Source organism: Anguilla anguilla, chromosome 8 (genome assembly GCF_013347855.1).
Source record: "Anguilla anguilla isolate fAngAng1 chromosome 8, fAngAng1.pri, whole genome shotgun sequence".
In the NCBI taxonomy this organism is placed as follows: Eukaryota; Metazoa; Chordata; class Actinopteri; order Anguilliformes; family Anguillidae; genus Anguilla; species Anguilla anguilla.
This window is the reverse complement of record NC_049208.1, coordinates 46,386,319-46,457,304: the sequence shown is the minus strand read 5'-3', so window position 1 is coordinate 46,457,304 and position 70,986 is coordinate 46,386,319. Positions and strand designations below refer to the sequence as shown.

Here is a 70,986-nt window from a genome sequence, read left to right as displayed (position 1 = left end):
TCTCTTTCTCTCTCTGCCCACTTATTTTCTTGATCCACAGAATTCTTTAAATGAACACCTTCGCATTAGAAAATGTGTCGGCAGGGAGACGTTAAAGGAAAAAATACATTTTTACCAACAAAAAAAGAAAAATAAATTATAATATAAGAAATTATATTTTGTATTGTTGTACAGTACCACAAAAGAGGTCACTGGAGACGAAGAAACTAAAGCAAAGTAGTTTTAATTTAAAAACATACAAAATTATGCAGAAGCCGCCATTTTTCAACATTCATGGGGTAAAGCTGTATCATGGCTACTGTGGTAGCACTTGCATCTCCACACACTCTTCCTTTCTAAATTCTTATTTACAGTTCTGGTTTTGCCTGCTCTCTCATGATCATTGGAAATTAAGACTTCATAGATGCGCAAATCTCTGTTCTAGTGACATATCTCAAAACCAAAAGTGAACACTTGTTATATGATGTTTATCTTTTAAGACAGGCGGAAAAAACTTGAACACGAATTAACTGAATTATTTCACTTGAAAGTCCATCATTCAATCAGCGCGTCAGCGTGGTCACGAGGCCTTAAACCGGGCCTTGGCTCTCGCTTACTCACCATACAATGTCGGAGCTTACGTGCTGTAACAGAATATGTTATGGAAGAAAAGGATGGGTCCTTTTGTTTTCCCGCAATCTACATCTGTGTGCCAGCAATAAGCGACGTTTGACCTGCTTTTATACAGTCATTATTAGTGAACCTGCTCGTTCGCGGATGCGGTTTCAGCTGGGTCGGTGGAGGGAGGCAACGGTGGTATTTAATTTTAAAATGCGCTCCTTTCCATTTCTGTCTTTTTAAACGGAACCACAGACAGCAGAGGAGAAGGGATGCCAGAGAACCCGAAGTGAACTCCGTTAGAAGGGAGGAGAGGTGGACAAATGCGCTTAAGAACCTTCCCCTTTTCCCTCGATTATTGTCTTATTAGCTTCCCCAGACTCCGGTCGACATGGGCGCCCAGATTCGAAATTAACGGCGCAAGTGATTAGTGGATGTGTTTTTAAGGTCAGCTAGCCCTACCGTGTTCCGCGTTTTAAACCCGCACTACATCCGAACATTGGTCTCTGTTATGACATAAATTTAAGGGTCGAATTATGTAATATACGTCATGGCGACATGTATCATCTAACCTATGCAGGCCTATTATTTTACGCGCATTAAATACATTTCAATGACAGAGAAAAATCGATCGCTACGAACGTTTTACAGACGTCACCCTACTTGGTTTATTAAAACAAGTTGAAGCTTATAACAGGACCATATCGCTGTATGAAATGACACCTAGCGCTTAATCCGGTGTAACAGGCATGTGGCGCCTAGTAGGCCTACTTCACTTAAAGTGCTTTTGACTTTTGAAGTGTGGGTATAATCAAGTAAACACTCTGAGGATTCCCTTTCAGCTTCCTGCTGCGTGGACACAAAGCTTCACGTTAATTTACAACTCAAATTAGATGAGAAACAACCAAAATACTTCTAACCACTTACAGCTTTCCAGAGATCAATTTAAGGTGTCTTAACAAGCAAAGAGTCTAATGGGTATGAAGTAGGCTGAGAGCAACATCACATTTTAGAGCAGGAATATGTTTATATCAAAATTCTAAGTCAGCATTTTAGAACTCCACTGCTTTCAGTTGCCAGTAGTGATTGTGACATCAGCATTAGAATGTTTAATTAAGAACGTTCTAATTGCATATTTGTGATCTTACACCTGGAAGGCTTAAAGGTGTGAAAGTGGAACAGGCAGGGGAGTGGGCCTCATTTAAATAGACATGTGGGCAGGGCCCATGTGTTTTGTAGTTAGATAGGGCTGACCCCCCCCCCCCCCCCCCCCCCCCCCCCCCCCCCCCAAGTCACATGGGAGATAAAAGACGTTACCCCAAAGGTTAGCAGGGACTAGTCTCTCCCCCTACCCTCCCCAATACACTACACTCCTGTCTTATAGGGGCTCTTGTTTGGAAGAAGCAGGGACAGAGCTTGAGCCTGGAACTCTGTGGTTTTGATCCCCATGTCAAAATGATATCACCGTGTTGTGGGAGAGTCTCTCAAAGGACACCCCCGGGACTTCTGCTCCTGGATTCCCAGAGCCCCCCCCCCCCCCCCCCCCCCCCCCCCCCCCCCCCCCCCCCCCCCCCCCCCGCCCCCCACGATTAAATAATTTAACATCTTTACCCACCCCAAGACTCCCATTCATTTTCCAGCTCCTCCCAGAACAGTCGATAGGAAACTCAAGCTCGGTCACATTGGCATTCACGCATTCAGCGAATAAGTGCTCTTTTGCAGAGCCATTTACACAGCTTTCTTCATTCATATTATTTTATTTATTTACTTAATTATTTTTTGTACTATTTGTTTGTACAGCTGCCTGTTTGCCAAAGTTATTCAGGTGAAGTGCCTCGCTTAAGGGTACAATGCCACTACCCCATCTTGGAATCAAACCTGCAACCTCCGAGGTGCAAGCGTGATTATGCTCCCCTACCACATGCCTTTTTGTGAGATAAGTCTGTTGAGCATGCCAAAGATGACACACTTGTTAGTGTGTCCGCCTGAATGCGATACTTGAACTCTATGCCCGACCCACAATGCACTTTCCCTGAGTCTCCTTCTGGAACAGGGCCCTCACTGGACAGGGGTATGCTTTGTTGCCTTATAAAATTTAAGGGGTTCTGGTCTCCTTGTTTTCTCTGTCCTTGAATACTGTCAAACATACTTATTTATGGTTGTCTCCTGGTGGATAAGGGGAATATACACAGCATCAGGTTTAAATGATACTTAATTTCCAAATGCATCTGCATTTTTACTCAGTAATTTAATCATTTTTCAGAATATTTCAGTGTTCTAGAACTCCACTGCTTTCAATTACCAGTAGTGATTGTTACATCAGCATTCGAATGTTCAGTTAACATTCTAATTAAATATTTATGATCTTACATTTTCAAGGGTTATGTAAAATTTTGTGAATATGTGGCAGTGGTCCATACCTAGACTGGGATGTGAACCTGCAACCATCTAGACACAAATCCAGAAACTGAGCCACCCCACCATACTGCCATCCCCACATTATTTTCCAGCTGGAGTCTTTGGAATTCTGTATGTTGAATATTTGTGAAAGGGCCAAACTGGGTTTGAACCCATGACCATCTGATGACTGCTTCAGCACATTCACACTGTGAATCCCCATGTTTCCTTTTTGTGAATGACAACAGACTTCTGCATATGTCCAAAACCACCCTAAATAAATACACAAATACATGTAAAGGAGAAGATTCCCATAAGGGATTTAGATATACAGCCAGAAGCTGGGTTAAGTCCTAAACTGTGGGCAGCAGTGTTTCCCTTTTCCTTCTGAGGTACAGTACTTAATAAGAACTGCTCTCATCTGCCACTCATATAATGACATTTTTAAAGATACATTTTAGAAATATATTTATATCTGATAACCTGTTTTATTTTTTTTACTCATGTGATTCCCTGGCTGTGCGAGCAGATTCTGTGTGCAAGCGAGAGAGGCCACTGGTAAATGCTAACTGCTAACGGCTCTACCACAGCTATCAGGACGGGGAGGTTTCTGAAGAGAGGCGGCCATTTTTGTAGTTTACACCCCATCTCAGACTCAAATGTCCTGAGTTGAGCATGAACAGGGTTCATTTATTTATTTATTTATTCATTTATTTATTAACTTATTTATTTCATCTTCTCATATTCTGAGCCATTCATTTGCTGAGCCTCTCTATTACGTATGCGGATGACATCACTTCCAGGTGTTATTTCTTTCACTCCCACCTGAAGTGACCCAGGAACAGAGTGGAAAAAGCTGCTCAGGTAAATCTCAGATTAATCTCATGTAAATCTCAGATAAATATCAAGTAAATCTCAGGCAAATCTTGGATAAATCTCAGGTAAATCTCAAGTAAATCTCAGGTAAATCTCAGGTAAATCTTGGATAAATCTCAGGTAAATCTCAGATACATGTCTAGAAAGGCTGAGGTAATCGCTACTTGAGATATATAACTGCATAAATATATATACGTATGTCGTTTCAGAAATTATATATAAATACACATAGATAGACCAACTGAAAGTGACATCTTTATAAAACTCCAAATGAACAATTTACAATGTTAGCAGCCAGAAAAAAGGACACAATATTAGATGTAAGTGATCAATGACTGTGTTCTTCAAACATTATTTTAAACACAGGAGGCCTAATTTCCGCCCTCCCCAAAGCCAGCCTACCTCTCCACTCCTCTCCTCTCCTCTCTTCTCTCAATATCTCTCCATCGCACCGTCTCCACATCCCGTCGCTGTGCGCTGGGGGGGGGGGGATAGACCACCCCCTTCCTCTTCCCAGCCCTCGTTTCCCAGCGTTGTCTTGCATGTGACGCTGCCGTTCGTCTCCAAGGAAGCAAAAAAAGGGCGGAGAGGAGACCGAGTCAGCCGTCCCCCCCCCCCCCCCCCACTCGTGGGTTTGAGTTCAGGAGGAGGAAGGCGAGCGGTAATGTTCAGTTGTGTACGTTGGAAGGAAGGAATTTAAAAAAGGCAGAACATTTTTTAAAAAGAAGCATAGCGATGGCGAGGCGTTCTGCAGAGCCGCATTAACATTCCCGTGTTCCAGGCCGAGCCCCCCCCGCCCCCCCCCCCCCCCCCGCCCATGCTCTGCGTTCTCCCGGTCGCCGATGTGTTTCCGGACTCCTCTCTCTCTCCCTCTCTCTCTCGCTCCCTCACTCTCTCTCTCTCTCCCTCACTCTCTCCACCGGACGAGGACTGAGGCATCGTCTGTCGGCCTCCGCCTCCCTCCCTGCCCCCCTCTGCCGCTCCGACCGCCGTTCTCTTGCTGGTGCCTGTCCTGCCGGGACAATCCTCTCGGCAACCCCCCCCCCCCCCCACCCACCCCCCGCTCCCCTCCTCTCCCTTCCTCCCTCATCCTTTTCTCCTCTCCTTTCTCCTCTGTCCGTCATCTTTCCGGCGTCTTCCTTCCTCTCTGTCCTGGTGCCGTTCCTCCTTCGTCCTCTTCCTCCAGCTGTGTTTGCGCAGAGAACGAGAGAAAGGAAGAGAGGGAGAGAGAGAGAGGGGGAGAGAGAGAGAGCCTCGCCTTCTGTTTCTCTCCCCTCTTTTTAATCAGCATGTTAATAAGAAAGGTAACTAATCAATACATTCAATGGCCAGGCCTCAGCAATTGATACCATCTCACCCGACCCTCCCCTTTCGACAGCACACGCACACACACACACACACTCACACACACATTCACACACACGCCCACACACACTCACACACACACACACACACACACACTCACACACACACACACACACACACACACACACACACACACACACACACACTGTGCACTTTTGGCTCCCGCGGCCTTCAGTGCTAATCAAAATAAATGATCATTTTCCTAACGCGAGGGGCAAATTTGGCACATCAATCCAATTACTGAGCACCACACCGGCCTCTCCTCTGTTTGCTTGCTTGCTCTTTTTTTCTTTCTCTCTCTCTCTCTCTCCTTTCACTCTCAAATTTTGTCCTTTCTGTTTTTTTTGTGTGCTTGTGTGGAAGCTCAGCGCCAAACCCGCCATCTCCGTCAGTCTGCACGGTTTCTCCGTTATATTTTTAATGTTTGTACATACTCAGCCCCTTCAGACGTAGCAGAGAGAAAGAGCGCTGGAAATGAACCTCTCCCTGGGTTAAGAAAAAGATGCATGGCCAAATGTTTAAAGATAAATCTCATCACACACAAAACATAGCTCATGTAAATTCCCTGTAATTATATATTGGATAATACCATACACAGACATAATTTATAATGCGCAGATGTAGCAGTCACTCGTGCCTGTTATTTTCATGCCCTGGTTAGGCTCATGATGTCACAATGGAAATGTGAACATTCTGAAAGGAGCTATTCGTATGTTCCTTTCCATTCCAGAATTTAGCTTCTATACGTATGGTCCTGAACCTTCTGTTTTGAATGTCGGGGCTTATGAAATTTGGATGCGTGAGATGTGTGGTGACATCACTTTTCACAAAGAAACCGGAGATAGGAGCTGCACCAATCAGGTGGCACCTTGGTAGAAAAACATGGAATGACCCCTGGCAGTGATTGTCAGATGCTTTCTAGCTATACTTCCAGGGGACATTTTTCGATGAATGTACTATAGCCGGAAGTATCTGGCTTGGCTGTATTTGTTGTTGCCAATGTACTCTGTGATTGGGGCAGAGGCCCTTCCTGGTTTCTGCTGGAAGTGTGTTGACACTGGAATTCCATCCCAGAAGACCACTGAAGGGGACGGCCTGTGACATCACAATGGGAAGCTGCAGATGTACCATGACCTCGATACCATTGCCAGTATTCCATCTTTTTACATTCACATCCATAGTCTTAAAATTCTTGTTTTACTTTTTTCCTGTGATATGAAGCTATTGCTTTTGCTCTTTGAACTTTTGGTTATACATAACGTCTTGTCAAAAAGTAAGCTGTGTTTAATATACAACATTTTCCATGCTTTATTTGTTTGTTGCTTTAAAATACGAATACAAATACAGACCTACAATAAATTATGGAACTTGTTTTTCGGATGATTCAGACAAATAGGTCCGTGAGCTGAGCATTTGTTCTCATTTTATTATGATTTATGTTTTGTTTTCTGCTTTTGACCTTTTTGTTCTGTGAGAATTTAAAAGTGAGAAAGCTCAACTCCGGCAGGTTACTGCTCCCAGGCAACCCCCCATAGCAACAATACCTTGTGGGATTTTCAGGGTTTATAAATAATAATAATTTGACCAAGTAAAAGGTGATAGAAACAAAGAAGCATTTGTTCGGCTGCTTGACAGGTTCACTTCTTTTAATTCAGGCAAACGGCCCATCCATCGAAAAACTATTGACTCAACAGAGAGAGCAATTTCGCTGATCATTAGAAGGCAGTGGACAGCGAGTGCAATTGTTACAAGTACAGACACGTACAGGCAAAGGACAACGAGCATATTTTCTCTGGAAAGAGAAAAGAGACCTTTTTGGGCCACCAGCTGAATGTCGGTGGTCGGGGGGGATTTTGAGGGACAACGCAGCGGAGTAAACTCATGGAGGTCAGAGCAGAAGGTAGACGAGGAGTTTGGAATTCTGGAAGGGCTTTTTAAAAAAATATAAAAATAAGTAAAAGTTTATTCCAGAGGGCTCGGGTTTGAAAACAGCGGCACGCCCATAAATATTGTAAGACGTACAGACGCAGGGAGTTTCACAGGGAAGGGCAGCCTGGTAGGGGAGAAACCGCTCTGTGGAAGAAAAGTCTTCAGAAGTTTTGAACTTCATCAGTCAAGTTATCCCTCTCTCTCTCGTTCTCTTTCTCTCTCTCTCTCTCTCTCTTTCTGGCTTCCTCTCAAAGTTTATGCTGCACATAAAAATGCTGCAGTGAAAGCTGTTAACTTTTGGGAAAGGGGGAAAAATGCTAAATAACTCATATTTCCCCCCTTGTACCCTTACCTCCATCTCTTCAGAAAACCTGATTCTGAAGAGGGGGTGGGGGGACTGGGGGTTGGGTGCTTCAGACTGACCACTTGCCTTGGTGACCTCTGACCCCTGAAGGCTGTTGCCCTTCATCACCCAGGCCTCCATCTTGGATGTTGTGGTCTCCTAGCAACTGTAGGCAGGGCGGCTGCTGGGAGACCGGGGGCTATCGATCCCAGGGATAATAAATGGACTGCAGCCGAAGTCAGCTCATCCCCTCCCCGAGCGTTCGCGGCCGTGGCCTAGCGACTCTTTATCTCTCTTTCTCTCTCTCATGCTCTCTATCCATCTTTCTCTCTCCCTCTGCCTCTCTCTGTCTCCATCTCGCTCTTTCTTCGTCTCTTTCTCTTTCTTCATTTCTCTCAGAATTCATTTTTGAAAACGGAGAACCTGTTCCAGGGACATTGGGCCCCCCAAAAAAGCACCCCCCCTTCAGCCATGGAGCCTTTCAGATCAATGCCCCTCAAAGTGCACCCTCCTCCCCCCACCCCGTGATAATGGATGGAGCTGAAGATAGATCAACAATGAGATGAAGAGTGAGAGAGGTCTGTCTCTGCTGAAGTACTGTCAGACATGGGCCCTGGCAGGAGACTCTGCAGGAGAGTGTATTTCTGTATGCCATTTTACTCTATGCAGCATAACCAAATTTGACAAATATGACAAATTGACAAATAAGTGTACAGGAAAATATCCAAATCATCTCTTGCAAAAATGAAATAAATTGAAATAAAATATGTTATCAAGCTCAGAACAGATATTTAAACACTTTGTAATGTAAGGGAAGCTACACAAATTATTGCTATATTCAGATATTGCAGAATGTATTTTTTAAATAAAGGATTACTGTGAAAGAAGTTATACTTTCAGTGTATACATATTTCTGTGGGGGCTAAATAGTTTCAACTACAAGGGCAAAAGGTGACTTTTTACACTCTCTGGAAGTCAGTTGCAGAAAAATATAAGGTTACTCCAATAAATCAAGCCTGTTTGGACTTAGGCCACCCACAACAGAATCTTAAACGCGGTTTTGAAATGCGACCCAGTCCATAAAGAACGGTGTGGACACAGGACCCCACAGAGAAGCACGATGCGCAGAGCTCGGCTGTCGTCTCTGTCCGCGGCGGACCTGTCGGTGGAATCAGGCAGCGGGTAAGCCACCTTTGATCTCGTGAGCCTAAGCCGAGGAGGCGGAGCCAATACGATTACCTTAAACAGTTCAGGACGAGGGAGGGGGTGGGGGATGGGAGATGGGGGTGCAGGTCCAGAGCATAGGCGTTAATCTTAACCCCCCCCCCCCCCCCCCCCCCCCCCCCCCCCCCCCCCCCCCCCCCGGGTGGGCCCTGTGGAGCATGAAAAGGACGGGCTGTCCCATCTGTGTGGGATTACTGCCAAACTGTGCCCTTCTGTGGCTGGCACCCCACCCCCCCAACAAAAAAAATATGATGCCTCAACTCAAGGTCTCACATTGAGCAAGGCCACATAAAACTCAGGGAGGATGACAAACCGCACCATCAGTGATCGATACCGTACGGCTCTCCACCAATCACTGCGGTTTCTAGTGTCATGTGGTCTAGAGTGTGGAAAGCTGCACGCTAGCTGCTGTGACATCAATGAGTGTCCATGTAATGATTGACACTCCGCACAGGGGTACCGTCTCGGGGCGGAGGGGATTAGTACGATTCCAAAGGCCCTGACTGACAGGGGCCTTCAAAAAATATTAGAGCATAGGACGTTCTAGGGTGGTGGGGCCCAAAATCCCCAGTGGGGCCCCTGTCTCCACATACACAAAACCCAACCAAACCAGTTCGGAGCTTTTCAATTCGAGTCCAAATCAGGTGCTTTGAAAAGAGATCATCCCTCTCCCACTCTGCTCAGATGGCCAGCTCCACCCCTCCAACAATCCGCCCCCCCTCAAGGTTTTTGGACACAGATGGCTGCCCCGCACACCGTCGGAGGGGGCCGATGGGGTGGTGATCGCTGCGGCCAGGTCACGGTCCGTCACCCCTGCACCACCTCCCCCCCCCCTCGTCCCACGCACCTCTTCTTTGGGACCAGCTGCCAGTGGCCAGCGCTGCCCTGCCCCCTTCCCCCTCCCACACACCCCTGCCCTCCCCCCCCTCCCGCCCCCGACGGAGAGGCGAGTGTCCAGCTGGCCTTTAGCCTTTCAGCGGCCACTGGCCATTTATCAGTCCTGGGGGGGGACAGCAGGTCCCAGAGGAGCAGCACAGAGCCAACACAGCCAGGGGGGAGGAGTGTGTGTGTGTGTGTGTGTATGGTGTGAGTGTGTGTGTGAGAGTGTGTGTGTGTGTGCGCGTGTATGGTGTGAGTGTGTGTGTGAGAGTGTGTGTGTGTGTGTGTATGGTGTGAGTGTGTGTGAGTGGGTACGTGTGTACATATATGTGTGAGTGTGTATAGTGTGTGTGTGTATGTGTGAGTGGGTACATGTATGCGTGAGAGTGTGTGTGTGTGTGTATAGTGTGTATGTGTGAGTGGGTGCTTGTGTGTGTGTGCATGTGTGTGTATGAGTGGGTGTGTGTCTACATGTGTGTGTGACTGTGTGTGTGTGAGAGTGGGTGCGTGTGTGCACATATGTGTGTGTGTGCGTGCATGTGTGAGTGTGTCTGTGTGCGCGCATGTGTTTGTGTGGATGCATGCGTGTGTTTGTGTGTGTGTGTGTGCACATGTGTGTGTATTGTTTGTCTGAGTGGGTGTGTGTGTGCGGGCATATGTGTGTATAGTATGTGTGCATGTGTTTGTGTGTGTGTGCATGTGTATAATGTCTGTGTGTATAGTGTGTATAGTGTGTGTGTGTATAGTGTGCATAGTGTGTATAGTGTGTGTGTGCATAGTGTGTATAGTGTGTATGTGTGCATGTGTGTACAGTGTGTATAGTGTGTGTTTGTGTGTGTGTGCATAGTGTATATATAGTGTGTGTGTGTGTGCATGTGTGTATAGTGTGTGTTTGAGTGTGTGCATAGTGTGTATAGTGTGTGTATAGGGTGTGTGCATGTGTGTGTGTGTATAGTGTATGTGTGTGTATAGTGTGTGCATGTGTGTGTATAGTGTGTGTGCATGTGTGTGTAGTGTGTGTGTGTGGGTGTGTAATAGTGTGTATAGTGTGTGTGTGTGTATAATGTGTATAGTGTGTGTGCATGTGTGTGTATAGTGTGTATGCAGGTGTGTGTATAGTGTGTGTGTGTGTGTATAGTGTGTATATTGTGTGTGCATGTGCGCGTGTGTGTGTGTGTAGTGTGTGTGCATGTGTGTGTGTGTGTGTGTGTATAGTGTGTGTGTGTGTGTATAGTGTGTGTGTGTGTAGTGTGTGTGTGTGTAGTGTGTGTGTATAGTGTGTGTGTGTGTGTGTGTGTGTAGTGTGTGTGTGTGTATAGTGTGTTTATAGTGTGTGTGTGTGTGTGTATAGTGTGTGTGTGTGTGTATAGTGTGTGTGTGTGTGTGTGTATTGTGTGTGCATGCGTGTGTGTATGTGTGTGTGTGTGTAGTGTGTGTGTATAGTGTGTGTGTGTGTGTATAGTGTGTGTGTGTGTGTATTGTGTGTGCATGCGTGTGTGTGTGTGTGTGTGTGTAGTGTGTGTGTATAGTGTGTGTGTGTGTGTGTGTATTGTGTGTGCATGCGTGTGTGTGTGTGTGTGTGTGTGTGTAGTGTGTGTGTATAGTGTGTGTGCATGCGTGTGTGTGTGTGTGTATAGTGTGTGTGCATGCGTGTGTGTGTGTGTGTATAGTGTGTGTGCATGCGTGTGTGTGTGTGTGTATAGTGTGTGTGCATGCGTGTGTGTGTGTGTGTGTGTATCGTGTGTGTGCATGCGTGTGTGTGTGTGTGTGTATAGTGTGTGTGTAGTGACAGCAGCCTCAGGCTGGTGAATTGAATCTGAGAAAAGCAGCGTTAGCTCTGCTCCGTGCTGGCGGCGTTATGGGGTGTGGGGGGATCGGGTGTTGAGGGGGATTCCTGTCAGCAGCGCTGCATGTGATCCTTGTGTCCTCTGCTCTGTGGAACACACAGGAGAGGTCCGCAGGCGGACACGATCGCAGTGGCCGAGCTGCAACCTGGTATTGCACCTCAGCTTCTCAGAAAAGATCTCACATTGGTCTCCACATCTCCAGAAAATCCTAGGTCATAATATTTTTTTAGGGCCCCTGCTAGTCTGGGCCTTTGGAATCCTCCTAATTCCCCTCCCCCCCTTACGGCTCACCTGGATGCTGGATCCAGGGAAATGATCGCCAGATTGAGGGTACGAGCTTTGGGGAGAAAGGATAGACATAACTGAACATGAAACCCCGCTGTTTGAGGGGTAAGCGGACTGTTTTGTTTGCGGATTGAGGGGAGGTGGGGGTTGCCAGCCGCAGTTGAAAGCCCCCGGCTGCGCTGACTCCAGAAGTCTCCTTGCGGTTGCTCGCGGTCAAACCGCACAGGACCGGCAGCGCCATCGATCCCACCGCAAAGAGCGTGTTGGCGGGTGAGACACAGGGACACCGCGTCGATACCGGATCCGCAGCCTCCCCCCCTCCCCCACTTCCCCGCCCTGCCTGGACCCTGGCGCCATAGGAGGGGGGGGGGGGGGGTGGAGTGTTAGGGGGGCATATTGGAGCTGGACTGAGCCAGGATGGGACGCAGTAAAATTGGGACAGACTGCCTGGATAACCCCCCCACCCCCCTACCCACCCCATCATCAATAAATCCATAGGACGCGTGTCAGTGCAGAGCAGGAAGACAGGCATTGATCGGCGGGGGGGGGGGGGGGGGGTGCTGGGTGTGGGTGTAGGGGAGTGTTTTGGGGGGAGGGGGAGGGAGGAGGAACGAGGCATTGATAGTGGCCGTGGAGGGGGTCAAAGGTCGCTGGGCCAACCGTGGCCGTGTCGTCAAGCAGCGAGGCCACAGATATCGTGTCTATCAATATCCCCTGTCACTGTGTGTGTGTGTGTGTGTGTGTGTGCCCGCATGAGAGTGTGTGTGCATGAGAGTGTGTGTCAGTGTGTGTACATGCATGGGTGTGTGTGTATGTGAGTGTTGCGTGTGCATGCATGCATGCGTGAGCTTGTACGTGTATGTCCGTGTGTATCCGGGGGTGTGTGTGCGCTTGTACGTGTGTGTGAGTGTGTGCTTGTACGTGTGTGTGTGTGTGTATGTGGGTGTCTGCGTGCGTACGTCTGCATGCGCGTGCGTGTATGTGGTTGTGAGTGTGTGAGTGAACATTCCATTAAAGTTGTCTCTGCTACCTTTCCCATTTTGGCGATAAAAATTAAAAGAACATTTTAACAAAGTTTTATTTAATAACGTCTCCACAGTAAAATGTTCAGGGTAAGATCAGCTCTGTTGGAATATTTAGAATGTAACAGTACATCCTGTTCCTGTTGTGGTAGATAAAATTTCTGCTATGCATAATTTAACATTGTGAATATTGCTGTGTTTTTTGCCTTGTATAACAGTAAATGGCAGTGAAAAGGAAGGTGGCTTTTTGCTGTATCTGGGGTGTTGCCGTTTATGCTCAGGAAACTTCCATTAATCTCCGGGAACTCTGAAATTAATGTCCAGAGCCAGAGATTCAGGAGGCGCTGTTTTTCTGAGCTAATCGCAAACAGCTGGCCCAAAACCGGGTCAATTTCGAACGGACACCCATCAGGCCCCACCCTCTCTACTCCAAGCACCAATAAAGGATTTGGCTGAGAGTCACGTGATCGATAAAACTCGAACGGCCACGCGATTTGGCGTTTTTAGAGGGCTGTTCTTGCTTTGTTGCTCTCGCTGACAACGATAAAAGAGGAACGTCTTTAAACAAAAGCGTACAGCCTACGCCCTGACATCCCCCTGGCCCCACGTCATCTCCGCCGATCAATCCTCAGGCTCTATCCGTGATGAGCTAATGGTCACCGGGCATAGAAGGTCCCGAGGTCCTGCTGCACTGATCATGTTTGCTCAACCTCCACCACGGGGTCAACCACAGAAGCTCCTGGCGTCTTTCACAGGAGTGCAGGACCGCTAATCGTGACCGCACGGCCGCTCGCGCTACATGAAACGGATATAGAATTAAAACAAACAAGCAAGATAACGGGTCTACCAAAAGTGCGCAAACCGCAAAAGAAACAATTTGCACTGAGCTAATAAAGAAAGACCGAATTGATGTAGCTTCACCGCAGTCCATTTCAGCACCACTGCTAAACCATTCCTTTGTACTTGGCCGATACAAATACTATAATGTTTATTATTAGGCTATTATTATTATTATTCCTATTATTATTATTATTATTATTAATAATAATAATAATAATAATAATCCCAGTTGATCTGAGATTATCCGTAATTTCTATCAATTAGCATCCTGTTCGTGCGCAGTATTTCAGGACAATGAGATTCTAGGCAGTGTGGAAATTGGGGTTGATGGGGGTCTCCTTGACCCTTCTTGCTAAGGAGTGACCCTTCCGGCCGTTAATGGCCGCGTTCGGTTCGTATAGGGATAGGCGGGCTTAAATAATTGGAATGCTACGTATTTTTTCTGCGGGTTTCCAAGGAAACGGATGATGGACTACGCTATCGATCGCAATGTCCAGTCGGAATTGTGTTGCCCCTGAACCGACATTTTTTTTCTCTGGCCTGATGGGCGTGGATCGATACACCCATATTTAGGCCTGTACGTTTTGTGTCGCCGTACGTCTTCCATAACACTGCAAAAATCAGGCCCACGAGAGCACACATACCGCACATCTGGTATGAAGTAGCCTGACCACATTTTTTTTTGGTGGTGGTGGTGGTGGTGGTGGTGGTGGTGGTGGGGGGGGGGGGGAGTTGAGGACAGAAAGAGAACTGCGAAAAGTTGTTTCTAGTTCAAGTTCAAGAAATAACCTAGTTTTTCGGTGTTTTGGGGGGTCAAAACGGCATAGCCACACGCGGTATTTGGACGTGATGCTTCAGTACAGACGCACTGTAGTCTTCATCTTTTCTGTTCCCTTCTTTGAACACTCGAATTATTTATTTAATTGCACTTTCCTCCCCCAGTGTAAATAATTGCAGATGTGTAAGCCGTGTCAGTTGCACAATTTTTTTTGTGTCCAAACTAACTTATCCAGAAAAATACTATTAACAGTAAGTTAATGGAGACGGTTGATTATATCAACAAGAGCAAGAAATATGGGTTTGTTTGTTTTAGTCTAAGCTTGGGACAAATATTTTTAAATTACGTTTGGATGTTTCGCGTTTTTTGCCTTGTCGGAGCACGATTAAAAAGTTGTATTTCATCAGAACAGATGTGACTGATCATCACTACGCCGTTTGAAAATTCAAATGTTTTTTTTCTCAAATATTAAGAGAGGGGGAGAAAACTCGTCTGGACCTGAGGGAGCTCGTTTAAACCTCGCCCGAAGGATCCCCCTAGTCAAGGGTCAGGGCTAGAGTCGCGCGGTGCCGGATTCAAAAGGTGGCTGTCCCTCGTGGTGGTTCTATCGCCTCGAGGCACGGTCCTCGCAGTTTCAAGCGAGGTGGAAATATTGGAACAAACGTGCACCAGAGACAAGGGGGGACTTTTTTTCCTTTGCCCTCTGCCCCAGTTTCAAGAAATCTCCATAAATTAAGAAAATATGTATTAATAATGCCAAATATAGTAGCCTAAACAATATATTGTTGGCTCGTTGACGATGTACGCATTCCAGTAAAATAATTTTAATTTCCTGTTTGATGATTGTGGAATGGGTAATTCAAGCGGTCGTTCTTGTAGCTCGCCTTCTAATTAATGGCAACAGCAACACCTTCTTGAAACTAATACTTAACGGTGCGAATAATCAGTAGAGTAATTTCTAGAGTTATTTCAGCTACATTCCCGGCTGTATAAATTCTAGCATCGAAAGCTTCCAATAGAATGTTGTGCCAGGTTACAGATATGGGGGGAAAACACTTGGAACGTGCTATTATTATTTCAAATTACTTTCCGCTGAGGTAGGCTATAGTCGCGCTGTTTATATGGTTTTTGGTTAATTATTAATTATAGCGCGATTTAAATCCCAGGACTTCATCATTTGAATCGAGCATCGTCTGCAGCGAGGACGAGATGAGGGGAAAACTAAAGGGGAATGAAGGGGAAGAGGTGGGGAGGGCGCAGTTATCGATTGAAACCCCAGTCTGTCGAGGATGGAGAACAATGAAACAGCAGCCTCCCGAGTTATAGGCGCTGTGGCTCCTGTCGATCAATCGCGGGGTCGTTGATGAGAGAAGTCGGGCGTCTCCGTGGAGACGAGGCGAACCACAACAGGGGTTGAGATCCGGGCGCGAGGCGTGGGAGCCCGGGCAAACCTTTGCGAGGATCGTGTATGTGTGGACCTAACTGTTTTCCTCGAATGGTTTTATTTATTTATTATATATTTTTTCAAAAGTCGAGGTGAAAATGCTTGCCCTTAGCTTGGAGATTGCTCCCTCAGGCCGCCTTAGTAATTAACAGGGTTGGTATGTTAATTTAACGGACCAATCCATAGTTGAACCTAAAATATGAAGTTGTACAACAGAACTCGGGAAAAATGTTCCATTGCTGAATGAAAAAACAATAAAACTCTTAACTTTACCATACTCTGGTGAACATATGTGGGCCTAGCTTATACATAATTAAACAAGTTCATAAAAGATAGCGACAGCTGCAGCTGATTGTCAAATAAATGTAAAAATATAACTTACTTCTGTGAAAATCAGAGGAATGCTCCGTAGGGTATATGCATATTTAATAATTAAATTAAAAAAAGACCTATCGCTATGAGGGGTTTTGCTTAGTAAACTCGTTCTCGGCGTTATTGACAGATACTAAAATGTGTGCATATCAAATGACAATCAGCTGGCAGGACGGTATCGAATTCAAAACCACGTGACTAATCACTTGCGTTTGTTCGTCAGTTCAAAGTTGACATTTGATAGATTTATTGCGTAATGTGTCAACAAGAGGCAAACTTGCTGATCAAAATGATCAACCAATATCGTAGAGAATGTGCTTCAGCACTGATGGCAGGCCTTCACACACGCACGCGCGCACGCACGCACACACACACTATTACGAACTATAATGTTATGGTAACACCTGTGATCCCATCAACCCGTTAGCAAGGACTCGGCGTATATTGCGATAACAACAAACTTCACTGGAATAATTCCCGCATCGCAGCAGTGAAATTCCGCAACCCGTCATTATACCCTGATACACCGTATTCCAACGCTAAACTCGCCACAATTAAGTACGGACACGGCTTAACTCTGCTATGTCGACGTTTCACAAAACATTTTGGGTGGTTCTGAGTGAAAACTGTGTTTGAGTACACGTGCTCATCACGTGTAGGCCCTCAGTGAGGTTTTTTTTATGTCCCTATAATTTTGCACAAGCTTGCTATGGCCAATCAAATATCTCCCCAGATTTTCCTGGAATATTCCCTTACTTCTTCCCGGATATGTTTGATGAAGATGCGCTAAATCCAAGTCTAACCATGGTGCATACGTTCACTGCCAGCTGTCAAATATAATCGTTCCTATAATGTATATGTTTTTAACCCTTTAAGGTGTGAGATCACAAATATGTGATTAGTTTGTTCTCAAATGAACATTCTAATGCTGTTGTGACAATCACTACATGGGGCAGAAAGCAGTGGAATTATATAACACTAATTTAGAATTTAGAAGGAAAAAAACTGGCTCTTAAAAGGGTAAAGAGCGTTATTTATACCTTCGCGAGCAATTGCGGTGCTAAACGTCCGCAGGAGTCGGTGGTGACCGCAGGAATCGCCAGGTATCCCTCCGTATAAAGACAGGTGACCGTCCTGCAGCTCGCTTTCTGAGATTGAAAACGTTCACTCGCATCATCGTGGCATTTCATCATGCGCGAGTGCCGACGGCAAACATTTATGTTGGCCCACGTTCATAACCAGAACACATGCTACTTCTCACCCATCTGCCCTCGCTCGGTGCTAAACGGGCCGTGGTCTGACGGTTTGCCCGGGGTTGGAATGTAAAATCCGCGAGCGGACGCACTCGCCGCGCACGGATGGAGCGAGCGGGTGCCCTCGCGCCCCGCGGAGACGGGAAGATCTTCGGCGCGCTGAGAGGAGGAAAGGCCGCGGCAGGGGCTAAAAGTCAGCGCGCGCAGTGGTGAGGGGAAGAAATGAAAAAAGCAGTGACCGGAGAGTTTCACCCTCGCCTCAAGCAGTTCGCAGTTCGATGCAGATCCTGATGTTTTGTGCGCGCCCAGCGCTTGGGTATGAGGTCATTTTCTCGCGGGAAAGATCCCTATGGACAAATAACAGCCATGTGCGTTCTATGGCACACAAAGCCGTTTAAATACAGTAAGCTCTGTTACGTTGTCTGTCCAGTGGACGCTGGAAGCTTATGATTTTTTTGAATGCAATCTAAGTATGGTGCATTCACCAAAGATACTCTGTCCAAGTGCACAGTACAATGTTCAGTGTTAAATCAACTCTTACAGAGTACATATGTTCCCTGTTGTACTCATGTATACTCTTTTAGAGTTGAATTAACACTGGACATTTTAATACATGCCCTGCAACAGCACTGATCTTCCTTAGATCTAAATCAATAACACTCTGGTATCTTGCAACATTCAGTTTGGAAGTCCAGACCCTCAATCTCCCTGTCAGTGTAGTAACCAGGGGTTCCAGGACCAGTAGGCCCACATAAAGAGAGAATGGCGTGTTTCACATTAACATGTCCAGTGTCAGTGTCAACTCTTACAGTGTTTATTTGGATCCACAACACAATCTAATTTACTCTCTCAGAGTTGATATAACACTGGCCATTTAGCTGTGTTCCTGTTCCGTAGATGAGAAATGACATGTTAAGAATGTAGTAGGAGTTATTGGCTTTTTGTCTGCAGATTCTTCCGCTTTTAGGAGTTTAAAGGCCCATATAGTGTTGTTTTGTGTTGAATCCGTGTTGTTAACATGTTTTTAAGTAGCATCAGGGGCTTAATCTGGCGCTTGTATGACAAAGAGCATTTCTGTACTATTAACTCATATAACGGCCATAATTCCAGTCTCTCTGTGTCTAGTTAAGAGGTTTAATAGTTCTTGTAGCAGATTGCAAATGCACAGTAAAAAATTTCAGTGTCAAATAAACCCCAGCCGAGAAGATTTTACTATGGTGGTGTACATATGACCCCTCTTGGACTATTAATAGTTAAATGAATGCTGGACATTATTCTGTGTGTTCAGAGTTTTGGGTTTCAGCATGGCAGACGAGGGGGGGGGGGGGGGGGGGGGTAAATAGAGAGAGGGAGAGAGAGGGCGGACAGATAGAGGGAGAGAGGGTGTGGGTGAGTGAGAAAGAGCGAGAGAGGGAGTTAGAGGGAGTCGGACCAGTGTCTGTTTTTCCATTTGAGTTGGAGTGAGTGGACATCAGGAAGGGGGTCATTGTATCATTTCATTGTATTCTGTCTTTCCTTTCATCCTGCCCCGCCCCTCCCCACCCCCTCAGCCCCCTAGAGACACGGGACAGCCTGACCTCTCTGATTGTCCGGCATGGCATCTGAACCTCTGTGGTACCCAAGGGGCTGTTAAGGGGTGGAGCAGGTCCTTTTAAGGAAAAAAGAGAGGGCGAGTGGCATGCCCCCCCCCTCCCCCAAATACTCCCCCCCTCCCTTAAAAACCTCAGTATTGGCACTCACACATTGTGTGACGGGACCAGCAGAAGCTTTTGTACAAAAATAAAATAAAATAAAATAAAATGAAAAAAAAAATGCAGCCGCTTTTGTAAATACTTCTATCGATCTTCCATTGTTGTGACAATGGGCACGCGCTTCCCATTCAAAGGACACGGGAGACGGGTGTGCGCATTTGTCGGGAAGTGTGTGGGGGTCGGCCACCTCCTTCCCACATTTCCATTCGAGGTTGTCGCGAGGGTAGCGACAGTTTCTTAAAGCTTGTATTTACTATCGAAAGGGAAAAAAGTAACGCAAAGGCCTGCATCGAGAGAAGTGAAAAGTTAGGTTATACTGTATATCTTTTTTTCCCAGGAAGCTGTGGTCTTAGAACGCGAAAGCAGTCGGCGCCCCCTTGTGGTGACTCAATTGTACGTTCTGGAATGTATTACGCGTGTCGGAGGGAAGTATATTCGCACAGATATTAAAGTTCTGCCTCCCGGTCATTTAGAATCTAGGATACTCTCCGTGCCTCTTCAGGTTATGTGTATTAAAGAAAAGTAGGGTGTAATATTTACACCCTCAGGATTCACTACCAAGTGATCTTCTGTTGAATGGCTGCCCAACACTGTTCCTGGAGATCTACTGTCCGGTAGGTTAGGAATTATAGTGTTTTATGAGATTGCTGAACATATTGCGGGGGTCTTTGATTTTTCCTTCGTACAGAATCTTTCAAGGGCCTTCATATCCTTTGATCTGCACTTATGGCCTGCCCTCTTCAGCTCAAACTACAAACTTTCAGTCCGGTTCAAGTCTGGAGACTGAGATAGCCATGTGAAATGGTAATTCCCGTAAAACTATTTCTTGGCTGATTTTGAGGTATCACTGTCTTGCCGAAAGTAGGAGTGTTCCAGCGAGGGGATGGCCGGTTTTTGGTTAAAAAAAAAACCCATTGTTTAAAAAAGTCCTGCTACTTGCTTGAGATCATGACTCCACTGACTTTAACAAGGACCACAAGGGCAGATCCAACACCGTATTTCACTGTGGGTAAGATTTCCTTTTCAACATGAGTATCCTGTCGCAGTGCCACACCCCACTGCTGGTGCTCAGGGCCAGCATTGCCATCAGTCCCATTTCCGTCTCAGCATGGCCTGGCGTTCCCCTGCCGCCAGCGCCGGGCGGGGCGGGGAGTCATTGCATCACTGGCGTTAGCGTCTCTTAGGGAGGCAGGGGTTAGCTAGTCAGGATACACACTCGGTCAGGTGACACACTTCCTCTGACTCATGTCTGTGCAAAGCGGACTTGCCAACCGTGGTCTTCGTAGAAGAGCACACGCTGTCTAGACTTGATGTCCAAGGCTGTAGATGTAGCTGTTGCTGTATGATAGAATTGCTCTTAATCTGACCTGTGTTTGTATCGGTTCCTGTGACCTTCGGTGTGTACTCGGTGTACGTCGCTTTGGATAAAAGATGTCTTGTGATGAATGTTTCAGTGTTAATGGGCATTCCAATTTGGGATTTCCAAAAAATAAAAGGCCATTTTTAAAAATGTATAATAAATGATCATTTTTGTCTCCTCTTATCATAATACCTGGTATCCTATCCAAGTACAGCGCTGAAGTTCTTACTTTTGATGTTAGATGTCATTTCTTCCTGTTTATCACCTGGTCTTGGAAGCCTAATGATGTGTCTCTCTTTCTTTTTTGGTGGGGTGGTGGGGGAGGGGGTGCTTCTCCGCTTTTGTTTGCATGGCTAATAAGTATTGACAGCTCCTGGAGTGGGGAGTACCCCCTCCTGGAGTGCGGGGGGGATGGGGACAGGAAGGGGTTAAACTGTGACCTACGGGTCCAACAGGCCTAATCAGCTTTGGAACATTTACCTCCCCTCTGGCAAGGTCACGGGGGACCAGCCCCCTCCCCACCCCCACCCCCACCCCTCGAGGCCCAATCAGATGGTCTGGGGGGATGAAGCCTGGGACTGGCAGTAAGCTCAGCCCAGGGGAGAGTGGCGGGCTGGCGGACTCAGCCTGGCCGTTTGGGGCCATACGGGCAGATCCAGGGCTTCCAAGGCGGGGAGTTTTAGCATCATGGAGGTGCCGACTGGTGAGATGCTGCAAATGTCTGAGGAGGCTACTGACCAGTTGGTCAATGGGGGGGGGGGGGGGGGGTGTTGTGTGAGTGCGTGGATGTGTTTGTGTGTGTATGTGTGTGTGTGTGTGTGTGTGTGTGTGTGCCCAGCAGCAATCCACTCCGTCAACCTGTTGGGGATGGGGGGGGACGGGGGGGTTCCCTGTGAAATCTCTCTGGACCCCCCCCAACCCCACCATTTGGCTTACATGTCCACTCACACCAAACACCAAACCGCCAAACTGGTTTATTCTGCTCTTATTTATTAATTTTATACCTCGGTTTGGAAAGTGAAAGGCTTAAAGCCGGGATGAGTAGAAATACCAGTGGAAAAAAACCAACCGTCCGTCCAGGCCGGGATACGGAGCTCTATGGTCCTGCCATTGTCCCCATGGCAACGCCCGACTCTGCACACGCTCAGACTGCTCCTCAATCAGGGGCATACTTTTATAACTGGCACTGACCCAGGCAAAGAGGAAGGGGGGGGGGGGGGGGGATGGTTCAATCTTGCCCTTATAGCGCTTTTGTCCTGACCTTCTAGACTTGAATTTAAGTGAAGGCTGAATTTTTGCTTTTGTTTCTTTTTTTCCGGCCCTTTCATGAGGATCGATATTCTCAGCGAGCGCCTCGACTGCTAAGCTAACTCGGGCTCGGAGTTGAGAAGCGAGTGTCCCGGCGGTCATGGCGACTGGATGCCCCCCCCCCCCCCCTCCTGTAAGTGGGTTCAGGGTTCCAGACTCGCGGACCGAACAGGATGAATAAACCATGATCCCGAGGTCTGCTTCGAGGCTGTTTCTATTCTTTCATTCTTTCTTTTTCTCTCTTTCATTATTTATTTTATTCCTCCCTTTTTTCCCTTTTATTATTTATTTTATTCACCTTTTTTTTGCTTTTGCTTATTTACTTGCTCTGCAAATTCCCTCAAAAAGTGGGGTGGGGTGGGGGGGGAAATTTTACACCTCTCGTTTTTACACGGCTGGCTGTTTTATCCTGAGGCCGTTGTTCACAGGGCCCCCAGACCGGGTCCTGATCCAAAAGCACACCCCCCAGGTCACAAGTCAATTTTGTTGACCACAGCTCTGCTCTCTGGCATGGGCTGTCTGTTAAATATGCATTCAGAGGGTGTGGGTAGAGGACATAAATAAGCAATCACACACCAGAGCACAGAACTGAGTTCTGCGTTTTGATCAATACAAGGCAGTGCTACTCCTTAAAAAACAGAAACAAAAACAGAACGAGGAAGAGGAATGAATCTGCAGTCTTTATCAGAACTCGGCGAGCGCGCGGTTTCTTCTCGCTCCAGTGCATGTTCGATTTCCCGCACGCAGAGCTAAAGTTGGAGCTAAAGTTGGCTGTTGCGCGGCTCGGTCGGTAAACACGCACGCCTGTAGGTCTGTCAGTCGGTAAACACGCGCGCCTGTAGGTCTGTCAGTCGGTAAACACGCGCGTCTGTAGGTCTGTCAGTCGGTAAACACGCGCGTCTGTAGGTCTGTCAGTCAGTAAACACGCGTGCCTGTAGGTCTGTCAGTCGGTAAACACGCGCGTCTGTAGGTCTGTCAGTCGATAAACACGCGCGTCTGTAGGTCAGTAAGAGCGCGCGCCTGTAGGCCTGTCAGTCGGTAAACATGTGCGTCTGTAGGTCTGTCAGTTGGTAAACACGCGCGCCTGTAGGTCTGTCGGTCGGTAAACACGCGCGCCTGTAGGTCTGTCAGTCGGTAAACACGCGCGTCTGTCGGTCGGTAAGTGCGCGCGCCTGTAGGTCTGTCGGTCGGTAAACACGCGCGCCTGTAGGCCTGTCAGTCGGTAAACACGCGCGCCTGTAGGCCTGTCAGTCGGTAAACACGCGCGCCTGTAGGTCTGTCGGTCGGCCGGCTGCCGGACCGCCGAAGTTTTGCAAATTGTGGCGGTTCACTGGCGGCAGGGCCTGTCCACTACCGCTGTAGTGGCAAATCGAACAGTAGCTCTCTCCAGTAGCACAGGATAGCTCTCCCCAGGAGCACAGGCTAGCTCTCTCCAATAGCACAGGATAGCTCTCCCCAGGAGCACAGGCTAGCTCTCTCCAGTAGCACAGGCTAGCTCTCCCAATTAGCACAGGATAGCTCTCCCCAGTAGCACAGGCTAGCTCTCTCCAGTAGCACAGGCTAGCTCTCCCCAGGAGCACAGGCTAGCTCTCCCAATTAGCACAGGTTAGCTCTCTCCAGTAGCACAGGCTAGTTCTCCCCATTAGCACAAGCTAGCTCTCTCCAGTGGCACAGGCTAGCTCTCCCCAGGAGCACAGGCTAGCTCTCCCAATTAGCACAGGCTAGCTCTCTCCAGTGGCACAGGCTAGCTCTCCCAATTAGCACAGGCTAGCTCTCTCCAGTGGCACAGGCTAGCTCTCCCAGGAGCACAGGCTAGCTCTCCCAATTAGCACAGGCTAGCTCTCTCCAGTGTTGCAGGCTAGTTCTCCCCATTAGCACAGGCTAGCTCTCTCTAGAAGAACAGGCTAGCTCTCGCCAGTAGCACAGGCTAGCTCTCCCAATTACCACAAGCTAGCTTTCTCCATAGCAGCGCAGGCTAGCTAATCCCATTAACACAGGCTACCTCTCTCCGGGAGCACAGGCTAGCTCTATTCCAGTAGAACAGGCTAGCTGTCCTCAGGAGCCCAGGCTCTGTAGAGTAGTATTGATTTTGCTGCCCTATAGCAGGGGTGGGGCAGGTTGATGTATGCTGGGGTTTCCAAGGTTACCACGGCAGTAGCTCCTCCCACAGATGTCCCAGGGGGTGTGGCATATGCATTTAGCCACTGCTAACATTGCACAGCATCAGAAGTTAACCAAAACCAAAGCAAAAACTATAGCATCACCAGATACCCCCCCCCCCCCCCCCCCCCCCCCAAAGAAACCCAACACACACCCTTCATATGTTGGAGGACAAGGAGGTGGACCCCCCACCACCACCAAAAAACAACAAACCAAAACAAAACAAAACAAAACAAACTGTTTGGGTATGGGTAGATGTTAAGGCATAGGACTATAGTTGTAAGGTCAGGTCAAACCCATTCACTTCACAGATTAGTGGTGCTATAGACCTGGGGAGGGGTTTATAGTAAAGGGTCTGCATTCGCTTGAATTCCCACCCTTAACTCCATCTTCCTTCTGCTTCACACACCCTTATGGAAAATAAATATTTTGATTCATGTGTCACAACAATGTATACCTATGTATTTCTTCTTCAACTTTCATTATTATTATTATTATTATTATTATTATTATTATTCAGTAAAAGTTATAGCGGTGGGGTTGTGAATTTTAAAACGCAATAGTTGAAATGTTCGATCCAGGGTCTTTGTCTCCACCTATAGTCCAAAAAGTAACACTGCGCCTGTGTTTTCATTTGACTGTGGTCTGTACTCTGACAATAGTACTCTCAAGCACAATTGTGTTATGCAGCAATACAATAACTCAAAACACAAAAGCAAGTCCACATCTGAGTGGCTGAAGTTTTGGAGTAACCTAGTCAAAGCCCTGACTGGAACCCAATAGAGATTCTGTGGCAGGATTAAAGCTTTGTCTGAAATAAAGCAATTCTGCAAAGAAGATGAATATCAAATTATAGGAACATTTGGTTACATTTATTGCTGGAAAAAGGTCATGCACCCAGTTAAGTTTAAAGGGGAAATTACTTTTTCACATGGGTGACAGTGGGGTTTGATTCCTTTTTTCCATTAAATAAATTCAACCATTTAAAAAAAAATAATATTGCATTTTGTCTAAAGATATATAACTTATTAACATAATTTAGTGTGACAAATATGCAATAATAGAGGAAATCAGGAAGGGAAACATTTTTTCACGGCACTGTAATAACACAATTCTCAGAAAAGTTGTTGTCAAATGAGTGGCATCAAGATACAGATTGCTACAAGGGATACAATTATTTGTTGTCATTTCTGCACTGTTGTACTATATATGCAAAATACCGATGCCAACGCTGAGCTGAACAGCAACTCTAAAGCCAACAGGGGCTCCACCTCTTAAGAGAGCCTTCAATACAGCTCAGCTCTCATTTTCAAAACAGACCTTTCCTGTTTGCTGAGTCTAGAAGATTATAATGCCACAGATTCTTTATGCTGCAGACGCTCGGCTCCACACTGTTAACATTGCCTTCTTGCCATTGAAATCGAAGCTTTTTTATCTGACGCCTATTCAGCCTTTAAGGGGTGTGAACGAGGACAAAGGACTTCCTGTACCGTAACTCCTACTTTAAATATCCTACCTTGCCAACCTCCCGTAGTTGCACAAAGAGGGAGGAATGTTGGAGGCTGAGTGTACATAACCTGCTGTACTGCCATTGACCTTTGAGCTATCCTGTTTTCCTGTCCGCAACTTCAGGCAGCACCAATGCCTAAAAAAACATACACACAAGAGGGTGAAACGTAGATTCTCTTTTTTTTTTCTCCCCACAACAAGCTTTGTGTAAAAAACCCACAGAGTTCTCAGAGTACAGTCATGGAACACAGAATGCACTCTTCCCAGCTACAGTGCTACAAAATCCTGTGAATCACTGCTGTCAATCACCGTCTCAGAGAAGGACGGCTTTAATATTGCGCCTTTCCCTTCACGGTCTCAGAAAACCGGGGAGAAGCTCGCTTCAGTCACCAAAGTGGAGCTCCCACCTGGGTAAGGCCCGGCGGCCATTTTGTGCCAGAAGACTCCCCACTCAGCAGCCGAGGCGGAGAGAAAAATTACTGTGACCCGTTTGAGCCAATGAGGAGGCTTGGCTAACTGTAGGAAAGAGTGAAGTGGGCGGGGTCACAGGTGGAAGGTGTGCGGCGAAAGCCCTGCCCCCTCAGGCACAGGCAGGTGCGCAGGTGCGCGTGCCACTGAGATGTGAGCCAGCGCTGAAGTCAACCCGCATGCTGCTCGGTTAGCTTTCGGGCGGGAACGGCTAGGATTCCCAACCGCAGGCAGCGAGGGGCTACGTTTACACCGCAGGTCTCCATACCCAGTTCCCATTTTTTGCCTGTATTCTTTTTTTTTTTTTTTTCTCACCGCCTGTTTACATCTGCTTTTAAAAGTGAGCCGTACCCGATACCTGTGCTCACATGGCTTACGCTGGAAACAGCCTGCATGCGCACACGAGGGTTTGCTTACCGGCATGAAAATATTGCCGCCACGGCCATATCCCCATCTACAACGGACATAAAACGAGACGGAAATAATAATTCAAGCTGTTGCTTTTCGAAGCATCTTAGGTCCACAACGGACTATATAAATACGTGTCATTCAAATGCAAAAAAGTATGAAAATATCGATTGTTGTATGACGTGTGAATCGCAATGACCGAGAAATTCCGTCCTATGCATTCAGGTGACAGTCACGTTGGCAGATAGCTGATTCCTATCTGATTTATTTCCACAAAACAGATCTGAATCCATGTGCTTTTTTCCTGTTTACACTTTCATTATACATATCTGATCTGTGCCAGATGTGAGCAAAAAAAACTGAATTGGGTCATTTTTACCAGATGGTGTAAACAGCCAGAGAGTATGTGTGAGTGAGAGAGAGACTGTGTGAGTGAAAGGGAGAGAGAGAGAAAAAATGAGAAAGTCATAGCATTGTGCGTGTTTGCATATGTGTGTGTGCATGTGGTGTGTGTGGTGTGTGTATGCATGTGCGTGTGTGATGTGTGGTGTGTATGTGGTGTGTGCGTGTACGTGAGTATGTGTGTGAGTATGCGTGTGTATGTGGTGTGTGTGTGTGTGTGTGTGTGTGTGTATGTGTGTGTATGTGGTGTGTGTGTGTGTGTGTGCGTGTTCTCTGGGATAGCTCTTCCTTTCACAGTTCTCATACCACAGGCAGAAGGACACAAACACACACACACCACATACACACACCACATACACACATGCACCACATACACATGTACACATACACACACACAACACACAAGCTGGCATCGCTAAGGCCCCTGCCATAGCCTGCCGCATGCTGGTCGCCGATTGGCTGAACCATCCCCCCTAGCAACCAGCTTCATTCCCATCACTGGCCACAATTTGCATCTACAGGAGTGTACAAACTATGCTCAGAAGCTAGCATGGAGCCAAATGGCTTTATCTGGACGGGCAGAGAGCAGGCACAGACAACAAGGACAGAGATGGTGCATGAGAACACATTTAGTCTCTCAGAAGAGCAGTGCTGTGTGGTCCCACGAGTGGGAACGACATTCACCAGAGGGGGAGCTGTTGTGCAGTATAAGACATCATCAAAAATAACCCATGTATACAAACAGAGAAATAACTTGTAAGCACTTCATATTTTATCGTAAATACAGTGCAGTTTTTCTTAGCAATGCCCAGTCCTAAGGTGCCTGGTAACGTTAGCCAGTAGAGACGACATGCTCAAATTTAACAACATAATAAAACACAAATATATAATTACCCAGATGAGCAAAAAGGCACAGACACAGGAAACGGAGCAGAGACTCTACTAAGACTGAGCGCCCGTAACAAACTGCACTCTTCCCAGCGATAACGCGCGTGCGCTCGCGTGTTTTTATTCTTCTGCACCGGCACAAAGGCTACCGCTTCAGCCAACTGTTTCCAGCCGGCGCGCTGAGCCGACCGGAGGAGGACGGGTTTCCCGCTTGAGCCTGGTTCCTTTCCGAGGTTCCTTCCCGTCTGCCACAGGGAGTTTTGCCTTGCCACTGCTGCCTTAGGCTTGCGCCTGTGGGGGGTTTAGGCCAGGGTTGTCTGAGAAGCGTATTGTGACAACTGCTGTTAAATACGCTATACAAATAAAATTTGATTGACTGATTGATTGAACCGACAGCTAGCTGGCCTGAACTGAGACGTCCAAATTCTTCACTAAATTCTTGTGTGAAGAATTCAAAAAGGAACGTTAGAAACCAGAGAACCCTTCGATCACTGGGGCCTGCAAGTCGTTTTTACATGCTTGGCGTTCCACAAGGCAAGTTGCAGATTTCCCAGGCGCACTTTGCAAATGTTTCATTATTTCTGAGGACATTCTCAGAAGGCTGGTCTCCTAACAAAGCAAGTATCTCACAGGTATTATCATGTATATATTAAAGAAAGAAATAAGTTAAAATTTAGAACTGAAGTTGCAACTATTGTATAGCCATGTAAGAATTCACTTAATAAATCATAAAGTTTTTTGTAAAAATAAAATAAAATAAACCCAAAAGAATTCATTCATTCATTCATTCATAAACAGACAGGCTTCAACAGAGACAGCTAAATACAAACTGTTCAGGACCCCAGTTGGCTTGTGGATCCACCTGGACAATAGACTTTGTTCAAGATAACCTTTAGCAATTAACAAAAATATTATAATCAGTAATAGCATGCCTTAGAAAATATATATCCAACGACATATACATTTCATTCAGGCACCTTTCATTGTTGTTTATCCTCTTTCCAAAAAAAGGGCAGTCAAACAACAGATATTTACCAAGGGAAAGTCCTTTCGTCAAAAGCCCTTCTTTTAAATACATTCATATTTTCTACAGTACACAGGTTCTGGCAGTATAGCCCCATCGAACATAAAAGAGAGGGAATCTAAAAGAGAAAAAAAAAAGAACTGGAGATGCTGTAAAAGTTTTACCCATAAGTCTGTGTTCCCCCTGGGCAGAAAGCAAGCAGCTCAGATTTTTACAGCTTCTTCTTTGCTTCTACTTCTTCTTCTTCTTCTGCTGCTGCTGCTGTGCCAAGTAAATGTATGCCAGCAAACTTCATTCCTCCACGGTCCCTAGTGCCCTTAAGCCCCAGGACAATGTAAAAAATGTGCAACAAAAAAAAAACATATTTACTTGCACCTAGAGAGTGTTTAAAATACATTAAACACAACATAAGAGGGCAAATAGATAGTGCCATCTGTCAGACAGTAACAAAGAGATAACAGCAGTTTGAGGCTGTCGGGGAAGCATTTGGTGCCTCTCCGTTACCGTACTTCCCATTTGAGATGCCGTCCCAAGGAAGCAGACAAAACATCAGATTTAAAAAAAACGAAACAAAACAAACAAAAATAAAATAAAATAGAGACAAAATCAGGCATCTTCGAAGACAGCCAATTTTGTAGTAACGACCCCAGAGTTCCGGAAGGGCAGGTTTTAGAAAGCACTCTTGAAGGTTGGACGCCCGAGGAAAAGTAGGACAACAGCAACAACAAAAAAAAAAAGCCAGGTTTCAAAAAGGCCGCAGACCTCAACTTCACTCCCCTCCCAGCCTCACCCCCCACCCTCCCTTTAATTAAGCCCCACCCCCACGAGTTTTAGGGGACAGCTGTGACAGGGTTTGGGGAGATTGTTCAAAGAGATGAGTCTGTGATGACCTAGGTGAGGTGGGGGGGGGTTGAATGAGTGCTGGGGGGGTGGAGGGGGGATGGGGTGCTGAATGAGCAGCAGGGGTTAAGGAGGGGGGGGGGGGGGGCGGGGGGGGTCTCAGGCCTTGTTGAACGCTGCCAGGACGGCCCAGATCATCTCGCAGGCCTGCGGCTTCCTGCTCTCCACGTCGGGGTCGCTGTCCAGCAGCGCGCGCGAGCGGCCGGACGCCACCTCGTAGCGGTCGTCGGGCAGCTGCGTGAGCGCCCCCTCCAGCACGTCGGAGGCGTGCGCCACCACCAGCAGCGCCAGGGCGCGGCGGTCCATGCGGCGCGCCTCGTTGGTCCAGCGCTCCAGCAGGCTCTCCTGCACGCGGCGCACCAGCCGCTGCTTCTCCGTGGTGTTGGTCACCGGGTGCGTGGTCATGTCGAACAGCAGGAAGTTCTGCTTCTCCGTGGTCAGGATGCCCTTCTCCACCAGGTTCTTGGCCAGGCGCTCCCGCACGTTCCGCAGCTGGTAGTGCAGCTTCATGGGGTTCCACGTCTCCCCTGGCGACGGGGCGGGTCGTCGGGGGAAAGACGCGATCGAGCGGCGAGAAAACAAAGCGGTGCGTTAAACAGATTAGGGCGGTGTGCAGATTGGCGCTTTCTGACAGTCGTCACGCTTAACACACACGTCGGGCGAGCGCTCCAATCAGGGCCGTCGCACTGAATCCCACGGGGGCCGCAGCGTCTGCGGGTTTTTGTGGCTTCCTTTCAATCGGCTGCCAATCAGGGCCTTGAGAATGAGGTGTTCGGATTCCTTAGCCAATCATCGACTAAAATGAAACACTTGTGCTCAGAACACCCCAAAAACCAGCTGACACTGCGGCCCTCCAGGCGTAGAGTTTGACACCTGTGGCTTAAATGACTCATTCGCATATTTTTATGCTGTCAGGGGAAAAACCGCGAGTAATTATTTTCGATAGACTCTAGCGAAAGTAGGCTAAAAGGCAGATCATTTTTCTTACAGCTTAACTTGTGTATCGTATTATTATATCAAATGCGAATACTGATATGAGCTTACATCATCTTATTTTTCAGCTTTTCAGCGTCTGATGGCAAACTCAAGCAATAGCGTGCAGAGGTAAACGGCCTTTAGTAGACACGATTATGAATACTTCCCTCAGCTTCCTCTCATACCACATCTCTGAGTGCGTACTGAACACTGTCAACACTACAAAATGAGGATACATTTAGCACTCTGCCACTGAAGCTATCCAAGCTAGCTGTAAAGAAACTAAAAATCTGATTAAAAAACAGGTATTTTAACATTCACCAGTGTTTTCTCTTCAGTGTTTTTTAATTTTTTTTACATTTTTTAAAAAGTTAGAACACGTGCAAACTTTTTTTTTTGTTGGTACAATTATTGTTGGGGAATAAGTTTAACTGTTTCCAGTATTGGGGGGGGGGGGGGCATGTCCCCCCTGCTTCCTACGCCCCTGTCCTTGGGTGTTTTGGAGGGCATCTCCTCTGTGAGCCCAGGTTTTGAACCCGTGACCCTCCGGTGCACGGGAGGCGGGAGGCTCACCTGTGAGGAGGTCGATCCAGCTCTGCACCGACTCCGGCGGCTCCGTGGCTTTCATGTGCTTCAGCGCCTCGTCCAGGAGGACGTCTCCGGTGGGGGCGGTGGACTTCACCAGCACCTGGGGGGAGGGGGGGTGTGGGGGGGTGTTGCTTGTTAGCGGTAAAGAGTTGGCTTAGTCAGCACACTGGTCAGGACCATCCTAGTCCAGGCCCTGGGGGTGACCTTTATTTAAACGGCACCCACCCCAGACCCTCTAGTGGAGAACCCCACAAGCCCAGCGACAGTAACTGACGTTTGACTCTTGTCCAACAGCGCACTGGCTATTTAACACACTAGCACACGGAAGCATGTCTAAATCCGCATGGAAATTAATATTTTACCTGTATGTACATTACATTTAGTACAATATAAACGTGTATGAAGTTCAGCTCTTAAATGTTCTGTTCAATAGAGGACATCCTGGGAAAGCTTGGCTCTTCACAACGTTCAGTTTTCTGGGAATATATATATAAATTCTTCAGCTGTAACGGACATGCACGTGGCCAGCTGACGTGATAAAATGTTGACATTTTCATGGTTTACGGATCTAGTATATAAAACGGCTGCAGGAAGACCACGTTGCGTATATGCTGATAAAGCATCACACCCTTATCAACAGCAGCACCTCACTGTAGTACACAAATGTGAGTCATGTTTATGGGAGGGAGAATTTAATAATGAATAATAAAGTTTCGAATTCAATAATAATTCACACCTCAGCATGAACGCTAGCTAATTAGCAACACGCCATTTTCTCATAAGCGCTAACAGCCCAAAAGAAAGCGGAACAGTGGGCCATCGGCTGGTTCGCTCTTCACAGGCCAGTGCTGGCACGGAGCCAGCTACAAATACTGCCAGCTGACGTCTTCGTGTTTAAGACAATCCTCCGAAAAACTCAGCTGTACTCATTACCAAAGTATTAATCGCTCTGTAGAGTGGTCCCCCGCTCACACCGTGAGTTAAACTGCTCAGTTCTGTGTTCGGGAACTTCTTGTTAACCACTTCGCGCATTTACCCCTAGTAGTCAGCATTCATTAGTAGACGATACATGACAACTATGCCAAATATGGAGTTTCGCAGTGCCATCATTATCGCGCCGGTTGTTCGTTTAACAAACACCCACTCCCTGCAGTCTCTACTGCAAATACACCCCTCACCCTTCTGGGCATTCATAAAAATATTAATTTCACCACTAAACTAGAAATACCGCCCGCCTTCATCGTTTTATCCTATTAGACATTTGTGTGAAACTTCGTCACAATTAGCGTATGAATTATTGAGTTATGGCCAAAAATGTGTTTTGTGAGGTCACAGTGACCTTGACCTTTGACCACCAAAATCTAATCAGTTTATCCTTGAGTCCAAGTGGACATTTGTGCCAAATTTGAAGAAATTTCCTCAAGGCGTTCCTGAGATATCGCGTTCATGACACAATGGGATGGATGTGAGGTCACAGTAACCTTGACCTTTGACCACCAAAATCTAATCAGTTCATCCTGGGGTCCAAGTGGATGTGTGTGCCAAATTTGAAGAAATTCCCTCAAGGCGTGCCTGAGATATCGCGTTCACAAGAATCGGGACGGATGGAAGGACAGACGGACGGACGGACGGACAACCCGAAAACATAATGCCTTAATGAAATATATGCTTATTTGTGACACCTGGGGACCTTCCAAAATAGCTGTGCGTAATACCAAACATGCTGTTTACGGTGTTGTCGCCCTTTTCTGTACAATCTGGCTTGATTGACAATTAATTTATCCAGTAATATTTTCTAAGAAAATATTATTATTATTGAGGACTTCTGAGCATAGCGAAGTCATATGTTTGCTGATAGACATATCTGACATCAGTTTCTGGAGTAAAACAGAAGAGGAGAAAGAGACAGAGAATCAAGTCTATCTACTGAACACAGATAACATTTCATCATCACTATGTAGGTATTATTACTCAAAATATTTTCGGTTATAAACGTTATTTTTGAAATTGCATGTCTTTAAATAGGTTAGTGGTATTTTATAATGAGGATATTTCACACTGTAATGTAAAAGTTCGTTGGTGATTTGTAGTGTTTGTGTTTGATGCACCAGATATGACGTGAAAGCTGGAACATCACCAAAACTTGGTGGAAGGTTGAATATTGTTTTAATATTATACATTTAGGTACTGTACCACATTTTGTGACAATGTTTTTGCATTATTAATCAATGTTTCATCTTAAACTTTCATAAGGGCCACATTTATATGCTTCATAATGGACGAAAAGCATTTTGTAAATTTCTGGAGAGATTTTGGATATGTTTCAGGACCCCTAGATATTTTAGGTCAATTTACTGACAAAAATCTTGTAATTCCCACTTTAAAATGATGCAAGTGGGTTTCTTGAGTTAAAACAGTTGATTTCTACTGAAATACATGATTACGTTGTGATTTACAGCAATGCATAATTTAGACATTTTGGATAAATTTGGAGACACTGGGTACACTGCTTACTTTTTGCTTCATAGATCTTTAGAAGTTCTACATATCCACCCTTAGATTTTACACACTTGTGGTCAAGGAGTTTTTAATCCAGGACATGTATAGTTTAACCTGTTTCATATATGGGATCTCTGAGTATATTGCAAACTAAAAAAGAGCAAATTCATTTTTGCTTTTTTTTGCCAAACAATTGTATTTGTGGCCTTTTACTTCTTCCTAAATCATGAATTTAAATGGATCTAAGTTAGTATGGTAAATGGTACAAATGTCATGCTTCATTTAAACCATTTTTCAAGTCTCTGTGGTGTTCACGTCTGGAGTTTTAAAGCTTTAAATAGGGTACCCCTAAATGGGCAAGGACTGGCCAGATTTGGCATGTGCGTGAAGGGGTTAAGCGTGACGTTATCGACAACCACATTGCAAACAAGAGCCTGTGTGCTTCTCCGCTCACTAAAGAGTTAAACTGCCAGGTTGTGTGCCCAGGTGCTTCAAAGACACCGAGAACGTGGAACTTTTTAAGTTTGACATGTTTGACACCCACACTGCAAACAAGAGCAAGAAATGTGTCCTTTTCTTTCCAATAGGCTAGATCTTGTTTGTCTGGTCTTCACTAAGCACTAGGTTTGGCATAGAATGTAGCGTTGCTAGGCAATCTGACACCACATATCAGAGGCATGCGGTGGGACAGGTGTGGGTCCGTCAACTTATAGAGAGGAAAACTTTTTTTTTTTTTTTTAAACTGGCAGATATTTCCATACATCAATGTATTGCGTTATATTTACGTCTTAACAAAAGACGATCTTCTTCTAAATACAGAGACCTTTGTAAAATACAGGCTGTGTGTGGAGTTTGACTTCATCAAATGTGAGTTCCTGAGCTCAAGAGTTCAATGGAAATTAACCTTTGGGGCATTCATAGCTGGAATAACAAAAGCAATGTTCTGCTTATGTTCAGTTTTACAGTGTTTTAGCCAACGGGATGCTTCTCTGACACTCAGGAAGTCTACAGCGGAAACCAATAGGACATTGTGTGTGTTCACAGTTCCTCACAAAGCAAAAAGAATGTTCCGTTTACACTCAAGAGTTCTACAGTGCTAGCCAATGAAGCGTTCTACTCTACTAAGCGTGCGTACCATAGACTTAAAAAAAAAATATAGACAAAGTCACCATGACGTCACTCGTTGGCTTGGTGAAAATCATCTTGAAGCCCGGGTAGTATAGTTTGTGAGCGCCACCGTGTTGTACGAATTGGAGCCAGAGACTGCGGAGTAGGGACATGAAGTCCGGTCATCCATTAAGCGGGTGAGATGCCGTGACTCGGTAGTGATGCAAACTGTCCCTGATTCATCCACAAAGTATCTTGTCCAAATAGCACAACGTAACAAATTGGCATATGGGGAGACACATTGCAACATACTGCGACAACCTTTTGTTGTGGAAATAAAAAATTACTGACCTCGTATTTTTGCCGTATTGTTATCATTTTACTTACGCTGAAACGGGTGACGGAAACACCTATACTGGAGCCAACCACACTGGCGCAACATCTCGCAACCAGGCAGTGAGCCTCAAACAGGCAGCCCGGTTTTGGGCGCTCGGTACCCACCCTGCGGTCCAGGAGACCCTTCTTCCTCATGGTGGCGGGCTCCAGGTAGACGCGGCCCCGGAGGGCCAGTTCGATCAGGATGCAGCCGCGAAGCCCAGAGGAGATGCAGTCGTTCCAGAAGGACGTGTAGCCCTGGCGAGGAGAAGCAGAGGGGCACAGTCCGGGTCATGCACCGCACACTCTCAGGAGAAGCAGAGGGGCACAGTCCGGGTCACACACCGCACACTCTCAGGAGAAGCAGAGGGCACAGTCCGGGTCACACACCGCACACTCTCAGGAGAAGCAGAGGGGCACAGTCCGGGTCACGCACCGCACACTCTCAGGAGAAGCAGAGGGGCACAGTCCGGGTCACGCACCGCACACTCTCAGGAGAAGCAGAGGGCACAGTCCGGGTCACGCACCACACACTCTCAGGAGAAGCAGAGGGGCACAGTCCGGGTCACACACCGCACACTCTCAGGAGAAGCAGAGGGCACAGTCCGGGTCACGCACCGCACACTCTCAGGAGAAGCAGAGGGGCACAGTCCGGGTCACGCACCGCACACTCTCAGGAGAAGCAGAGGGCACAGTCCGGGTCACGCACCGCACACTCTCAGGAGAAGCAGAGGGGCACAGTCCGGGTCACACACCGCACACTCTCAGGAGAAGCAGAGGGGCACAGTCCGGGTCACACACCGCACACTCTCAGGAGAAGCAGAGGGCACAGTCCGGGTCACGCACCGCACACTCTCAGGAGAAGCAGAGGGGCACAGTCCGGGTCACACACCGCACACTCTCAGGAGAAGCAGAGGGCACAGTCCGGGTCACGCACCGCACACTCTCAGGAGAAGCAGAGGGCACAGTCCGGGTCACACACCGCACACTCTCAGGAGAAGCAGAGGGCACAGTCCTGGTCACGCACCGCACACTCTCAGTAGAAGCAGAGGGCACAGTCCGGGTCACACACCGCACACTCTCAGGAGAAGCAGAGGGGCACAGTCCGGGTCACACACCGCACACTCTCAGGAGAAGCAGAGGGCACAGTCCGGGTCACACACCGCACACTCTCAGGAGAAGCAGAGGGCACAGTCCGGGTCACACACCGCACACTCTCAGGAGAAGCAGAGGGCACAGTCCGGGTCACACACCGCACACCCTCAGCACATTCGTGAAAGAAAGAGAGTGCTCGGTGTGATTTAAGACTCAGGTCTTTTTCCAGTAAAATCAAAAAATCGTTCGACAGCTAGAGATCTCGTTGAGCTGCCAAATGGTAGAATCACAAATGTGCCAAATTAAGGAAAACCTACAGGACGGTACCTACAGGAACAGGATTGGGCAGCCCTGGTTTTTTTTTCTTGGGGGGGGGGGGGGGGGTGCAGTCAGCTCGAGATTCAGCTGCCCTATGACCCACGCCACACATCTGACCGATGCCTCCGGATTCTGATAATATGTCAAATAAATTAAAAAAACACAATCTCCCTGGCCCCGGGTTCGACCCCCGCGCTTCACCCGCACCTCTCGGCCTTCCCGCCAAACGGGAGCTCATGGCGGCTTTCCGGCTCCCGCATCACCCAGACGACTGCTGCCAAATCTGCGGCCGAGGTCTGCCTCTCCGTTCAGCGTGAGGCTCCGCCCACCGACTGTCCGAAGCCACCGGTAGGGCGGCCAGTACCAAGCCCCGCCCACAAACCCATTTTAATCTACTGGATGACAACTCGTACGTCCATTGCTTTTGTCTACCAGTGGTGTCAAACGCCAGGCCTGGAAGGTCGCAGTGTCTGGGTGGTTTCATGGTTTCCTTTCAGCCACCAGGTTAGGCCTTGGAAACAAGGTGTGTGGGCTCTTTAGCAAATTAACGACTTAATTAATTAATCACCGGAGTGCTGGAACGCACCGAAAAACCCAGCAGACACTGTCACACTTCAATACTGGAATGTGACATCCCTGTTGTGCAGTATAAGGGTCTATAGTTACAGTGTGTGCTCTCTGTATAATCAGACATTTTACAGCCTTTCCAACCAGGATGACAGGTAATACCTTTATATACCAAACACTCAAGCATTTTTCCAGGCATTGACCAACCCAATGAAAACAGAAAGACGTTATCGGTCATGCCACACCTTGCTTTGCATAATGACGGCTTTGGTTAGGCCAAACCGACAGCGGGCATTGTGCAAGAGTCACACCTGAGAGGACCCTAAGAGCCTGTTTGACAGGCACTCCATTTCCTGAGGGGTGAAGTTCGTCCGAAGCGATCCGCTACACAACACCAGCAAACTCAGCCCAGCTGTCCAACACCTACTCTTCGGAAGCCGAATTAAAGGATAATGCCAGAAGGTCTTTTTTTGTGCTCTTTGTTTTTCTTTCTCAGTCCCTGATTCATGATACGTAGTGTGAATGGGTTGTTAAACCTTGAAGTTGGGAAAAGTATTCAACTGAATTAATTGAAGTGGGTCTACAATGCTGCCACCATAGTCACCCAAAGTCCCCAAAAGGAGAACTCTGATCCATACCTACAGTTGCAAAATTCCTGGAATATTCATGGATGGAAACTTTCCATGGGAATTAACGGGAATTAATGGGAATTCACGGGAATTTATTGGAATTAATGGGAAATAACAGGAATAAAATGGAAATATAGCCCTATTTGCTCAGGCTGCATTTACCGTGTCATATGCAGATAGAAACAAACACTTTACCATATCATAAGCAGACATAATTGCAAACATTCCCTATGACCCCCCTCCAAAAAAAAGACTTTTCTCTTAACACCTAAAAAAACCCCTAAAAACAGTCTTTCGAGTGTTGTTTTAGAATTCTATTTACATAGACAGTAGAAGTCTATGTTTTTAGAAAAAGTCAAGGAATGACAGACATGTGGAATAAACATTAACAAAATACATCCCATTTTACTCTGCAAGGGGTCAGCTGACCCCGCGGTTCTAGTGACGAGCAGTATACCGTGAGTAGTGCCAAGTGACGTCAGCAGCACACTACATGACCAAAGCCGGAAAGTTTTGAAGAGAAGCGAACTGCTTGTCCAAAATTACCAGTATTTATACGACGTCTCCATGCAGTTTCACAGCGATAAAAATATCCTACTTATCAGACGGCGTTAATTTCATCAACAAAAAATATTAGTTACAACCCCTTTTTCTATGACGAAAACAAAACATAACGAAATAACAATTCAGAGTAGGCCTTAGGGTTTAAAGTGAACAACTAATTTATAAAAATAAATGTTTTACAATAAAGAATGAATGGAAATAGATTCATTAAAACTCCTCAATAAGCATGCTCAATCAAGCTACATCACATGGTAACAGCTAGCTAGCAGAAGGTGTTAACAAGGTATAAACTGTGTACTTTGTATTAGGCTACTATCTGCCGGTTAACTGAAATATCATAAAAAATATAAAATATATTCACTCCAGTAATATAATCAAAACTTACCTGAAAGCATGTAGTCCTTTGGCTCAGACAGTGCGGTAGTGTTAAATGGTAAATGGACTGCATTTATATAGCGCTTTTATCCAAAGCGCTTTAGAATTGATGCCTCTCATTCGCCAGAGCAGTTAGGGGTTAGGTGTCTTGCTCAAGGACACTTCGACACGCCCAGGGCGGGGTTTGAACCGGCAACCCTCCGACTGCCAGACAATCGGTCTTACCTCCTGAGCTATGTCGCCCCATGTTGGCAGTAATGTGGGCTGCACACGTGATGGGAGAATGCACTGTGCATGCAGAGAGTTGTAATTTTACTGAATTCCTATTTAAAGGTGCAGTGTGTAGAATTTAGTGGCATCTAGCAGTAAGGTTTCAGATTGCAACCAAATGAATACCCCCACCCCTCCCTTTCCAACGATGTAGGAGAAGCTACCGTGGCCTGTAAGTTCCAAAAATGATGTCATCGTCTACGACATTAACTAAATTGCATTTAGTTAATTAGTCTGTAAAACTATAGGTCATAGCTTACAAGTAAGATAGCGATTATGATTGTTAATTGTTCCGCATTGTGGTAGCGTTTTATTGCTAATGTTAGCTAACGTTAGCTGCTTTGTATGGTAAATCATAGAAAGACATGATGCGTCACAAAAGCTATTACACTACTAACTAACGCTTACATTACAGTGTGAAAAATCCTCATTATAAAACACCACTAACCTATTTAAAGACACTCAATTTCAAAAATAACGTATATGACCGAAATATTTTGAACAGTAATACTTACATAGCAATGATGAAATCTTATCTCTTTTCAATAGATAGAGACAGAGACAGAGTAAATCAATGATATATTTCTATCCGCTTCTGTCTTACACCAGAAAACGATGTCAGCTAGGTCTATCAGCAAACATATAGCTTAGCTATTCCCAGAAGTCCTCAATAATAATAGTATTTTCCAAGAAATTACGAAAAATCGTTAACAATGTTTCATTAGGTGTATTTTACTGCTACCAGAGAGTGAATGCGTAAGTGAATGTGATGATAACAAGACTTTTGATTACGCTGACCAATGAAATGCTATTCCAAAAGCAAAATGAGACATGTTATACATCGTTAGAAAACTTATACTCTCACCTACTGAATAAGTGGATTGTCAATCAAGCCAGACTGTACTAAAAAGGACGACAACACCGTAAACAACACGTGTGGTATTACGCACAGCTATTTTGGAAGGTACCCAGGCAAATGCGCCCCCTCTAGAGCTGTTTGTCTATTCTGGGCTACGGCAGAAACATGGCGGTGCAACATGGCGGCCTCCGTGGAAGAGGACCCTCTCCCTATGTACATATAAAGGCTCATTCTAACGAAAACACAACAATTCTTATTTTCATGGGGTTATACACTAATTAAAACATACTTATGAATACTATATTCCATTTCTGCCATGTCTGTTCTGCTAGATGCCACTACATTCTACACACTGCACCTTTAAAGGGATGCTGGCAAATGATCAGTACATGTGATGGAAGAGTGCGCTGCTGAATGCAGTGCATGTTTACAATTCAATTAAATGGGAATCCTTTTAACCAAAACATGCCATAAGACCTAATATTGGTTTTTTATATGTATTCCCACCAAATAAGTTCATTATTAAAAGGTAAGATTTTTATATTGAAATTGTGCAAAATTCCCAAAATTCCCGAGCTTAACTTCCCTTCCAAAATTTCCGGAAATTTACCAGAAATATTCTGACCCTTTACAACCCTATCATACCTGAAAAGTTTGTACATTTGTGTGACCTGCTTATTACCTCTGATTGGCTCCCGCTTATAACCTCTGATTGGCTCCTGCTTATGACCTCTGACTGGCTTCTGCTTATGACCTCTGATTGGCTCTCGCTGGCCGAGCAGAGCGCACCTGAGCCACTTCAGTTGCGATGACATCACCAGCAGTCAGGGACAGTGGCGCAGGCACTGGGTGGAAGTCGATTTGAATACACCGTTCCCCAAGGTCGTCAAGGTCGTACTGGGAGCATGTATTGAATGCCACAGTACTCTGCCTGGGCATCTCTGTCATAGGGTCCTCACAACCCACCCTGGAGACAAGGCTGCAGATGGCACACTCTTTACAGATTTACAGGGTTTGAGCCTCATGTCTTCTGAGCTTTACAACTCATTCTCTGTCACTCAGATACGCAGTCACTCACTCTCTCTCTCTCTCTCACACACACACACATACACTATCTCTCTCTCTCTCTCTCACACACACACATACACGATCTCTCTCTCTCACACACACACATACACTATCTCTCTCTCTCACACACACGCTATCTCTCTCTCACACAAGTACACACACACACCCACCCACATGCACAAGCATGCACACTCTCTCACACACGCACATGCACACACACACACTATCAGGGAAGTTTGCTCAAGGAACAATGCGGAAGAGGAGCTGTCCTGAATCAGGACACACACGTGTTCATACAGGATGCGTTCAAACGAATAAACGCATTTACGCCCAGCACTTGTGAACTTAAGTATGTTTAATCTGAGTGTGTCACAATGCAAGCTAAGGAAATAACTATTTACAGCCCTTGTTGCGGCTAAAATATTGAGAAACTACGAAGACAACCATCAAAGACAGACGTGCTGTGACATTTACTGTGGGAAAAACAAAACCGGACATCGTATTTAATGTGTATGTACAGAGCTGGCCGCTGGCATAAACGCTATATATGGCCAGAACTTAATAATTCAGGTTTCCTTTTTGTGCTTTTTTAAAAAAATTGAAAGGGATTTTAATTGTGCAGTATTCACAGGGTGCAAAGGTAAGTCGCCTTCCCCCCGCTTTGCGATTGCTTCGCCCTGTAAGCCGCGCTCTCCGTAATAAACCTAAAACGGAGAAGGAAGGAGAGCTGCAAGCTCATCACAGTGCCGCCCGACTGGTTAAACAGGAATGCAGCATTACACAGGAGCATCTTAACAGTTCGTTAACCTTCTTTAAGCCCTTTAGCCCCTTTTTTCACAACAGGAAAATCCTGTTGTGGAAAGATTTCAAGAAATCCGGCCAGTTGCTCAGACAGCAGCGGCCCAAAGGCAGATATTACGATTTCAAAACAAAACAAAGTATGTCATGAAAAAAATGTCTTTTTTTTCTTTCTGTCTTTCAAATCGCAAGTGTTCACAAGAACAGGGAGAACTGGTATTTTCCCCAGAGGAGAGATACATCTTTGAGCACTCACAAAGAGAACTAATGAGTATCTGAGCTCCACTGCCGTTTTCAGCTGATTCCATGGAATAGGTGGCTGTATGCAGGGAAACAGTCAGGAATTCAATGGGGGGGGGGGGGGGGGCACATTCAAAACCCAACAGACACACTTTGGATTTCAGGTTGTTTGTGGACAACTTTCACATGTTTATAGGTATTTTATTATTATTGTTATTTATTTATTTATTTGGGGAGGGGTTCAAACCCAAAAGGATAGCTCTGAAAGTCCCTCGACCTAGTGACAGATCTCCCTTGGCAACACTGCCCTTTTAAGAAAGCTCCTGAAACACAGCAGACACATTTTTGACCCGCCATCTCCACGTGACAGTACTCATCTCAGACCAGTCTTGGGCGAGGGTTTGGCCAGCGGCCACGCCCCCGAACGCCTGGGCCCGCTGTTCTGAGATCAGCCTCGTTGGGCAGACGGCGGCAGCGCCAAGTACCTCCTTATCTTTCAGGCCGAGGAGCAGGATCTCCTCCATGAGGGTGAGGCGGATGTCCTTGGAGTCGTCCTGGTCCTCCTCCGGGACGTCCCCCCGGCCCACGTCGCTGTCCTCCTCCTCTCGCCTCACCGGCGGGGCCTCGGACCGACGGTTCCGGTAGGTCAGTGTGCTCATCCTGCCTCCTGCCGGCCTGGACACCTGGGCTACAGCAGGGCGGAACCGGGAACACGTCCTCCTTATTACAGGAATACAGCCTACTTGTGTTAAATGCAACACCCGCCTGTCTGAACATTCAAGGATAACACCTCCTTATCACATGTTTTATTGAGCATAGCCTACGTTACAAAAACTATATTTGTATTTACATAAGTCCAGCTTGCCTACTCGCCATTTAACTGCTTGTTTGAGGACCTGAACAAGTAGTTTATGACACCTGCTAAACAGCAATAAAATAAATAAATGTCGTCCATTAAAACCCCATACTCTGACACTCAAGAACACGAGACGTATAAATGCGTAGGAATAATATCGCATTGTCCTGAAGCTATAAGACTGATGTTTGCCTAAAGAAGGCCAGTGCACAAATTACCGGTATCAGGTAGTCCCTGCGAACTGCGGGCTTGTGTAATATAGGATGTTTGGCGCTCCCATAGCCGCACGCGGATATTGACACTAGGTGCCATGAAAGTACTGTGGGAAAGGCTCGTCCGAACCCACCCCCATTCAGACGCACGACGCGTTTCATTCAGATGGGCAGGCATTCTTTTGTCGCCAAAACAAGTATCAGATGACCCCCCCATATCGAACACGCTAAAAAAAAAAACAGGTTTGTTCAGCGACTGTCTCGATATGCAACAATACAGAAGCAACCCAAAGGTGTGCTTAGCAACACAGTGTAGCCTAGTGATTGAAGCTGGCTGTCTAGCTAGTTCGTTGCATGGAGCGCCAGCCACTGTTCTTGGCTTGGATGCCCATCCAATAGTTCGGTGATTGTGCGACATCCGAAAGTTACAGCATATACGGTTCGAACTTCATGTTTATCTTCTACAATGATTCAAATTTACATTGCATGCAGTTTTTTTACGCGTTAAATGACGCTTTAAATTGTTATATTGAAAACTGGTACTTGTGACTTGTGCGATATGATTACTATTATGAACCAAGAAATAGGCAAAAAGATGTGTTTGCCAACTCGGAGCTGCCATCAGTTACCCCTGACATGTGCCGTCTCCTCGGTCATCCAAACTTGATAGCCAAAATTCACTGGCATATTTCAAAACGGCTAGATAACATTTCACAATTTATTCGATCTGGCGACAGTAAATGCTCCCGAGACAAAAACATTGAGAACAATTTTAGAGTCATATAAGTAACTACTACGAAGCGACATGTCATAAAGCTGTCTCACAAAACATTTAGATCGCAATCTAGCTAGCTACATAGTTAAAGTTGTAAGAGATAGCCTACCGTAGCGAGGCAGTTTGTTACACAGCTCTAACTTGCTAACTAGTTAAACATGACATACGGAACATTACAAACATCAATATATAAGTTTCTACTTACTGTCAGAATCTTTGTATTCCGTATTATTTGGCAGTTTTAGAGATCAGTTAAATGTTTCATCCAAACTTTTTCTGCGTTGACAGCTCGTCCGACAGGCTATATGGCAAGCTATTTGGCTTGCTAGCTACTTCCTAGAGTCCCTGCTAAGTAAATATATAAAACTTCCTGTTAGTCATTTGCAGCCTAGAGTGATAGCCGGCGGCGGTTGCTGTTCAAGAACTTAACCAATCACAGTGAGAGGAATGAGAAACTGACCAATAGTATAGCAGAAAGACTAGAAATACATAGCATTAATCCTCAAACGTAATGTTCAACCAGATTGGCACTAGCTTCATCCAATAGGTTTTATAACGCAGAAGAATTTAATATTTGGTCTTTCTTTATTAAATGCGATCCACAATTCTTACAGTTATAACAGTGTTTCTAACTATACCAGATTCCCAGGGGGAAACAGAAACAAAAACATACAGAAATAAAATAGATTACAATACAAAAATAAATAATAATAAAAATGAAAAAATCTTTAAAAAGCTGAAGTAACCTTGAACATTACACAAAGACCTTTTATGCAATGCGCCCATTTACAGGCTTCATAGCCTACATATTAGTACAAGATTCAGTAGATTTTACGTACTGTTCAGATTATTTGAGGAAAATAGAAAGCAGTGGTTTTTGTTAGTAAATTTACAGTAATGTCTTGGAAATTTAGCTGAAATGTTAGATTGACGGGGTGGCATGGTAGTGCAGTGTCACCTCGCAGCAAGAAGGTTCTGGGTTCGAATCCCGGCCTTTCTGTGTGGAGTTTGCATAGGTATGAGTGTGTGTGAAATGTGTGTGTGTCCTGCGATAGATTGGTGACCAGTCAAACAATCAATCAATCAAAATGTATTTATATAGCGCATTTTACAAACAATTGTCACAATATGCTTCACAGACAACCCTGGCCTAAACCCTCTCTGGAGCAAGCCTAAAGCAACAGTGGCAAGAAAAAAACTCCCTGTGACAGATGGGAAGAAACCTCGGAAGGAACCAGGCTCAAGGGGGAAACCCATCCTCCGCTGGTTGGCTCAGGGTGTAGATTGGTGGCCAACATGGTCAGTCAATCAATGTTTACATTGTTCAAATTGCAGCTCAGATGATGGGCGGGGCCGAGTGACGGTGGTGAGGAGCAGCAGGTGGCAACGAAAGCGGGGCTGGACCGCAGGAGTGGGGGAGTCCAAATGAGAACATTCTGGAGATTCTGTGCAAAAGCCCCACCGGCAGCATGGCAAAGAGAATTAGGGAATGTGCAGGGTGTATTCCTGTCTCTTGCCCAATGCATGCTGGGATAGGCTCCAGCACCCCCCGCGACCCTGACCAGGATAAGTGGGTATAGATAATGAATAGATGGATATTAGATTGATAACGTGGCTGTTTCTCAGTGTTTCCATCATAATTTTAAAATCCAAATGGTACAAGTCGATGAAACAAAGAGAAGCCTTTGAAGGTCTTCTTTGGGAGTGGGATAAACTTTTATTTTCAAAAAGGGTTATTTTTGGCTAAACCTTAAAATGTTGCAAAACTAGCAACATTAATGATAAAAAAAATTATAATAAATAAAACAATGGACCTCGAGCAGTTTCTGTTTAGTACTTGTTCATTTTATCACTCATTTTTTAAAAAGATGCTCAAAGTTGACAATAGCTTACATACTGTAGGTCAGTGGTAACCAACCATGTTCCTGGAGATCGACCATCTTGTAGGTTTTCAACAATTTGGCACACCTAACTCTACTAATTTGCAGCTCAATGCAGACCTTTAGCTCTTGAATGAGTGTGCTTTGTTAAAGTTGGAGTGAAATCCTGCAGGACGGCAGATCTCCAGGAACAGGCTTGGTTACCATTGCTGTAGGCTGTGTATGAGGGTTTGTATGATATTCTTCTACATATCCACAAGAGGGCAGCAATGTTGGAAAGTTGTACTTGCTTTGGCTTTTTACAGTTCAGACATTGCTTAACCCAAAAAACCACAAACCCTCCCCAGTCCCAACACCTCAAACATTGGTAGCTCATTACAGTGTATGCAATATTGGACATAGAGAACATACAGCAGCACCAACTGGTCCTTCTGCTAGTATTTATTTATTTATTTATTTAGATTTTTGTAAACATATTTCCAATTCACAGTATTTACAATGCAATGTAACCAAGAGAGTTAGAGTACATTTAGTCCTCTGTCCTCCTACTGCACAATACATTACTGGGCACATAACAAATTTGAATCTGTAGATCTCTAATTCAACTTTGATTCTGCATAATTATAAGTATTTAATTGTATTAAATACAAAAATATAAAGCCCACACTAAATTCAGTCCGCTTGATTAGTAGTGGAGTGAACAGTCTCATCTGGCTGGTTGCTGTAGGTTGTGAGGTTGGGTGTGAACCAGCAGGAGTGTGAGTCATGGGTCTTATGACCAGATCTGAAAAATTATTGTCCTTGCCCTTATAATGGGTAATAAGGACCAATCCCCTGCTGACACATTCTAGATCTCCATAGCATCACAATAGAAGAACATAAGAACATTTAATGACGGCAACATTCCAAAAGGCCTCTTGTGAACCCAGGTGTGCCATTTGATGCTTGAATAACTCAATTCAATTCAAATATGCTTCATTGGCATGCCCAGTTGCCACCACATCAACAAGGATTACCCTGACACAAAATGTAAACAAACCATAACAACATCAACAATACATTAAATGTTTTATACCTTTTAAGAGCCGTAATAATGAACTAACTGTTGGGGTTCATATAAATGAAAGAAAAATGTTGTATCAGTGAAAAGTGTATGCTGAACTCATCTCTTCTTATTATGTGAACAGAATTCTGAACATCATGAAACAAACAATAAACATAATAAACAAACTGTTTAGGTCTGGATTTAATTGTCAAGTGTTTTTGTTTATCAATTTGTGATTAATATGGATTTGGGTTTAAATAGTCTGTTTAATTTGGTTCAAGAAAAATGGAGAATGAACAATCTGCTGGCATCTTGTAAAGAGACAATCAGGTGGAATATTACATGAACACAAGAACATTTTGTTCTCATGAATACTATAGCAGTATCATCACAATAAATACATACACAAGAAAAACACGTCAAAAAGCGGTAGGTCAATGAACAAACAATTTCCCAATTGTGGGCCCAACCCACATTGGAAACATTCCATACTTCAATAGATGGGATGGTGTTGGTTATTACATAGGGGTGTGTGGTTCTCAGTTTTGAAAATAAGGGAATTCCGGATAAACAGACAAAACCGGAACAGGTGACAGACGACGCCTTCCTTGGCATGCATCCCGTGGCCATGGTTTAACAGTCATCAACATAGTCATTCTATTTCCATTTTACAGTCTGTTATGTAGCCTCTGCACCTCTCCCTCACTCATGACTTTACCCGTGGGAGACATATGTTTTTTATTTACTATGCCTACCCTCATGCAAACGGTCACTGCAATAATCATTACTAATGTAGGCCAAAGAGACAAAACACAATGCAAACATGCAGTTTTGGCTTCTATATGTGATTTTTTTTTTTGTTTCCCAAGAAGTCATCTTGAGCCCTGTAATCATTAGCAAAGCCACTGTTACGTAGATATTTTTTAAAAAAATGACTGGTACACCATACAATATAGCTGTACAATGAGTAACTATTAATGTGTTCCTTAGCACCTGGCTATTCTTTAATGTAATAATGTTTGTCTGGTTTATTCTTTACCTGCCCAACAGGCCATGAAGAAGAAAGAGACAAAGTTTCTTAGCATCTGTTTTTTCTGTTTAGTCCATAATACTGAACTTTGGTGTCAGGCTTGTCATTTGTCACCATAAAATACACCAAAAAATTAAAACATCCCCCCCCCACATTTTTATTCATCACTGAAAACTGTACTTTTAAGGAGGCATATTTTAGTGACGCATTCACAACCTCGGTCCAATTCCCAAAAGAAAGTTTTTTGCAGAATAATACAATACATTAATACAGGTACTGGTATCATGTTTATGCCATCTACTTTGAGAAATATTTGGCTATTTGTATATGTTTCTTCTATCAGATTTTTCACTATTTAGACGTTTTTGAACAACCATGCTTTGCTTGTTGTAAGCGACTGATTCACAGCCTTTACAAAATTCATGCATATTTCCTTCAGAATGGTGAATATGAATAATTACAAGATGTCAATTCTTCTTATACTTATTGTCCAGAATTTGTAGAATCATACAAACAATCATATTTACAGATGAGTATTAATCTGCACCAGAGTGATGCAAAGGGAAAATAGTATGGTAGGAAAAGAAAGGCACTGCTCATGATCCAAAGAACCCCCTCGTGGTGGAGGTAGTGTTATTGCTTGGGCATGTATAGCTGCCACTGGAACTGGCACGTTTGTGTTCGTTAATCATATGGCTGGTGTGTAGGGTCTGATGATCCTCTGGATGTATCCTGGTGCTGACCCCTTAGCTGCCTGGTATGCAAGAACCAAAGTCTTAAATTTGATGCGAGCCATAACAGGCAGCCAGTGGAGGTCAGTGAGCAGGGAAGGGGGGTGACATGGGAATGTCTGGGGAGGTTGTAGACCAGACGCGCTGCAGCATTCTGGATGAGCTGCAGGGGTCTGATGGCAGATGCTGGCAGACCAGCCAGCAGCGAGTTGCAGTAGTCCAGGCGGGACAGGACCATTGCTTGAACACAGTCTCCCCATTTTAGGTGAGCAAAACTAATGGGACAGTTGGATGTTCTTGGCCAGCTGTGTGTGTTTGCATCATTAGTTCAGGCACAAGAAAGCTAACCAAAGGTGTACAGTTGATTCTAGGTGTGGAATTTGCATTTGTAGTCTGTTGCTGTTTCTCAACATGAGGACCAAATGAGTGTCAGTTTCAGTATAGCAGGCCATCATGAACCTGAAAAATCCAAATAAATAGACTAGAGACATAGCCAAAAAACTGGATGTGTCAAAATGAAGGAATGAATAAATCAATTAATTTGTATAGCACTTTTCTATATACTCCAAGTGCTTTACAGTGTTGAGGGGGATCTCACCTTACCCTCCACCAATTTGTAGCACCCACCTGGGTGATGCACGGCAGCCATTTTGGGCCAGAACGCTCACCACACATCAATTAAGGTGGAGAGAGAAAGAACAATTTTTAGCCAATTAAAATCAACTGTCTGATACTTTGCTAGGAACCAAGAATGCACTGGTAAGCTCAGCAGTAGCAAACAACCTGTTAGACCACGGAAGACTGTATTGGATGACCAAAGGATACATTCAGTTGTGAAGAAAAACCCATTTTCAGGTGTCAAACAGATCAAGAACACTGACCAGGATGTAGGCATAGATGTGTCAAAGAATGCCATAAACAGAAGACTACACCAGCATAACCCCAGAGGGTTCACCGTAAAGTGCAAACCACTGGTAAGCTGCAAAAACAGAGTGGCAAGGTTAGTCTGCTAAAAAAAAAAAAAAAAAAAAAAAAGTACATACAAAAAAAATTACCTTTGAGTTCTCTCTCATGGACAGATGAGATGAGTATTAATCTGCACCAGAGTGATGCAAAGGGAAAATAGTATGGTAGGAAAAGAAAGGCACTGCTCATGATCCAAAGAACCCCCTCGTGGTGGAGGTAGCGTTATTGCTTGGGCATGTATAGCTGCCACTGGAACTGGCACGTTTGTGTTCGTTAATCATATGACTTCTGACAGCAGCAGCAGCAGCAGCAGAATGAAACCTAAATGTAAAGAAACGTTTAAAATGCTCAGACCCAAACAAATGCCTCAAAACTCATTGGAAGAGGTGTAGCCTACAATCCAGAAAACCTCAAAATATTCAATTCAACTGGACGCAAGCAGATCGATAATACGGTAGGGTCGATTTACTGATCTCTCATTGGTTATTAGCACAGATGGTTTCTCGTTTCTTACTGGCCACTGTATTTGTCTCTCCCAACCTGGCGATCCCGCACAATGATGTCACCGTTGTCATTCGCCATTTTGGAAAAGAATAGAAATATTATAGAGGCGAACTGGGCGCAGGAGAGTGGGGTGATTACGTAAAAGCCCCCTTTTTCAGACGAGAAAAAGGCGCGTTACTATTTTGTATTGTGCTAACATGTCGTCAGAAAACCAAGAGTCGGAGGCTCATCTGGAGTCTGGCGAGGAAAAACAGGCAAGTTATATTTGATGATTTTGTGGATGATGTGTAGAAATTGTAGCAACCTGCTAACTTTGTTGCATTCGCTGTATTGGTTTATGCTTTAAGTATATAAGTATGGCTAAGCGTTGGTCTCACAAGGTACCTAGCTAACCGCCCGCACAAACGCAAAAACTAATTGCAGGAATATTTAAAAATGCAGCCTACAATTTTCGAATGTCGTGTTCGACGTTTTGATCGTAAGGGATCTACAAGGAAGTCCCGCCTTCTGCACGGGTTATCCCAACTTTGATAGGTGTGTGGGTCCAGCAATCCAACAAACCCCTCTACCCCATTGGTCAATATTGTTTTCTGACTCCAAAGTGCTTTCCGGTTTTGGTTGTTAAAAATATTGTAGTTTGCTAACTTGCTAGCTATAATCGTCTGTTGTAGCGTTAAATGATAAAAAATCAGAAGCTGGTAGTTGGTAAAGCTAATGCCAAATGTTAATATTGTTTTAGCATGAGCTAATTGCCTACGTACTCAATAAAACAGTGCACCAAGCTTCAGCGCAGAATCCAGCAGCTAGCTGGTTATACCAACTCGTTTGCACACTGACTGTATTAACTAAGCCAATGTTACTGTCTTTAAAGCTGCGGTTTCATTGAATAGTACTTCGTAGTGCAAGCTGTATTGCCGAAGTTGCGTCTGCTGTACAGGTACCGCAGCCATATAGCGTCACTGGAAAGACGGTTTTAGCTGTCAGACATTACAACACAGACTCCAGCCGATATTACGCGAGAGGCGCAACATGTACACCTAGACATGTAGCTTTCTATCCTGGGTGATGATTGGATATACAGCCTTGTTAAATTGTGATTTCTAAGCTATAGCTGCTATGAAATGATATTCTTTCAGGGCTCACCTTTCTGTCTGTCCTCATGAGGGTACTCATTTAAGCATCCTTGATGACCAATTAGGTACCTTTCTGGACCCCCTTCCTTGCAAGGTCATATTTTTACATTAGCAGTTAGCCTGGTAGGTGACCCATAATGATTGTATTCGTTCATGTCAGGCTTTTTTCGCAATAACTATGAAACGATAACGTTAAAGGTGCTCTTGGCACGGCGCCGTGATTGCTCGGGATCTGGTGCAGTTTTTACTGTGTGTAGAGAAAAAAATGAGTCATACCCTATGCTTTTTATTTTTCCGGTTTCTGCTAGAGGTGACGGAGTCCACTGGTCCGGGATTCACAGAACCACGTGGATTGCTAAATAATCGATCTCAGAGAGCGGGTTTAGTGCAGTCATTTGGCTGACTCGGCTCAATGTCGTCATTTCCCCGTCGTTGTGGTTCAATACAGCAGCTAATATTTATTTATTTTATTTTTTACAACGCCACCAAACCTGGGAAGCTCCTGTGGTGGATTATTAGGGGGTGTTTTACTTTAGGATGCTGAATCTTTTTCTCTTCTCAGCTCCTGCTGTTCGCTTTGGTTAAAAAATAAAGATTAGGACCAGGAAGTCATCAGTAGACTGCATTTTGCACCTGTGTTGGGGGGGGGGGGGGGGGTGATTGGCTGTGAGTCTCAGCGATTATTCAGGCATCGGAGGGCTTTGTGAAGGTTACCTGGATCAATGGCGCTGGCCTGGTCTGGTCAGGACGGGCTGAGGCAGGTGCTGTCAGAGCTGAATACTGATGTCTGAGTGGATTACCTTAATGGGCAAGGACACACTGAGCTGTCAGTCACTGGTATGAACCAATAACAAGAAATTTCACCCCACATCAAGAATGTGACTCTGCTTATATAGCTCCACCCACTTTGTGGGTTCAAGAAGCCCTACTGTCCCAATGCCACGTGGGTATTGTGGGCACAGGGTGTTACAGCGGCCATGACAGTGTCCCCTGGCTCCAGTCATTCCAGCGCTCGGAATATATTAACCCGTGGGGAAAACTGGTATATATAAAATAAACCGTGCAGGTCACGTGATGCCACTGACAGTTATATGGCCAAAATATTACACTATGAAGACAATGACAGTGGAAATGAAGGGCAATGTTCATGCATAGTTGTATAGCAATTAATAATTAGCCCACGTTTTTGGCTTAGGCCTACATTCACAGTAGGTGGTGGCTAGTGTGCTTGCCCAAACTGCGCACCCCTGTTAGGAACTTGAGCCTTCGCTGAGATAATGTTCAATTGTGTGCTGCAGAGAAGGGACCTGGTGCTCATTTGTGTGTTGCAGTGGTGGTTTACCAAATCACCTGCCCTTTTCCGTCATTTGGCTCTCCGCGGGAGCAGAAGCGGGCGGAGTTTGTCGGGGTTCATCGCAAGCGTTTCGCTAAAAGCGCACGCTCGGTCGGTTTCGGGGCGAGAGCGGCGCGTCTCCGGCGTACGGGTCGGCTTTGAGCTCGCGCTCCGTTCTTAAATCGGAACGGGCCGTCCGGCGGCGGGAGCCTCCTCCTCCTCCGCGCCCACATCCTGTCAACAGCGCGCCGCAGGAGGAGCGCCGCTGCCAAGGAAAGACAAACGCGCAGCCCAGAGTTTATTCTCGGCTTATTAAACGACTTCCTGTTTCAGAGGGAAAAAAAAGTGACCTGATGTCCTTTCTCGTGAGCTGCGTTTGGGTTCAGATAGCAGAGAAGCACTGCCCCCCCCCCCCCCCCCCCCCCCAGGGTCCCAGAATTGCTTGATTCGTAGCGCTGAGGCCTGGTCTGTGGGAACCCAAGGACCGTCAGATGTGACGAAGCCGCACGTATGCCAGAAACGTTTCGGAATGTTCCAGAACGCCTTCCTGTGGTTTGAGATTCTAGAATGGCCGTACCCTTCAGTGCGCCTGAGCTACCTTTGCACTCAGGGAAGAGGGAAAGAAAAAAGAGAAGTTAAACAACAACAAAAGTCTTTCGTCAGCAGTTCACATCTACTCCCCCTCTCCTGTCCCTGGGGGAAATTTTTCCCTTGGCAAAGCGTCAAATATTTCTGCTCAGAGATAATTTATTAAGTGACTGAGGTGCGGTTGTGTAAGTGGGGTGTGTACGAATTCTCCAGGCTCATCAAATGTTTTTATAAAAAAAATTTTTTTTTTTTTGCTGCACTGTGCGTCCAGTGAGTAAGAATTGTGTACGAACTGCACAGCCCCACTCATTGCAGATTGTAGAATTTGCTCAAATCCCATTTACTGTCTGTTTTCAGTCTCCATACCAGGCAAAGACTTATGAGCTCTGGAGAGTCCTGCACCTCATCCAATCAGATAGCTTGATCTGTGGCAGGCTGGTGGGCTGTAATCCCCGAGAGGCTCTTCAGACCTGCTCTCGTCTCTGAGCTTTGTGCTCTTATAGTGCAACGCGGAGCCTGCATCTGGATTTTGGGTCAGAGGTAAAGGAGGATAAAGCACACATGCGCTCTCAGCCTCTCACCTGCCGGCTCCTGTATGATGGACAAGTATAGGCAGATCAATCCCCTCTGGTTGGGGTGAGTCAGTCATAAGGCACGTTGTTGTGCCATGCCAGGATCTCCCTCTCCCTCTCTCTCTCTCTCTCTGTGTGCTCCTTGGCAAAAACGTTAGCATAGAGCCCTGCATTAGCCTACATTACAGGCATTTAACGGATGCTCTTATCCAGTGCGACTTGCACAACTTTTAACACAGCATTTACACTGCATCCATTTGCGCAGCTGGGTATTTACTGAAGCAATGCAGGTTAAGCACTGCGGTCAGTGGTACAAGAGCAGGGGCCGGGCCTGAGAATCGAGAGTCTTTTGTTGCTGTGCTTTGTAAAACATGAGCCTCACTCATTATTCCAAGAAGTATTTAATCACGGGAGCGAAACTGACTCTTCGGGTCGAAACAGTGACCGTAGCATGACTGTATGATACGGATGACATTGCCTGTAACCTGAGAAGGATTCAGTGATTCAAATGCACGGCGATTTGGTGCAACTCGATAAAAAACGGAAATGTGCTGCAGTCGGCCTCCACGACCGTGCCGTGTGCCGAACGGTGGCGAACGGGAGTGACGAGGGTCATTCGCAACGGACGTCGCATTCTCCTTAGTTTTTTAAAAATTAATTTGGTTCATTTAGTTTATGACCTAATTAACAGCAAGCAGATTTTTTCTGAAGGATTCGCTCAAGATTAATGAAAAACACATGAAAATGAAATGAAAAACTCTTTACTTTTTATTGTTTTGTTAAAAAATAGGCCTTGTGTGTCCATACTGTTTTTGCTGTGATTGAAACATTAGCACCTGTTGTGTTTTTAAGGCAAAAGTTAAGTTAATACTGATTGAATCCAGACTAATGCTGAACGAGTCCATGAATCCAGGCTAATGTTCAGGTCTAATGCGTGTTGAATCCAGGCTAATGTTCAGGATGAATGCGGATTGAATCCAGGCTAATGTTCAGGACTAATGCGGATTGAATCCAGGCTAATGTTCAGGACTAATGCGAGTTAAATCCAAGCTAATGTTCAGGACTAATGCAGATTGAATCCAGGCTAATGTTCAGGACTAATGTGGATTGAATCCAGGCTAATGTTCAGGACTAATGTGGACTGAATCCAGGCTAATGTTCAGGACTAATGTGGACTAAATCCAGACTAATGTTCAGGACTAATGTGGACTGAATCCAGGCTAATGTTCAGGACTAATGCGGATTGAATCCAGGCTAATGTTCAGGACTAATGCGAGTTAAATCCAAGCTAATGTTCAGGACTAATGCAGATTGAATCCAGGCTAATGTTCAGGACTAATGTGGATTGAATCCAGGCTAATGTTCAGGACTAATGCGGGTTGAATCCAGGCTAATGTTCAGGACTAATGCGAGTTAAATCCAGGCTAATGTTCAGGACTAATGCAGATTGAATCCAGACTCCTGTCCCATTTTCCTGCCCTAATCAGTCCTCTCTTTGGGGAGCAGCAGCAGTGTGTGGGTTCAAGCCCTTCTTCTGCGTGACTGTCGGGATTCCACGTACCCTTGATTAAATCAGATTTGTGAAAACACGGGGCTTGTTCAGAGTTGAAAAGTCAAGACTTTTTTTTTTTTCCTGCAGCAAGACTCTTTCTGCTGAGATTGATATGGAATGTGTTCACACACCCCAGCTCGTTAAAAACACTGCGAGTTCAGACACGTCATATTTTTTTCTCTGCTCGGGGATCCACAGGAGAAGAATGCGATGCAAGGAATCGAAAGCGTTCGATATCAAGAAGGATCAGGACGTGATTGAAAAGTTAGCAAAACAGACACAAGCTACCGGGTCACCGAGAAGGATAGGGCGCGTATCGTACTGAAAGCCACCACAGGAAATAAAGTTAACGCAGTCCTAGTTCGGTTATTGTTTTCTTAACTTACTACTGATTTGATTATTAGTTATTAGCCCAATTTAAACTCCGGTTCATAGAGTTACTAAAGGAGATGAAGTTAAGTGAAGTTAAGCTATAGTAATATTCACTCAGTCAGTTGAGGATTCTTAAGATTTATATCTCATTGTGATGTCATAATTTAGGATACAGACATTCCAAACGATGTCCATCTGTTTGTTTTATTTGAGCTTCTGCATATCAGATAGGCACCGTTGCCTTTTCAAAGTTCATAACGTCTTTTTTTTTTTTTCTCGTTTTTTTTTTCTCTCCACCCTCTCCGTTCAGGACTCTCAGGAGAAGGACTCTAACCCACTGAAGTCGGAGGAGGCCAAGCTGAAAGCCAAGTACCCCAACTTGGGACAGAAGCCCGGGGGGTCAGACTTCCTGATGAAGAGGCTACAGAAAGGGGTATGTGGAGAGCCAGCATGGGGGACCGAGGTTCCATCGACCTCATTCAGTTGTGGAGCTAGAGTGAGCTGTCAATCTTCGGCTTGTTTGAAGCGATCATAAGATCTGTCTCTTCACAATGATTGGTTGAGATCTGTGGGCCTCTGATACGGCATGGTAGCTCCGCCCATTTTTGTGTTTCATGGCGCTACTTTCTCTTATCAGTAGGTTCACACCTGGGTTTGTCCCACGATGAGTAGCCGAAATGGTGAGAGAGCGCCACGTGTGCACCCCTGTCCCACTCACATAGCAACCCCCTGACTCTCTCTCTCTCTCTCTCTCTCTCTCTCTCTCTCTCTCTCTCCTTCTCTCTCTCTCTCTCTCCTTCTCTCTCTGTCTCTCTGTCTCTCTCTCTCCTTCCTTCCCTATCTCTCTCTCTCTCTCTCATACCCCTCAGCAAAAGTACTTTGACTCAGGCGACTACAACATGGCCAAGGCCAAGATGAAGAAGCAGCTGCCGTCGGCCGCCCCGGACAAGAACCTGGTGACGGGCGACCACATCCCTACGCCGCAGGACCTGCCACAGAGGAAGTCCTCGCTGGTCACCAGCAAGCTGGCGGGCTAGGGGGAGCCGCGCGACCATCGCCTAGCAACGACCCCACACCCCACCCCCCCCCCCGCCCAAATCTACTCCTTCCCCCCCTGTTCTCCCCACCCCCCGCCAGGCTGCGCTTAGACATCCCGCTTCATTTTGGGTTTTTTTTTTATTTTTATTTTTTTTATTGGGGGCAGCTTGTGCAGCTCGCTCTCCAGACACCCAGCATTGGAGGTGGTGCTATAATGTACCAGTGAAGGAGGGGGGGAATAATCTTCCTCGTTGGGGACAGTTGGGTGAACTGGGGGTGCTCTATTTGAAGGTTAGGGACGTATAATCACTGGATCGCTTGGGGAGGAAACCCAGCTTTTTGATGACCGCCATTTACAAGCCAAAGATTAGAGCAAGGGCAACAAAGAAATTCAAAAATCTGAATAATAATAATAACAGTCCTTATTTGTCGGGGGTTTGCCCAAGGAGTCCATCTCGATTTGGGTCGTTAACAAGCTTTATTTTCTGTTTTGAGCAAGGTGCATGCTTGCAGTTACTGTGTTTTTTCCAGATGTAGTGGGCTGTAGTTAGCGGCTCTAAAAAGGCACTTAATTTCTCCTGGTATCCTTCCACCTTAGTTTTTACCTGGTGGGTCCATCAGCCCCGCCCCTGTCCCCCTCATCCCAAGCCTGCCCCCCCATCCCGAGCCTGCCCCCCCCCCCCCCCCACATGTACCCCTGTACCCAACATCGCTGCATATGAGAAAACAAACAAAACAAAAAAAACTGCAATGACAAAACAGAACTGTATCTTGCCGTTATCTTATTGGCTGGGACAAAGTGGCATTCATTCTTATTAGTGCTTATATTATTGCTATGGGTAAACTGGGGATCCTTTTTTTTTCCTTTTTTTTTGATGTCGGTTGTTACCAGAAACCGGTAGAGATGGCAACACTTGAGCGATGGAAGCACATCACGTGTAATTGCCGTGGTTACGCAAGGGAACGGGAGCAGCGGAACCTCCCCAGGTGTGTTGAGCGAGTGGAAGCCCAGACGGGCTGTTTGGTCTGCGTGCTCTCTGTTGTTTGGTCTGTGTGAAGCCTCCAACTTTCCGACTCGCATTTATGTTTTTGTTCTGAAAGGCCACGTAGACGTAACACTCCAGGGCCGTCAGGACGGGAGAAACTTGTGTGAGATTTTTTTTTTTTTTTTAACTGCCTGTCTCATTTGCAGTTCCGTTCAATAGATCAAATGTCTCGGGCAAGTCACGCAGAGGGTTCTGTGTGTGTGTGTGTGTGTGTGTGAGAGTGAGAGTGTGAACTGACATAATTTGTGCTCTTTGCTGTTGTATTTTTTTTACGAGGCCAGCATTGTAGAACAATCCTGTGCGGAATTGTCAGAAATCTTCCCGGTCTCTCAGTTGGGTGTGCCGGTTCAGCCAAAAGGAAATGGGTGGTCCAGGAACCTGTTTGGGGGCCTGTGGCTCACCCTGGCCCCCTGGCCTCTGCTCAGATTCATGAGCGGGATCAGGCCGCTGCAAATGCCCTAGAGTTAACCGTTAGGTAACGGCACTCCGCGTGATCCCTTAATCCCCTCCTGTGTGCCATTTGCGCCCTCGTGCAGTAGGTGGCGCTGTGACGCTGGTTCTCGAGCTCGCCCGGGGAAAAGAAACGTAAGAACGCAGGAGTCCGATTGAGGACAGCGGGATGTTTTTGCAAGAAGAAGAAGAAGAAAAAAAAAAACAAGATGGTGGCAGACCTTGCTAATCTGGGTCAGGTTTTAGGGCGAGTAGGAGAGTGGATGTGACAGGTGTTATGGATGTGACTGGTGTTACGGATGTGGTGCGTTACTGATGTGACTGCCATTGCAGATGTGACTGGTATTACGGATGTGACGCGTTACTGATGTGACTGCCGTTACAGATGTGACTGGTATTACGGATGTGACGCGTTACTGATGTGACTGCCGTTACAGATGTGACTGGTAATACGGATGTGGTGCGTTACTGATGTGACTGCCGTTGCGGATGTGACTGTTGTTACGGATGTGACTGGTGTTACGGATGTGACGCGTTACTGATGTGACTGCCGTTGCGGATGTGACTGTTGTTACGGATGTGACTGGTGTTACGGGTGTGACTGGTATTACGGATGTGACGCGTTACTGATGGGACTGCCGTTGCAGATGTGACTGGTGTTACGGATGTGACTGGTGTTACGGATGTGACTGGTGTAGGCTACTGACGCCAGCCAGCCCCCGCTTCGCTTCCCTCCCCAAGACAGCTAATGGGCTAATGTCAGCAGCCTTATCCGCCGGGGGCAAAGCCTCAGCTGGGTAATCCCCGCTCCCTATCTGGCTTTCTGGTGGCCGAGCTAATCTCGTAATGAGGCGAGTTCTTCTTGAGTTGTGTTGGGTCGGGGGGGGTCTGGTCAGGTCAGCGTACGTGGAAAGGGCGCACCTCCCACTTAGTTTCTAATTTAGTCCAAATGGTCAATGAAAAACCACAGTTTGGGGAAAAATGGTGTACGTTGTGGTGCAAGACATTTATATGTTGATTGTAGGTCTTGGATCCGTATGTCTTGCATATTAAGCACTCCAGGGTATTTTTTATTATAATTTTTTGTTGACATTTTTATTGCAGATACCCTCTTTTTGGAGAGGGGTCAGTCTTTGTGTATTGGGGATGAATTGGAAAATGACCAGGTCATATCACATAGGCATTATAATTATCATTTAGTGTAATGGAGGTTTGTCAAGTGGCAAGATGTAGGTAGGCACTTAAGTGTTGTGTTTGGGGTGCAGAAAGAGCAGGGTAAGCTACTTCTACAGGCCAAATGTGACCCTGGGGGAGCAGATTAAACACACCTCCCACAATGCCTTGCGGGTCTGTAATCGCCTGCCTAACGCCTTCCGCGTACAAACGCTTTTAGGGCTAATTCGTGTTAGCGTAGCCTGGCGGAGGTGGCCCGTACGGTGGCGGGATTGTGACTGCGCAGAGGCAGGAGACAGAATGACGCTGCGGCGCAGGCGAAGGCGTCGGCGTGCGCGCCGACTCCACTCGCGCGGAACGCGCTTCCTGTTCGCCGGGGGGCTCGATGGCCAGTCGCTTTTTTTTTACGGTCGGGAGAAACTCGCCGTGCACCGAAGCGTGCTGGAGGCCGGTAACCCCTTTATCTGGGGGGTTCGGAGGAGCGCACCGACGATATGCAGCCCGCGGGGAGCCCACCCCAGATGATGCGTTGTTGGGGTGAATTTTGCATCAAGGGGTCACGACGACTGCTCTCCGTCAGCACCTGTCGCTGAGACCGTTGCCGTAGTAACTGGCAGGGTAGGGTTAAAAGAAGCGAGAATATTCATTTTGCGTTTAGCCGCTGTCGTGGGCCTGCACCTGCCCAGTGCTCTTCTCTTGGGCGCATATTTCTCCACCTCAAAGCTTCTTTCTTTTTTGTATGACGCCGTGAGATAATCTGCCCCAGTCCCAGCCGAGTTTTGTACATAGACGTGTATTTATTTGGATTGTTTTTGTCTTTGAAATTGTTATGGATCCTCTTTAAACACTCTCTCGCTCCTATTGTGTGTATGAAAACACTTCTTCTGTCGGTTTTGTGTTTTGCTTTCTTTATTTCTCTTTGCTTTCTTCATTATTTATATTTTAAATTCTATCTCCTTTTTTTTTTTTTTTTTTTTTTTTTAATTCAATTTCTGCTGCACCGGTCTCACCAGCAGAACGAACACTACCGTTGCTGCCGGCCAGATTTCAGGAGACCGCGAGACCATGTATGTATAAATATAAATAAGTGAACGTGCTGCTCATTAGATAGCTGTAACTGACAAACGAGCCAATCGTCTGCGTGGCCCCAACGAGGGTACCTGTCCACCGGCAAGTAGAGCGACAAACAGACCTCGTTCCCACAGCCCAGATCCCCCGTCGCCCTCCCACTCGCTCCCCCCCCCCCCCAAATTGGAAGTCATTTGAATTCGGTTCATTTTCTCACAGCTTTTCATATTTCACGAAGAAAGAGTGGCTTCCTGTCTGGCGACCTGCTTTGTTTTTCACTCCCAGACCGGTTGTTTCGGTTGCGCCCCGTCGGCGTTGCCGCTGGGGAAGTGAGCCAGCACCTCAGCTGTGAAGAAAGAGAAAACCGGCCTGCCTGCTGTTCGCTCTTCGGCCATCGGGGGGAGCCCGTGTTCTGCCGCTCTGGCGTAATATTGAGTGACGCCGACGGTGAAAGCGTGCGGCTGTCCTCTGGACGTGCGCGCGTGCGTTTGTTGCAGAGCATCGTGGGTGGACGGTACCCTCGACCACTATATCACCGCCAAGATAAGCCTACGCCCGAATGTAAATCTGACGGAAAACCTGTATGACAACAGGTTGTCAAATTGTCTTGCTCTGCCAGCATAACCTCTTCAAATGACAACATTTCTCAAGTGTTTGTTTTGTCATTTTCCTGTGTAAAAGCTCCTTGTATTGTTAAAAGATTTTATCAAACATCCCCCCCCCCCCCTCCCTCTCTCTCCCCAACCCCCCCATCCCAAAGAACAAGTCAGGGATTGCGGGGGTGACCCTTGCTTCCCGTCAGTAGGGTTTACATGTCGAGTCAAAAGATGATTGTTTGAGACAAAGAGGGAAAAAAGTTACTGACAAAGAGGAAACACACCTGATAATTAAATGATCGCTTAAAACAAAAATTGTACAGAGAATGTCTTGATTGTGTGGAAGAAGTGCAGAGAAGAGATTTTTTTTGTCAGTATTTGAAATAAAAATTTTACATGAACTTCGGGTGCTTTCTGTGGGGTTCTTCACCTTGTTATGTCTATGCACACCAGTGTTAAAGGATATTCGCTGTGTCAGAATTGAGCAATGTGGCACTGGAGGCCATGCTGTATCGTGGATACAGTCATGCCCACAGGGGGTGTTGCTAGGCACAGCGCAAAAACGGTGTGTTTGCAAACCCCCTGTTGCCGTGACTATGCATGATACAGCACGGCCTTGGAGTGCCGTTTTGCTTTTATGCAACTGTTACAACATACAGTAACAATAATTGATGATGCAGTATTACATACTTCGTAAGATTATTTGTAAATAACGGTTTGTGCAAGGAGCTGTTTCATTAACCATTACTGTATCGGATTTACAGTCACTGTAGAACGTCTCAGCCAATCACCATGGTGGTTGGGGTGAGGGGTTTCTTTGGCATACAAAAAAAAAGTGGATTTCAGGAATCCTGTGACACCTCAAGGGTGGACGTAGTATTTCCAAATTCAGTGTGACACCACTATTTTCGTCCCAATAATTCAACATATTTTATTGCTGAATTGAAGATCCTTATCTCTGCGTGAGTTTAAATAAGACTGACTGCAATGCCGGTGGGCAGTGGCCCTTTCTGGCAAAATCTGACATATTTGGATAAATATCTGATTAAAATGACACAGGAAGCATTTACTGGGGTTGTTGATTTGTTTCCTGTTCAGCACTGGTATGGCATGTTAGCGTATTTTTGGAAGATGACTTGTACAGTCCTGTCTTTTGGACTACTCTGTTAAAAAAATATATTTGATTTCAGAGTAATTGGCGATGCTGGCCACTAGGGGGCAGCAAAGGATCCCTCTAAAGGTTCCAAGCACTTCTGGAATTCTCTGCAGGTTTTTCCTTGCCAGGTGTGTTGATGGGGAATTTTCCACAGAACTTACCACCAGTGGAAAATCCAGATAGGTTCCGTTTCAGTAAAAGTCCTCCCCAGAATTTTGTTCCAAACGACTGGTTTTGCTAATTGGCACAATTCTGCAGCCAGGAGGTAGAACTGATTGGTGAAATTGGCTGGACGTGTGGGTGGAAGAAACGTACGCGTTTCATTTTCTTACCCCGGGACTTTCCACCTCTGGAACTTACCTTGATTTGTGTTTTTGGTAACTCATGGTAGTGGGCAGCATTCAAGATATTTGAACTGCCTAAATTTGATATTGTTTGCTGTTACCTGAAATGTAAAAAAAATTGATTTAGTAATGTCTGACACAAACACACCTCTCTCTCTCACACACACACATGCACACACACACACAAGCACTCACAACCAGTTATAACAGGTAATCTAAAACTTTTGCATGTTAACAAATAAATATAAGTTTAAATATGTCTGCCTTGGGGTTTTTAAAAGTTGCTTTGGAAAGTTGCTTTCTGCATTTAAAAGTTTGGTTGATTTCCTCGCTGTGTATTTGGTTGTTTTAAGTGCCTCTGTCCAGCAGGTCCCAGAACTTTCCAGCCCTCCAAATACAGAAAAAAAGTGCATTGGTACAGACTGTACCATTGCCTCCAGAAATGATGTCACTGGGCAGAATCGCAGCACGCCACCCTGCCTTATCAAACGCGGCCTGCGTGTAATCAAGTCGCTGTGTCCAATGAAATTCCTGAGTGAATGAACCATTGACTGATCAAAGACCCGGCGCTGGGTATCTTATCTCAGTCTAAAGGGTGGGCGGAGGCTGGAACGGGGACAGAGCTGGTTCAGCAGACAGCTGGTTTGTAGCTTGCAGACAGTACATGATGGCTCAGGGGGGGTCTGTGGAGCCCAGAAGAACAGACTTCTGAAACCCACTTAGATAGGCATCTGCCCTGCCAAAGCACCCCCCCCCCCCCCCCCTTCAGAGGAGACTGCTGAAAGCAGCCGTGGTATTCACCCAGTCGGCTGAAGGAGAGCAAACTTTCAGCCTGTAGTCCTGAAAGCTTCCTACCTGGAACAGTTAATCATGGAATCATTTATAATATTATTTGCAACAAACTGATGGCAAAAACCCAGTGCCTCACAATTATCATGAAAACTGAGCAAGATGACACCCTGGTAGAGTGAACGTAGCCTCGCAATTGATCCGTAAAACAAGTAATGAAACTGCGCTTCGTATATTAGTAGCTGAGAAACCAAATTATCAGAGAAAACGCCCAATCAGGACACGCGGCCTACGTCATGTTTGAACCCTAATAACGAGACGCTCAAGCCGGCATCGCACCATGAAGTGAATTGTTCAGTGATATTGATTCCTCGCGGTGATATAAAATATGTTAAACTCAAGATTTAGTGTCCAGTATTTTTACTCCCAGATCGTCTCCGAGGAGCTGTGTATCCTGACGTGTTTAAAAAGAAATAAGAACAAGTGGCAGTCTTGTTTCCCCTCAGCGTTAACAGTTTTGTGCCATAAAGTGTAACAGTAGAATGATTTGTAAATCTCATCTCGTATTCGCGACGGTGAAACGCGACATTACACGGGGCCGCATCCACAGGGGTTAATTACTGACTCACCAACGTGACTGCTGGCTCGGGAGTTCACGCTGTGCCCTTTCACCTAGATGTAACGCCGGTCAGCCGGTCAGCCTCCCCTGTCACGACAATCTCCCACCCTTTCACAATAACAGTAGACCTCGTAATGCAGGGGAAAGGTGAAAGTAACTGTGTCACAACACGGTGGGGGCGAGTGACGCATTCCTCGGAAATATTTATACAGTCGCGACATATACCGGTTTATTGTGGATTGATGACATAGGTGGCCACAGACAGGAACTGCCATTGAACGTTATCGGCTGAAAGTGCCCAACTGGACGAGGGCAGATAAGCAATTGAATTTCAACCATGTATGCTCCTCTGATGGAGAAACACTGTGAAAACGAAATCAACACAAGATAAAAACATGAACTAATTCACCCCACAAAAGAAAATTCATTCTAGGCTATTTCAAAATATTTAATATGAATACACCTGCGTTCGTAATGTGTGGAAATGCAATAATTATAGAACATAGATGATTATAGTTATGATGATGACGATTATTATTATTATTATTATTATCAATTCCATATGATTTATTGCGTGCTGGGCAACGATGTTAGGACATGATTTAACATGACATGATAAAATGTATCTCACTGGAGTCACACGAATAAAAAAATAAAAGTAGCAACCTGGAGCATCATCATGCTTACCACCCATGCTAAATTCAAAGACTCGTATCCACTCAACAGCGCATTAAGATCAAAAAGAATCTATGAACTGAAAAGAGGGCTAAAAGTACAACAGTTGCTTTTCATCGCGCCTACAGCAATAAGCAAGGCAGCTACAGAAACGTCCAGGTTGCCACGTTTTGACAAGGCTACCGCCTGTTGGCATATGAGGCATATAGTCCTCTCATTCGCTGACGTGAAAAGAAATTCATGCTCCCATTCTGGTGGAAATAATACGTTTTTGATTCCTTTTTCACCGAACCCTCAGCCATATCGATGTTGTTATGTTAGTTAAGGTGCATTCAGCGTCAATATGTTTATTTTTTACTTCCAAAAGTAAAAATTAAACTATAGGACTAACATGACAAGGTATCTGTAAATGTGAATATTATTCATTGAATTGAGAAACGAAATATTGTGCATTGAAAAGATACTGTAAATATGAATATTATTCATTGAACTGAGAAACTAAATAGAATATTGTGCATTGAACAGATACTGTAAATATGAATATTGTGCATTGAACAGATAACTGTGCTGTGTCTTTATTTGTGTGTATGTATGCACGTAGGCTACAGCCTGTCGTAACAGAAATTGCAAAAATAAATATGACAGTGAACAGTCTTACTCGTGGTAAGTGGGTTTTAATTGGAAGATATCGGAGTGGTAGATCTCGGCTTACATTTTGGAATAAAAAGTGATCTTGGGCTTGAAAAGATTAGTTACCACTGGTTTAGCTGATTACGTAGACAACTACGCAGTGTAGCCTACGAACATTCTGAATGAGTCACATAAACTGTTCATCCGTTTCTTAGTCTTGTTTAAATTTAAATTTGATCCCTTTATATTTGTATCAGAATACATAATGTAATTTCAGATAGATCATGTCTATGTATATCATCATATCACGTATCAAGAGGTCAATGATTTCCCATAATTAGAAATCCCCTGCTGGGAATTGTTTAGGCTATTTGTATTTCCCCCAGTCAGACATAATCCGTTACATAACCTATAAATAAAACATTTGAAAAATGTTGAGTTTTTTCTTATTCCCACCCACGGAAGGAACCATATAAGGAAAATGGGCGTTACTCACAGGTTTCATATAGCACTCACCACCCTTCCCACAATCCACATTCCTTCCGCACATAGGACAGACTTCATTAGAACGGAGTCGAGAGATCTAAGGAGACTAGTTTGTATTACTATCGCAGATTCTTGCAAATTTAAACCCGTTTTTATTGTGAGCTAGATCAGGTACCTGCTTTGTAAATATGAATCTGTCTGCGATGAACCGCGCTACGACGAGTGTCGTTAGCCTTCTCTCCCCTTATGGTCAAAATGGAGGCTCTGAGAATGGCATTTACTCCTGCACCATTTACCAGCATGGGGCCTCTAGAACGCCTATGGTCTCACCAAAACTGCAAATGGAGGACGAACTGGATAACTGGTCGGATGAGGTGGAGAGTCACCAAACGGTCGCCAAGCCTGTAAAAAATGGACAGAAGAATAGATTAAAGTTGGAAAGTCACTTCCTAACGAGTGGCAACGAGGACGGGTCCCTGCCATCTTCACCGGACTCGCCGTCGGACTGCGTGAAATTGGCTGTTGGCTATAACCGACTGGACTGCGAAACACGGGAACTACTTGGACATTTCTTTCGGATTTACACCGGACTCAGTCAGCCCGGGCGGAGCAGGAGCAAGGCTTTGTCGACGCTTACGCGAGTTGTGAACGATGTCATTGGAAAACATCAGATCGCTTACAATGGTAAATTATGTGGATGAATGCGGATCACTATAGCTAGGTTGCAAGAACGGTTAGCTAGCATTGCTACACTGGTTATGTCTATTCAAAATTGCTAGCAAATTGCAGAATTGCTTTATTTGTCCAGCATGAGTAGGGGAGCTCATTATTTATATTGCTCATTTATATTTCTGGGTCATGGTCGCTCTCTAGATTACCCTTTGTTGGTTAGATAATTTATCTGGTTTATTTAAAGGCTTCATTATATTACTTAAGTTATGGTGACTGCAACAAACTATTTTTAGTTTTGGTCGGTATAATCACTAAGAATGTCAATTGGCTGTTTCACTACCATGAATTTAGGAATAACTCGTAATGCATTTTAGTTGGCTAGCTATTTGATTTGCATAAATTCACACAAAAGAATCGCGTCACTTCCGCACCACCCGATGGCAATTAAAAAAAAGAAATCGGTCAGTCGGCGAGTGCTACGTTTGCGAATCCGCTCGCAAATTCTGCATTTTGAACGAAAGCAGTCATTGTGAATCTCTGCTCAACTCACAAGAACATTCTAGAAAATGTGTTGCCAGACCAGTTGTGGCCACGCAGATCCACAGTTTAGGCCAGAATAGTGTTCATTGTTCTCGGCTAGAAATAGCTGTACAAAATAAGTATTGTACCTTACTGAACCCGTGTTCAGCAGTTGTCTACGACCATGAAATGCACTTTTTTTGTACGTCGCTTTGGATAAAAGCGTCTGCCAAATGAATGTAATGAATAATGAATGAACATAAAGCTGGAGTGCACGAAGCCACGTTTTGCAGCACTTGGTATGTGTTAGTTGCTCTTCAGTGTAAAAGACAACAAATAGAATTTTAGTGTACGTGCTTGCAGACACGCTCTGTCACGCCTTCGGCATCCACAACCCTGTTGGCTATATGGCAGGCTTTTAACTTACAAATCAGTCTATCGCTTTTTTCTCTCAAGGTGACTGTGATAAGGCGTTTCGCACGTCACTGAAGCTGCCTGAGGCCTTCTGACAAACGAATGCTGGTATTTGGTTGTGACATTGACGTATCCATGCAATTTCCAGTTTTCGCTGACGTATTGCTCTAAAGTTACTTTAATAAAGTTGAACCACTATGGATTATGATTGACAGTTTGGTGTGCTGAAAACCACGATCTGGTATTCCTTATGGGGTTTGTGGAATCTTGGGCGGTATATAGACGATTGCCTAGTGAACCCCCGGAAGCGGAACTGTAACCAGAACTTAGACTATAAAGCTCTTTCCATAATAACAGTCGCAAGGCTTCCACGGAGTTGGAACTGTTGGCTTGTGTTGATGGTGCTTGTAATGGTAACCAATCTGATTCATATACGAGCGGACGTGTATATTTGTATTTTACCCCACCACTCATGGAATTCTTCTAAAACCAGACTTCCCTTTCGAGTCAACCGCAAGCATCTGCTTTGCGTTTTGTGGATTTTTTTTTAATACCTCCCACCGCTTAACTTGGTACTCAACGGGCCATTCATTTTGTTGACCGTAGCGCTGCTTGGGATAGTACGGCTGTATTTTATTCCGGTGAAAACTAGCTTTTTTTCCACCCCGCTAACACCCGGGGACCAGGAAGCCTATAACTGGTGTGCATCTGAACGGTTCATCCGTGCGGTCATTCTCTTTCTCTGAAATCTGTATTTTTAGCTAGCCAGCCGAGCGGCCTCCTGTGCAGACCACAGTAACCAGCGCCCCCCTCAACAGTTTTCGGAAAGCGCTTCTCGGAAATCTGGGGCCTCCCCTAGTTCCGCTTAATTGGCTCGCTTATCAGTACCCACCAAGCTGCAGAGGCGGAACTAGCCGCAATGGGGGAGAGAAGCGCTTCACGCAGTTTTGAGATCACTAGCTCATCCATTCTTGGATTTAAAAAAAAAAAGAACTTCACGTTAGACCTTCAGATTTCAGGTGGCGTGCAGATACAAACACTGCTTTGTTTTTTGATCTGACTACACTGCAAGTGCCTGCCTCGTGGATCAAACTGGAAGGCGAATGGAAATAGCGAATGGCTTGTCCCGATTAAATTTATTTCCCCTTTTTGTTATCCCCATGCACCAAATAAGTGACAAAGTTGCATCTGTCTATATTTAGCTGTTGCAGATTATACATTGGCTTCCCCATAAAAAAACATTCTGTTGCAAAATCTTGCAGAAATTTTAGACAGGACCAGCACACGCAAGACTTTGGCTGTGATAGTTATTTGCTGCCTTGGATCAGTTTCATAAAATTCAAAATTCAAAAAAGAATAAGTGTGGACTTTGTATCCCTCATCAGGCATCGTCTGCAGAGCCTGGGAACCCAGTAATGCAGTCACAAAGAATTTGTATAAACTAATATGTGTATATTAGCATTGGGTCATTTGAATGTTTGAGTGAAATGTGGGTTTTATCTAGATGGCAACAGGGTTCTATTTACACAGAGTTAGTTTTGTTTCAGTTTCACATTGTGCTTTCAGGATGAAAGGGAAAAACAAACCAACAACACAAAAGAACGAAGTTTGACCATTTGAATATTTGCCCTTAGGAGCTGGTGGAATATTCAGACTTGTTCCCAAATTGTTCCCGAGGCGCACCAAAGCTTGAAATTGTGACAGTGGCTGGGTGGTTAGTTTGGTTGTAGCTGCTTGTCTCTTCCCCCACGGGGTTTGTTTTCTTTCTGCTAATGTTGATATTGGAAAAAGGGCCCGACCGGTGGCTAAGATGGAGGAAGGAAACAGGAGGTCAGAGATAGGGTTTTACAGACATGTGGTGTGGAGTGACGCTAGCAGTTTTATGCAGTGCTCCATGTAAGCCTGTTCACTACATTTCTCTCTCTCCCTGCCCATTTCAGGCATGATCCAGAAGCTGTCTCTGGACCAGAGGGAGGATGACATGAGCTTTGTTACCACGGTGGCGGAGAACCTCTTCAGCGACGGCACCACCAACTGGGGCCGCGTGGCGAGCCTGGTGGCGTTCGGTGCCATGATCTGCAAGCGGCTGAAGGAGAATGGGCGCGACCGGTGCGTGGACACCGTCGCCGACCAGATCTCCTCTTACCTCCTCGCCAACAAGCAGGACTGGTTGCTAAGCAACAAAGGATGGGTGAGTACGGGAGTCCCTGAACGTGAATGGAAACGAAGCTTCTCGGGAGTTTGGCTCGCCTTAGCTGTGATTGCCAAGTGATTCTAAAGTGTTTTTTTTTGGTTCCGCAGGATGGATTTGTGGAGTTCTTCCACGTGGAGGACCCCGAGTCGGTGGTGCGGAACGCGCTCATGGCGTTCGCGGGCGTGGCCGGCATAGGGGCGGGGCTCGCCTTCCTGATCCGGTGAATCCGCCCAGCCAGATAGGGGCGCTGCCATTCAAATCTCCTTACGGGGTGGTGTCTAAACGGCAGGGGCGGGACGGTCTCGGGGGGGGGGGGGCGTCACGGCGCGTATGGAGTGAACGATGACCGCCGAACGGACCAGGACATCCCGCCAGAGCTTGTGGGATGTCGGGAAGTGTGGGAAGTCGGTTTCCATGGACTTCCGAAAACGCTGTGGACCCGCCGCGCCCCGCCCGCCGCTGATGGGACTGTGTGTGTGGCCGTTAGCTTGGGTGGTTATCTTAATGAAACTTTTTGAAAGGAGCATGATGTGGAAGCTTCCCAGGAGCTGCGGAGTTCTAATACGTTGATTAACAGAAGAGACTATGACTGTAAACCTGTTGAATCATGACATTGAATTTATTATTATTATTATTATTATTATTATTATTATTATTATTATTGTTGATTTGATTGTATTAATACAAATGGCATTTTTATGATAACCACCCACTTATTTTTTTTGTTGTTCAGCTAAAGCATCTCATCTGTAAATAGAAATAAATATTTATATTTTTTTGGTGCTTTGCTTGATACAGGCCATCAGTCTTTTGGGTACCCATTGCCCCACAGAAGCGGTTTGCTTTTTGAATAAAAAAAAATGACATCAAAATTAAATGTCTACTGGAATTTTCTTTTGGACAGGATGTGTGTGTGGGGGAGGGGGGGGGAGGGGGGGGAGCAAACCAATGCCTCAGGATTGGAGTTGGAGATCCATAACCTCTCGTCCTGACCCCCATAACATGGGTCAGGTATTTCAGTCGGTGGTAAGTTCTTGGAAGCGTGTGATTTGCCTTTGATGAATCGGAGAAGAGCTGAATTCATTTCCAGTCGTAGAACGATTCGCTACAAGCTCTCGAGTTGCACCAACCCGCCACAGTTGTGGCATTTTTGTCCTCCACAGAGTACATCAGTGCCCTACGTTTGTCCACCAGATCAGAAAATGACGTCCACGAAGGTTACTGGCACACTCCCTGTGACACGTTTATACACAAAAAAATGTGCCCGTCTTTGAAGGGTACTGTGGGATTGGGGACTCTATAAAAAAATTCTATGTATTAAAAAAAAAAATTAAACTCATTTTACTTCAGTCTAACAAGCGGCTTATGGTTCCGGTGGCACATTTTGTCTTTGCACAGACTGAAGCAATTTCCTCCAAAGTTTTTAGACATTACAGGGATGGGGAAGGTCCGAAAAACAACCACGAAAATGGGCTGAAGTTTCAACATTGTACTGCTTGCTGCAACTGGAATGTGTGTGTGGTCCCGTGGTCCTTTGGCTCTTGTTGCGTTACCATGGCAACATTTGTGGGGGAAGTGAGGCGGCCGCTTCTCCGAATGTTCCATTCCATTT

The 70,986-nt window shown here is 45.6% G+C and overlaps 3 protein-coding genes and 2 long non-coding RNA genes across 6 annotated transcripts; 3 read left to right on the top strand and 2 right to left on the bottom strand.

Moving 5' to 3' along the window:
* Positions 1-29,712: 29,712 nt before the first annotated feature.
* LOC118233316 (Golgi phosphoprotein 3-like A) lies at positions 29,713-44,173 on the bottom strand. 2 transcript variants are annotated; one of them, XM_035428889.1, is made up of 5 exons: positions 44,005-44,173; positions 42,442-42,676; positions 35,300-35,431; positions 31,178-31,292; positions 29,713-30,156 (listed from the first exon to the last, which is right to left on the bottom strand). In XM_035428889.1, the coding sequence occupies exons 2-5, from the start codon at positions 42,613-42,615 to the stop codon at positions 29,729-29,731; spliced, it is 849 nt and encodes a 282-aa protein (XP_035284780.1). In that variant the 5' UTR covers positions 42,616-42,676; positions 44,005-44,173; the 3' UTR covers positions 29,713-29,728. The 2 variants fall into 2 exon arrangements, with proteins under 2 accessions (XP_035284780.1, XP_035284779.1); XM_035428888.1 differs by having other exon boundaries at positions 42,442-42,644; positions 44,005-44,171.
* On the top strand, positions 40,052-61,277 carry LOC118233318. The gene is made up of 4 exons (XR_004766512.1): positions 40,052-40,063; positions 43,355-43,360; positions 43,891-43,892; positions 58,833-61,277. It is a non-coding gene; the product is annotated as an uncharacterized LOC118233318 (long non-coding RNA).
* On the bottom strand, positions 48,473-52,655 carry LOC118233320. Its single transcript, XR_004766516.1, has 3 exons — positions 52,439-52,655; positions 51,803-51,888; positions 48,473-48,508 (listed from the first exon to the last, which is right to left on the bottom strand). It is a non-coding gene; the product is annotated as an uncharacterized LOC118233320 (long non-coding RNA).
* On the top strand, positions 50,039-56,621 carry LOC118233317 (alpha-endosulfine-like). The gene is made up of 3 exons (XM_035428890.1): positions 50,039-50,209; positions 55,816-55,938; positions 56,375-56,621. Exons 1-3 carry the CDS (start codon positions 50,153-50,155, stop codon positions 56,540-56,542), a joined length of 348 nt encoding a protein of 115 aa, XP_035284781.1. The 5' UTR covers positions 50,039-50,152; the 3' UTR covers positions 56,543-56,621.
* A 4,338-nt stretch (positions 61,278-65,615) lies between the features above and the next one.
* On the top strand, positions 65,616-70,251 carry LOC118233315 (induced myeloid leukemia cell differentiation protein Mcl-1 homolog). Its single transcript, XM_035428887.1, has 3 exons — positions 65,616-66,259; positions 69,121-69,371; positions 69,482-70,251. Exons 1-3 carry the CDS (start codon positions 65,764-65,766, stop codon positions 69,596-69,598), a joined length of 864 nt encoding a protein of 287 aa, XP_035284778.1. The 5' UTR covers positions 65,616-65,763; the 3' UTR covers positions 69,599-70,251.
* The last annotated feature ends 735 nt before the right edge of the window (positions 70,252-70,986 follow it).

Excerpts from the sequence above, each read along its gene's own strand:
- LOC118233316 (XM_035428889.1), bottom strand. The coding sequence starts at position 42,615 with ATGAGCACACTGACCTACCGGAACCGTCGGTCCGAGGCCCCGCCGGTG. Across the intron at positions 35,432-42,441 it reads TCGGCCTGAAAGATAAGGAG|GGCTACACGTCCTTCTGGAA; the intron begins GTACTTGGCGCT and ends TCTCCTCGCCAG. Across the intron at positions 30,157-31,177 it reads CTGGATCGACCTCCTCACAG|GGGAGACGTGGAACCCCATG; the intron begins GTGAGCCTCCCG and ends CCCCGTCGCCAG.
- LOC118233317 (XM_035428890.1), top strand. The coding sequence starts at position 50,153 with ATGTCGTCAGAAAACCAAGAGTCGGAGGCTCATCTGGAGTCTGGCGAG. Across the intron at positions 50,210-55,815 it reads AGTCTGGCGAGGAAAAACAG|GACTCTCAGGAGAAGGACTC; the intron begins GCAAGTTATATT and ends CTCTCCGTTCAG. Across the intron at positions 55,939-56,374 it reads TGAAGAGGCTACAGAAAGGG|CAAAAGTACTTTGACTCAGG; the intron begins GTATGTGGAGAG and ends CATACCCCTCAG.
- LOC118233315 (XM_035428887.1), top strand. The coding sequence starts at position 65,764 with ATGAATCTGTCTGCGATGAACCGCGCTACGACGAGTGTCGTTAGCCTT. Across the intron at positions 66,260-69,120 it reads ACATCAGATCGCTTACAATG|GCATGATCCAGAAGCTGTCT; the intron begins GTAAATTATGTG and ends TGCCCATTTCAG. Across the intron at positions 69,372-69,481 it reads TGCTAAGCAACAAAGGATGG|GATGGATTTGTGGAGTTCTT; the intron begins GTGAGTACGGGA and ends TTGGTTCCGCAG.